The 71,105-nt window shown below is 41.1% G+C and overlaps 4 protein-coding genes and 3 non-coding genes across 8 annotated transcripts; 4 read left to right on the top strand and 3 right to left on the bottom strand.

Annotated features, from left to right (window-relative positions):
• The first annotated feature begins 3,360 nt into the window (after positions 1–3,360).
• trnag-gcc (transfer RNA glycine (anticodon GCC)) lies at positions 3,361–3,431 on the top strand. The gene has a single exon. It is a non-coding gene; the product is annotated as a tRNA-Gly (tRNA).
• Positions 3,432–3,740: 309 nt separating this feature from the next.
• trnav-cac (transfer RNA valine (anticodon CAC)) lies at positions 3,741–3,813 on the bottom strand. Its single transcript has one exon. It is a non-coding gene; the product is annotated as a tRNA-Val (tRNA).
• Positions 3,814–4,477: 664 nt separating this feature from the next.
• trnad-guc (transfer RNA aspartic acid (anticodon GUC)) lies at positions 4,478–4,549 on the bottom strand. The gene has a single exon. It is a non-coding gene; the product is annotated as a tRNA-Asp (tRNA).
• Positions 4,550–8,134: 3,585 nt separating this feature from the next.
• Positions 8,135–15,951, top strand: LOC139658474 (phosducin-like). Its single transcript, XM_071536607.1, has 6 exons — positions 8,135–8,274; positions 11,634–11,694; positions 12,017–12,153; positions 12,522–12,741; positions 13,894–14,006; positions 15,505–15,951. Exons 2-6 carry the CDS (start codon positions 11,646–11,648, stop codon positions 15,691–15,693), a joined length of 708 nt encoding a protein of 235 aa, XP_071392708.1. The 5' UTR covers positions 8,135–8,274; positions 11,634–11,645; the 3' UTR covers positions 15,694–15,951.
• A 1,092-nt stretch (positions 15,952–17,043) lies between these two features.
• LOC139658469 (kinesin-associated protein 3-like) lies at positions 17,044–26,883 on the top strand. 2 transcript variants are annotated; one of them, XM_071536603.1, is made up of 20 exons: positions 17,044–17,184; positions 18,505–18,636; positions 19,622–19,779; positions 19,880–19,941; positions 20,390–20,531; positions 20,810–20,909; positions 21,007–21,131; positions 21,266–21,364; positions 21,688–21,866; positions 22,064–22,226; positions 23,065–23,165; positions 23,285–23,393; positions 23,642–23,754; positions 24,380–24,545; positions 24,705–24,830; positions 25,062–25,160; positions 25,936–26,021; positions 26,257–26,413; positions 26,574–26,658; positions 26,755–26,883. In XM_071536603.1, the coding sequence occupies exons 1-20, from the start codon at positions 17,156–17,158 to the stop codon at positions 26,855–26,857; spliced, it is 2,334 nt and encodes a 777-aa protein (XP_071392704.1). In that variant the 5' UTR covers positions 17,044–17,155; the 3' UTR covers positions 26,858–26,883. The 2 variants fall into 2 exon arrangements, with proteins under 2 accessions (XP_071392704.1, XP_071392705.1); XM_071536604.1 differs by having other exon boundaries at positions 19,622–19,773; positions 26,785–26,857.
• Positions 26,884–30,269: 3,386 nt separating this feature from the next.
• Positions 30,270–43,711, bottom strand: LOC139658468 (protein Niban 1-like). The gene is made up of 14 exons (XM_071536602.1): positions 43,419–43,711; positions 41,108–41,238; positions 40,822–40,959; positions 40,538–40,655; positions 40,020–40,181; positions 37,635–37,750; positions 37,318–37,422; positions 37,059–37,221; positions 36,598–36,779; positions 36,347–36,493; positions 36,076–36,186; positions 32,768–32,875; positions 32,460–32,571; positions 30,270–31,964 (listed from the first exon to the last, which is right to left on the bottom strand). The coding sequence occupies exons 1-14, from the start codon at positions 43,471–43,473 to the stop codon at positions 30,274–30,276; spliced, it is 3,339 nt and encodes a 1,112-aa protein (XP_071392703.1). The 5' UTR covers positions 43,474–43,711; the 3' UTR covers positions 30,270–30,273.
• Positions 43,712–46,946: 3,235 nt separating this feature from the next.
• olfml2bb (olfactomedin-like 2Bb) lies at positions 46,947–55,597 on the top strand. Its single transcript, XM_071536605.1, has 9 exons — positions 46,947–47,282; positions 49,997–50,266; positions 50,369–50,476; positions 50,552–50,710; positions 50,827–51,124; positions 51,488–52,063; positions 52,287–52,463; positions 52,688–52,884; positions 54,029–55,597. The coding sequence occupies exons 1-9, from the start codon at positions 46,947–46,949 to the stop codon at positions 54,416–54,418; spliced, it is 2,511 nt and encodes an 836-aa protein (XP_071392706.1). The 3' UTR covers positions 54,419–55,597.
• The last annotated feature ends 15,508 nt before the right edge of the window (positions 55,598–71,105 follow it).

The following is a 71,105-nucleotide window of genomic DNA, read 5'->3' as shown; positions in this document are numbered from 1 at the left end:
GGTCCCAGGGGGTCCTCAGCAAACTGATGAATTGTTGTGAATTAAACTTCACCATTATTTAATTTACAAGAAGTTAACACAATTAGAGAATGTGGGAGAATGACTGTTTTGATCATAGTTTCACTGTTATCTCTCTACCTGCATTATAGTCATGGAATTCTGGACAAAAAATCATATCTAGCAATTAAAATCTTCTCAGCTTTGGGTCCAAGAGGCAAAATCTCATCAAATGGGGGTCCGTGGCTCTAATGTGGACTAAATTAGGGGTCCTTGATATAAAAAAGGTTGAGAATCACTAGTCCTGGGCACATTAAACAACTCGCTTGCGCTCGCCATCTTTTTAAATAGTTAAATAGTTAGTCTTTTTTGACACATTACATTGTTTACAAAAAGTTCTGTCATCACTTTCATAGCATCTTCAACCACACAGACAGTGGTGCTGGATAAACACTCTTAAGGCGTTTATTATATATATGCGCACATTGCACAGCAGAATTTTTTGTGACGATAATGAAACGGACACCGTTGTTATTTTCAAATACCCCAGGGATACCGTATTACCGCCCAACCCTAGTGAGGAGGCAGGTAGCAAGTTTACTAGTTGAAAACGTTTACTTGCTTGCTTCAACGATTCGCCATTACTCTGGCCGAATTTGACAGCAAGCTTTATGAAAGAGGTGAAAACAACAACACAGCTGGTCCGCGTGTGTGGCTATTTGTTTATATCATTACTTCTCACAGAAATCTCCATGTAGCACACGTTTCAGGATTGGTTGCAGGGTCTGAAATCGCTTATTGCAGGTTAAAACAAAAAATTATGTCATGCGTAGACACCCTGGCTCTCCCTACTCCCTAGTGGAAAACATTCTGATGTGAGTGTGTGAATGTGTGTGTGTTGTGTCTTTATGTGTATATGTGTTACTTTCCCATTTCATTTCCCCACCTTCAGTTTTCTGCTTCATAGAAGTCAGAGAGCTGGAACTCGGCCCATGTCATCTCTCTGTCCATCCCTGCTCCTGGTCCAAACTTAAACCTGGGTTTTTGCAGGTTTGGGCTTAAGGCTCTGTTGCCCTGGTAACAAGTCTGGCTAAATTGTTATCTCGCTTCGGGAAACGGAAAATTCTGGGCTTATGCCAAATTGTCAACAAACGTATCCGTTTAACTAAGTTAGTCATGTACGTGAAACGGGGCCCAGCTGTTTGAGGATGTAGTGCAGGGCCATGTTGACTGCGTCCTCTACAGACCTGTTTGCTCTGTAGGCGAACTGCAGTGGGTCTAGAGTGAGGTCTGTGATGGTCTTGAGGTGGGTCAGCACAAGGCGCTCAAAAGTCTTCATTACCACAGAGGTCAGGGTGACAGGTCTGTAGTTGTTAAGACCTGTGATCCTTGGCTTTCTGGGGACTGGGATTATGGTTGATGTTTTGAAGCATGCAGGAACTCTGCATACTTCCAGTGAGGTGTTGAAGATGTCTGTGAATACTGGAGACAGCTGGTCTGCACAGTGTTTGTGTTGAGGGGGAGACAGTCAGGTCCAATTGCCTTGCGGGGGTTCTGTCTTTTGAACAGCCTGTTAACATCTCTCTCACAGACAGAGAGGCAGAGTGTCGGGTGGGGGGTGGGGGGGGACTGTCTGAGTCGGATGGGGGGGGGGTTGGTTATGTGAATTGGAGTCAGGACTGCCACCTTCTCTGTACATCTACAATAGAACTCATTCAGGTCGTTGGCCAGTCAGAGATTATTGGTGGAGTGGGGAGATTTGGTCTTGTAGCTGTAGTCTCTTCCAGACTGCTGAGGAGTGACTGGCTGAGAACTGATGTTCCAGTTTCTTGGAGTACTGTCGTTTAGCCTCTCACTGCCTTGCTAAACAGGTACTTAGCCAGTTTAAAACTGTCCCTGTCTCCGCTCCTGAATTCCTCCTTTTCCAAGCATAGCTGACTGAGTTTGGTTGTGAACCAGGGCTTCTTGTTGTTATATCTCACCCTGGTGCGAGTTGGGATACAGCTGTCCTCATAGAAGCTGATATATATCATGTCACAGCATCTGTATATTCATCCAAACTGTTGGTGGCAGTCGTGAAAGATTCCCAGTATGTGCAGTCCAGGCACTCACAGTTTCTCCACTGTTTCACTGCTCCACTTCTTGGATCTCTGCACAAGAAGTTTAGAAAGTTTTCATTTCTGCCTGTATGCAGGAATCAGGTGAATTATGGCGCTTTTCCACCGCATGGTACCGGCTCCACTCGAACCGACTCTACTCGCCTTTTTTGGTTTTCCATTGGGCAAGTACCAGGTACCAGGTACCATATTACCTGGTACCTGGTACTTTTTTTGGTAGCACCTCCGTCGAGGTTCCAAGCGAGCTGAGGCGATACCAAAAGGTGACGTGAAAACACTGCAGACTACTGATTGGTCAGAGAATCGTCATCGCGACACAGGACATATATGCTAACGTTAGCTACCAGGTTAGCTTACCCTCTTGCGTTGCCTTGAGCAGCCAGAGAGCAGTCTGCTGTCTCGCTGCCTTCAGCCTCTTCTGAAATAACATCTGTTTCCTTGCTGTGACTAACAGCCACATACCGAGAATCAAGAACACCATCCCTTCGATATCCTCTATTGTTGCTGTGTGTGTCGCATTTCATGCGGCGTCGCTATGATGACCAGTTGTGGGGGGGCCTTATCAGGGCCTTACAATCAGCAGCTCAATTCACATTCTCAGCCAGAATATGATGGCTGGCCAAACAGTAGCGTATTAAGCATGATTTTTGCGGTTAAAAAAGTGGGGGGGGACACAAACGGGATTTTGAAAAGAGGGGGGACATGTCCCCCCCCCGTCCCCAGACTGTGATCCAGTGTTCCTCCTTCCTGGTCGGGCATTTGATGAATTGTTTGTATTTTGGGAGTTAGTGTTTTAAATTCCCTTAAATTCCCGAGGACAATAAGCAGGGAGTCCAGGTTCTCTCTCTCCAGTCCTAATATCTGATCAGCCAGTTGGTGCTGAGCCAACTTTTTAGTCGTCAGTCTCTCGGAACAGAAATGCTCTCATTTTAATCAATGCTGCTGTCTGCACCGGCTCCATACAAGCATGCATTTCAGCTCCGTCACACTAGTGATCTAACCCTAACCATTTTAATACCAGTATGTTGGTGTATTTTTTCTATGAATACTAGGAAAGGCATGGACTGGTGTTGAGCTATTTAAATTTCTCAAAAATGTATTTATAATTACATCATCCCATTCTGGTTTTAATGCACAGGCTGTTTTAAAATAAAGCTCTTCTCTATCCTTCTCTCCTCAACTTTCATGTTCTTTCTTTGTGGCAGGTCCCTTTTTAATCTCCCTATTGAATTTCAGGAGGATGTCAGCATTGGTGGTTCAGTGGTAGAATTCTCGCCTGCCACGCGGGAGGCCCGGGTTCGATTCCCGGCCAATGCAAGAATCCTTTTTGGGCAGTGGGGTGGCGTAGTGATACACGAGCCTTCCAAGATAGCTAAAGTTAGAAGGATGCAGCAACAGATTTTTTTCACTTTAGTATTTAGTGTATTTTGAGACATTTAGGCATTAAACACCACTGTATCTAAACTTCAGTTTAGCTGCTACTCAAAGCTAACCAGCTGGCAGGGTAACATTAGCTATACACCCTTCTTCTAAAACTTGCTTCCTACAGAATGTAAAAGTTGAATTTGAAGGTATTGGTAGCATGAAAACAGAGTCTCCAGACCCTAAAGTAAAGAAAAAAAAGAGTGTTTCCGCCCGGTTTCGAACCGGGGACCTTTCGCGTGTGAGGCGAACGTGATAACCACTACACTACGGAAACCAGATGGGTGGCTGAGCGGAAGCAAGAGCTTTATACTAACATGGGAAGGTGTGACGGTGTCCTTGTGACCTGAGCCCTTTGGTTTTGATTTTAGCCATCTAATAGGGGATTATGGCCCAATTCCAAACCAGCCCCTAACCCCTCACCCTATCCACTCCCCCTTCGTTTGTGCGTTCACATGGAGGGTTCGCCATATTAAGGGCTGTTCCAAACCAATTAGCAGGAGTCTACAAGTGGAGTGTAAAACCCTGCATTGATATAGACTTGAACGTCCACTAGCAGGAAGCACACCTGCAACAGGAGAATAGAGGAAACACCATTCAAATGTTAAGTTCCGTCTATCTACTTTGTCAAGTATTTTTGATCATTCACACACGTTTTCCTCACGCTGACTTTACAGCCTCAAACAAAATCACAGAATGTGTTGTGAAGTTTAAAACTAAAAAAAGGAGAATATCACTTTGTCCCTAAGGTTGCTTGACTTGTAGCAAACCCATAAATGTCTTTATGCATACATAAAAAAGTTTAATTCACTTAAGGTCATTCTCATGGTTTTGGATGTTATGTGTTAACAGTGACAGTTGCAACCTGTTAACCAGTTGAATTTGTGAGGTTGTATTGTGTAAAAGAAATTTAGATGGTGGCAGTTGTGAAAAAGTTGTACCTCCCCGTCGGGGAATCGAACCCCGGTCTCCCGCGTGACAGGCGGGGATACTCACCACTATACTAACGAGGATTGGTGCAGGAGGTTGCCAGGGGATGTGTCATGACATCAACAGATTCATTTTGAAATGCATACTTTCATATAATTGTTATCAATATTCTTTTCTCAATAACCTCTATACAACAGTTCTCCCAATGTCCCAGACAAGTTTTTGTGTTTATTGTTTGAAAAATGTTTGATACAACTGACTATGTACTGTACCCTATTTGTAAAAAAAACCAACACATTCGCTCTAAAAAAAAAACTAAACAAAAAATGAAATAATAATAATAATGATAATAACTTAATAAAAGCTTGAAAAAACAACTGTAACCAGTTACCAAATGATTGTAAGTTGGCCAAACTAAAGATGTGTATGTTTTTAAACATATTTAACCAGCTAAGTCCATAGAGGGGGGAGGGGTGGGTGGGTGGGTGGGGCTTACAGGCCCAGCGCGTGTTCACTTCAAATTCAATTCAATAATTCCACTAACGTTACTTAAATACCACAAGGTAATAACGTTACCTATCGTTAAGTTTATAGGGCAGACCATTATCAGGTTACTGTTTACAAATCCCGTTTGGCGAGTTTGGAGCTAATTGTGGAATGTTAAGTTTCACTTTAGTTTTCACAACAAGAGGCTCTGTCTCCCGTTGCTCATCTCTTAGCGACAGCTGCCCTCTAGAGGCCATCTCAGGAAGCTTTTCTTACTTCTGACTGACTGACTGCCTGCCTGACCTGTATATGCCTCTCGATGCCCCCGGCTGCACCGTAGGAAAACTATCAATACAGACTGCACAACATTATAATCATTAGGCTACATATTTATAATGTAACAAAATCTATGAATCATGCATTTTTGCCGTTCGAATAATATACTGTTGTGTTTATACACACATATGTTTTTATCTATTCTAAATGATCTCACATTTGTGACCCACCTCTGTGGTTTTGGCCCACAGTGATCAACAGGTCGCCAATCATGGACCAGCCATGTTGGGGCAGTACTTTTTGCTATCCAGGCAGCTGTTTTGCTCCATGAGTCCCAAACTGTGACAGAAAACCTGAATATTGGTTACTTCCGAGTGGTCAACCAAAGGAAAGTACCTTCAAGTGGAGAACATTGACTTTCACTCAAAAGTGACTATTAAACAGAAGAAGCTGGACACAACAATGTCAAAAGGGTATCCAACAGAGTATAAGGAAAAACAACTTGCTACTTGCTTAACTGAGATTTATGTTTTCCTTGGTGAGCTTAAAGTGGAGATGAAGCATTTGATAATATGACTCTGGTTCATTTTAATTTTACCTCAGACAAGACAGGACACTGCATTCAAGCCTGAAATTCACCTAGATTTGCTAGAAACTTTCACCACTAGGGTGCAGCCATCTTCCAGCAAGTTAGCTGGTGACGTCACGGGAATGGTTCGTCTCATCTGCAGTCAGAATGATGTACACATAGATGTGAGAGACTTGAGAGATACTCTCTCTCGCTCTTTCTCTCAGTGTCTGTCTTTAAGAGAGGGGCGTAAAGACGAGCAATTTATTAAAACATCTGTTGGGCAAAAATAAATCTGCAGAAATGCCAATGTTTGACCGTTTAGCTTGTAGTCCTCCATCTCCCGTGCTCCCATCTTCATCCACGGCTAGTACCAAAGCAGTAGATATGGCTAATAACGAATTATTAAGAATAGGCTAATAAATTTAAGTAATTGTTTAGATATGAATACAGGCCTATTGTAAAGATCTGGAAACTTTTGTCAGGTTGAAGTTGCAGCCACCATGAACCAGCCCACCTCGGTCTCTTCTACCACCAGTCCCAGCCAAGCCCAAACTTCCTTTATGCTAGCAGGTAGAGGGAGGATGACAGAGGAGATGGTGAACGAGTGCCACAGGGCTGTGGCAGTTTGTCAAAGGCCTGCACCCCTTATTAACAGTGGAATTGAAGGGCTTTAGGTAACAAATAATTAGTCTGTTATGTTGTTATGTTTGTAATAACTGTTATAAGTTATTGAAGCATTTAGTCCGATCACTTCACACAAGTTTACAGTAATTCAATCCTTTCTTTACTGTAGGGAGATGACCAACTCCAAATATACTGCTCCCTGCAGGAATGCTTTCAGTAACACTCTGATTCCTGCCTGGTATAATGTTGAGAAGGCCAATGTCATCGCAGAGCTGAAAAATGTGCCAAAGTTAGCCATTAAAACTGATGGGTGGACCCGTTTAAATCAGGACCACTACCTCAACGTTACTGCACATTACAAAAGCCAAGGCAGTGTGAAACAGAAGGTTCTTAAAACCAAAGCTGTTTACCGGGGACAAACAGGAGATGTAGTGGCAGAAGCGATCACAGAAATTCTGGAGGAATTTCACATAGATTTTGGCAAGATTGTAGCAATGACCGTCAACAATGCTGCCAATATGGATGTTGCCATAAAGAAAATCTGTGACAAGGTAAGTGTAACCAACAACGCCACCTAGGAAGTTTCACCCAAAGAAATGCCACATCCGTTTAATACCAACAGAGTCACAACACAGCTTCTTTAAATTGTAGTTGACAAATGAGGGAGCAGAGACGTGGTGTTCCAAGTTAAAAAGAAGGGAGTAACTGCTGCTAAAATTTCGAGGTGGCAGTTCCAAACAATTTATTTCAAATACAATTAATAAAGCCAGCCATTAATAGGTTTAAAAGTTTTAATAAACAACTTAAAAAAAAAGAGGTGCTTCCCACTCCTAAACATACCTCTAAACATACTAGTGGCAAACTAATTATTTTATTAGGCTGTGATTTTCTGGACCAGGTTACCTTAAGTTTTCACAAGAATAATTGAAAAAAAAACAGGTAAAAAATATTTTGGTAACTGGGACTAAATTGTGTGTATCTCTTGCTAAGATTTTATGATGTGGGTATGGTGTATTAGATTTCTATGTATTGATTAAAGTGTATTTTATTCAGGACTCTTGGAAAAGTAGCTCTTGGGCTAAAAGAGTCCCTAAAAAACAAAACAGCAGTGCATTATGGGGCATTTTAGTCTGTCCAGTAACATCGGGCAGCATACTCAGAAATTCTTCTATACCAAATCGACATACTATGTAATGGAAAACGAATGAATGACCCTAGTATGTGAATTTGTGGTATTTAGTGGTAGTGATTTTTAATGAACAGTTAAACAATGACAGTGATATAAATTTATCAATAAATTGATATTGGATCAGTAACATTCTACACCCCCTTTTTGAATCAAGCACTATGGACACCATCTGTCACTCAGCTGTCAGTTTACATGATTAACCATCCAACTAATTGTAAAGCTCGAGCTTGAGAGGAAGGTAACTGGAAAAAATTATAGATGACATCCCTAATTGCAAGACCCGGCAGTTGTACCAGTATCAGTTTCTGAACACCCCCCCCCCCCCCCCCCCATCCATAGTCTGTCAACACTGAGCAGTACACCTAATCCTCTTAGACATCATCATATTACAGTGGTGGTGATGATAAAGATGACGATGAAGATAAGTCTAATTCCCTCTTCTCCTTCTCTCTCCCCTCCCTTTTCCAAACTCCTGTTCCCTTCCCTTCACTCATTTCTTCATATGTGGACACACTGCTCAGTGCACACACAGGCAGATTGACAGCAAAATACAGACAGAAAAAAACAAAGATAAAACAGACAAAGAAACAAAGACTGAAAAAACAAATAGGCTGAAAGACCAGACAAATTGACAGACACTTTATCCAAAAAAGGACCCAAAGGTAAGAATTTCTGGCATTTCTTGTTAGCTAGCATGTCAATGTTACAATATCTCCTATATCAGTGTTCATCAGAAAAATATCTCAAGTATCTCTTGTTTGTTCGTTTTTTGGACGACATTCCCTCCCCTCCATTAGAAATGTTTAATGATTCTGTACAAATATGTATCTAACGCATTGCAACGTGTCAAAAAAAATGCATGGGCTTTTCTGGGGTTTTCTTGATTCCCAAAAAGGAATTTATAGTGCCTCTGATACTGATGATACACTGGCAATGTCTCCTTGTGTTCACACCACAAGCAACTTGAGAAAACAGTTACAAAATTGTAATTCAATTTTAATTTTTATGAGAGGAAAAGTTGGGAAGAATACCCCAAACTTTATATACTTGATAACTTTTACTCCTGTGGTCATAGAAATTAAATCGATCAATCAGCAGTCAATCATGAATTAACATTGCTACATGTCTCATTTAATCTACAACACTTTTGGCAATTCAGCTCACAGTCAATTAGCTCAAAACACACAATATAGCATGGCAATGTGGTTGCAACTAGTATTCTAAAGTGTAATATGCATCACTGGTTGGCAGTCATGGTCATGGGACTTAATTTGCATCAAATCCACACTTTAAATATGGTTTTAACATTTTATATTATGCTACATCCATGAACAATAAATACATTTACAAAAGAGTGGAAGTTAATGTGAGAAACTTGATTTGTCAGCAAATATACTGTCCCAACAGTTTTTTATTCTGCAATGAACTAACATGTTTGATAAGGACAGTACTCAGTGGACTATTTGTTCTGACATGGTAATCAGTTGCATTGTGTTTCTCCATATTTTACTCAAATGTTTATTTAACATGGAGGATGCATGCCATAATTTCTTCTAACAATCCTTCATTTTCCTCAACTTGTCCCCCTGACTGATATTGATACTTTACTTGCACTTGATGTCACAGCTCCTATCTGTGGCTGTTTTGTGTACTTTCTAATAATAATACCATGTGGTTTCATTTGAAGGAAGACATAAAGTGGTGCAATGGAAAGAAACCTGGAGTGGTAGATGAGGCCAGCAAGAGCAACTGGGCAACAAGCATATAGTCTAAACTCACTTTATGTACTGGCGGACTAGGAATCAGGGCTTAAGTAAAATCATTTGTTAATGTAGAGTATTTACTCGATTAATATTCAGGCCATTTTATGCCAAATTTTTCATCATTACAATTGAGCCTCAAACAAAATCCACTTCCTGAAGTGCTTTATTGTGAACTGAATTAAAACCAGCGCTGCGAGAAATGGCCACCATTACTCAAGCAACGATAGTATGTAGGAATTAGCTGTCTCAGACTGATGGGCATTATCAGTTTAATGGCTGACGTAGACTTGATTAGGACTCACACTGTGGTCATAAACAACAGACGCAGTCAGCAGTATCAGCAGCATAGTTAGAGTGGCCTCTACCAGCACATCCGTTGGAGAATAGGGGTGGTTTTCTCTTGGGTGGGTTCCCTGTTACTTAGAGCACCAGTGCACACTGCCACCAAACTGCACCATCATAAATCCTGTTGTCTTTTTGACAGTGACATCCATTTGAAGTGCTCACACCACATTTTGGGTGCTTTGACCAAAGAGAAGAGGGTTCAAATGTTTACAAAGGAAGCTCTAAGTTATGAAGATGAATGGCTAAATTTGCTAGTAAGCTAGCTGCCAGTCCACAGCCATCTTCCTGGGAAAAAGCAATTCACAAACCACAATTAACTAGTGAGGGATTATTAATTTGAATGTGACATTTTTGTTCCATTATGATATTTTATATTAGGTTATTCATGTTGTGCCAATGGAACTGGAGTGTGTCTTGTTGAGGGTAAATTAGATTTATGACCACACTCAACAATGCTAAAAGGGAGATACCACACTTTTTTAAGAATTAATATGTTACTCTCTCCCAATGTGAGAGTAAAACTTGAACCTGTAACTGTCGTCAGTGGAGTAATGGTACATTTTCAGGTTTACAACTGATAACACTACTATAGAATAAAGCTGTTTTGGGTTCAAAAACGCCACATAAAGAGTATGACTAGGCTTGACTAGTATGACTAGTAGGCTTAGCTAGCAAATTATGTTATTGTTATCACACACACACACACACATACATACACATGTAATAAGATGTCCTAGGAAAGTATGTCAGACCCTTGATAAGCCTGGTATAATCTGATAATTCATCTTCAGCCTGGTTCACAGTAAGTAGCTATGACAGCCTGTCTCATATACACTGCATAGGCACATGCACATGTACACACACACAATGTTACAGATACTCAGGTTTGGATGCTTGACAGTGTTGACGTTAAACCAGCAAGCTGCTGTCCATACAGGGTTTGTAGTTAAATCACAACTCCCCTAGTAATCATAGCTATCACCTTCTTGGAGGTTCATTGGAGAAGTGGCTGTGTGCAAATAATGGCTAAATATGTAACCGGGCTAGAAAAAGAGATACCTGAAAAAATTTGAATTTGTCCGATCAAGTACATTTGTTTCCGTAAACTGTCTTTAGTCTTTAGGAAGCTTGATAAGTCAGTCAGAGTCATTTCGTTTAATTTGAACAAACAGTTGTTTTTTGTCTTTGTTAACTAGCTAATCATCCAGCAAGGTAGCCTAAATTAGCTAACCAACTAATTTTAATAGGTAATAGACATGTAACATTAACTGTTGTGCTAATCAGATGTGTCAAAGGAAAAATTCACCCTATAAGAATTTAACAAAAAAAAACACACAAAAAAACAGCCACTGATGATGTACCTTGTATTCCTGGTTCCATTTTCCTGTTCAGTGGCTTATTTTTCTCATTCCTGTGGATAAGTGGCAAAATGTAAATGATGATGGTGATGTCATATCCAGATATTTCCAGCACAGTTACAATGAAGTTTATAGGAGAAAACTTTTCAACTATCTGATAACATCAAATGTGAACATCAGGTTTTGGTGTCAGTTGCTCACAATTTTGCACTGACGTTCAACAATCCTACAAGGAAAATCTATTGTAGAAGAGGCAGAGAGACCAATTTCTCCACCAACAGTAGCAGAAAATAGACCACAATGCAATGCAGCCAGAGGAACTGTTGTGTTTTGAGTAAGTGGTGCGACTCACTTTTTCTTGACTGGAAACTCTTGCTCTCTTGCCGTTACTATTGTTATCACTATCACAAACAAAACAGCACAGAAATAAGCATATCTGTTCCATACTGTTGAGATGGGCCTCTAACATGGCCATCAAAGGGCATGCCACGTAACCTGAAAGCCTTCCAAATGGACCTAGTCAAGTTCTCCAGTTTTGTTCTCTGTGTATTCCAGGCTCCCAGCAAGATGTCTGACCCTGTCCAGGAAGAAGAGGATCTACCTGCCAATCACACAGGTCAGAGGCATAGTTCAAAAAGATGTGTCATTAAAGGTACAATTAGTACATTTTTGACAGATTTACCATAATATATCTGCAGGAGTGGATAGGGTTTTTGTTTAGTGCCAGTGACTCAGTGATTACTTGGCCAGCTGCTGAGATTTCTGGCTTTCAGAACTCACTTTCTGGCCCGTTATCTGTTTTGGAACAAAAACTCCCTACCTTTTTGAGTTTTAAGTCTCTCACAATCCCTAAAATGGACATTTTATGTTGTTGTTGTTTTTTAGCTGTAAAAAGATCGCTCCATTAACTTCAGTATTTTGTATGTTTGTGCGCGCAGGTCCTAAAGGTGTAATTAATGACTGGCGAAGATTTAAGTTGGACAGTGTGGATCAGAGTGTACCTCAGAACAGGAGAGAGCTGCTCAGACAAATGTCCAGTCCACGAGACGACGATAAGGAGAGAGTCAACAGAAAGGTGGATGGACACACAGAGACATAAACAGACAGACACACACAAAGACGCACACACAGAAAAACAGACCATGGGCACACAGGCAGACAGAAACATAGACACAAAAACACACACAAACACATACAAGCACACAAACAAACAATCACAGACAAATACACAAACTCAGAAACACTCATGCACACACACATACATAGACACAGAAAAACTTGGACACACAAGCATACACCTAGATAAAGAGACAGAAACATAGACTCAAACAAACACACCCATATCGGCAAAAAATACACACATTCAAACATAGACACAACAAAACCACAGACACAGTAACACACAGACTTTTCTTTCAACTCTCACCTCTCCCTCTCCTCCAGATGAGCGTTCAGGAGTACGAATTGATCCAGGAGGAGGATGAACGTTGCTTGAAGCGCTACAGGAAACAGTGTATGCAGGATATGCACGAGCGCCTGAGTTTCGGTCCCAAGTACGAGGTGGTCCACGAGCTTGACAGCGGAGAGGCGTTCCTGGATGTGATAGAGAAGGAACACCGGATGACCGTGGTGGTAGTCCACATCTACGAGCATGGCGTCAAAGGTTAGGTTTTTTTATGATGTGTTGAGTTTCAGTCTGGCTCGCAGATATGTGTAACAACAATAATCAGTAAAGGAGTAGTTCACCAAAAAAAAGGAAAATTTGGTCATTATCTGCTCGCCCTCATGTCAGTTGAAACACTCGTTAAGTTTGAATTCCCCAAAATAACTGGAGTGAATGGAGACTGTTTCAAAAGGACCATAAAATTACTCCAAACAGCATAATCCAAGTGTTCTGAAGTGGGTCCAAAAGTCCAGTATTTACCTCATTATCTCTAATTACAGGTACAGTGCACTTGAACGACCCAATACAGTGGTAAATACAAATGGGAATGTCGAATTATACATACGGTACCCAAAATACCGAGATGTGACATTCTCACTCTTTGTTTAACTTTTAGATGTCACATGTACTATCTTTTAGCCAACACATTTTTTGAAATATCAATTACAAAACTGATGCAAATATTCTCCTCTTCATTCAGCCATTGCAGCACAAAGTAGCTCTGGATTTCTGACTAGAAAAGTACCTGAATACACGATGAGTTGTATTTACGACTGTAAAACTCGGAGGTACGAGCTGACAAGGAGCACATGAAGGCAGCAAGAGTCATCCATTAGATCGCTGTAGTGCGACCAGAGCTCCATGAGTGTGGAAAATCTTGAGATAATGAGGTAAATATTGGACTTTTGGACCCACAGTGCAATTGCTTGGCTTCAGAAGACTTGAATTATGCTGTTTGGAGTAATTTTATGGTCATCTTTGCCCTTTTTGGAACTCTAAAGAAACTGTCTCCATTCACTCCAGTTGTTTTAGAGATGGCTGCCATGGAGCAGCGCTAGCTCACCGTGTGTTATTTTGACATACGAACTTCACCAGCGTTTTAACTGAGATAATGACAACGTTATAATTTCTGGGTGAACTATTCCTTTAAAAATTTTTGGGAGATTGTCCCGTTGGTCAACTATTACATTAAGTGATGAGAACATAGCCACCAAAAACATCCATGTGTCCCTGGTAGATGGTTCGCTGCAGTGCTCTATGCTAACACTTAAGCATTCACTATGTTGAGTGATTGTTGTGATCACTCCTATGAAAACACTTCTTTCAACAATTGCATCTTGAAAAGTGACATATGATCTCTTCCTCTGTCAGGCTGTGAGCAGCTGAACTCGTGTCTGGACTGTCTGGCTACAGAGTATTCCAGTGTCAAGTTCTGCCGTATTGATGCTGTGGCCACAGGTGCTGCCGAGCGATTCTCCTCTGAGGTTAGATCTGTTGTTATTATTTTTTATCATTATTATTAAATCAGAATATAAGGTAAGATAAGAGAGATGAAACTTTAATGATCCCTGTGGGGAAATTGGGTAGTAGAAATAGCATTAGTAGTAGTAGTAGTTGTAGTAGTGGTAGTATTAGTAGTACTGTAGTAGTAGTGTTAGTAGTTGTTGTAGTAGTAGTAGAAGCACTGGTAGTGGTACTGATAGTAGCATTGCTAGTTGGTAGCATTAATAGCAATAGTAGCAGTAACAGTAGTGGCAGTAGCAGCAGAAGTACTGGTAGTAGTAGTGTTAGTGTAGTAGTATTGGTAATGCCGCAACTCTTATTTGTGGGCTTGTGGTTTGAGGGATCAAAGATAAAAGATATCTCAGTGAAATGAACCTGTTTCAGTTAAATATATTTCTTACTATGAATAACTGATGAAAGGCTAAAAGATACCTCGGAGAAGCTAAGTAATAAAATAAATCATATGACAAATGTGATTAGTCATAATTGATTAATTTCCTTGATTGACAGCTGGGTAAGAGCTGGTTTGTTCCCCTGCCTTGCTACATCTGTGAATCTCAACACATATTCAGTGTTGTTGGTTGTCACATGTTTTATTGTTATTGTTTATTTGTAATTTGTAATTTGATTCGATTATGGTGACAACATTTTCCTCAAGACATTCAAATCCTGCTCACCAGTGTTGGGCTCATGAGTCATTAATATTACTTGACTCATTGCTCCCTGGCAACAGTAATTTGTTACAATACATGTTACATTACTTTTCCATTACATCCCTTAAATTGGCAAATGGTTAGCTAGCTCATTGTGTGTATATGTCAATTGAAAGAATGACGACTATGAGGAAAACAAATCAGGAGATGGCGATGGAGGTGGGATATAGTTTTTGGATAACTCAGTAAATCAGCCTGATATTTAGAGGGGGTGATAACATAAGTAACAAGTTTTTTGGTTTGTAGCAGTAATATTACTGAAATTGAAATAGAAATTGTTTAAAAAAGTAATAATATTACTGTAACATGTTGCTGAGTGTTGCGTTACCACCCAACATTGGTGCATGTATGGTCATTTTCCAGTAACTATATTACACATTTAAATTTTTTTAAATAATCTGTTTAGTATAGAAAAAAAGGCTATTGTGATGCATTACAAGCAGATTATAAAACCATTAGAAGCATAAACAAACGTTTCTTTAAATACAATCATCAGACAAACATCAGAAAACTACATTCAATTTAATATCATGTCATTAACTGTACAGTTTCCCTATAAAGGATTCAACCCCCTACATCTTTTGCACAGTGTTTACTATATCATGCTCTGATTATAATAATTATAATGCATTCACAATGTGCTTATGATACCCTGTGGGCACTGCTTCAAATAAAGGGTCCCAAAAAAAGATCAGGAATTTTTTTGCAGCGAATAACAAAAGCCTAAAAGTCAATTTTGGTGGAATTCCTCTTTAAATCCCCTCAGGTTCTGCCTGCCATGCTGGTGTACAAGGCCGGTGAGCTACTGGGTAATTTCCTATCTGTCACCAAACACTTCAGTGAAGACTTCTTCGCGACGGATGTAGAGGCGTTCCTCAATGAGTTCGGCCTCCTACCTGAGAAGGAGTTCGCAGCATGCCATGATGACGAGGAGGAGGGAGGTGACGTGGAGTAGGAGGAGGGAGGAGAGGAGAGGGAAAAGGGAAAGGAGAGCAGATGAAAGCAGAGAGAAAGTGAGAGAAGAGGAAATAGAGAAAAAAGAAAGTGTAGACATACAGATTAACATAGAAGTTCATACAATAGTAAATTTATCAACCAGCACACACACACACACAAAACTCATTGTATTCAGATGCAATTAGGTATAAATCCCGTGGTCTGAGAAAGTCTGTACTGAAATACTGCTTGTCAGCAGCTCTCCAATAAATGTTGTCCATACCAAACTGCTCTCTTTCTGTGTCTGTCTTTAATATTGTACATGCTGAAAAAAAATCATTATGGTAAGAGATCTGATATACTTATAGCTGTCTAAATGGGGAAAATATGATTTCATATGCTTTCTGTGTGTTCAATAGGGATGTGAATCTCTTCTTTTCAACTTTATCGATATGAAGTAACTCCAGAATAATACATGATGGAAACTGCATACTTACACCACATATTTGGTGGCTAACTAAAGGTTAAACAAAGAGTGAAAATAGAGACATACAACAGTAATTACTTGTATAGACTGCCGAAAAGTAACAATAAAATACATAACTTTCCCCATGAATTCTTGACAGGCTTCCCATACTCTTTGCCACCTAAACATCAAATTTCAGCAACTCATGTATTGTGCTGCATTCAAGGCATTTGGGAAAGACAGTAAATGCGAACTTCCTACTTGAAAATACTGTTGGCTTCGGCTTTTAGGTAGTAAACACTACCTGAAAACTGAGATTTTGGCGATGGACCTTGATTTCTCCGACAAACTGAATTTTGCCAAGAAGGAAATGCCCAAAGTCAAGTGTAGGACATTTTCCTCTGTTTGCAATTTTGTTTTGTGACCACAATTCTTCTAATACTATGACAGGACGCTAGTATTCGCTGTTTGTGGTAGACAATGTAATGGTTGGTTTGCTGAAAAACATGTGTATCGCTGTACAGATGAACATAGACGTGTAATCATGTGTAATCAAATGTATCGCTCACTAAGCGCAAGTGAGTTAAATGTGAAAAGGCAGATCAAGAGCAACCAAAGTCTACAGAAACGTCAATCATGGCGTCTCTTGACAGCTTCAATCGAGTTCACAGGCGTGGACACTTCCTAGTAGGTGCTTTTAGCCTTAAAGTAATTTGGATGGCCATTCTATGAGGTGATCATCAGAGAAAACGTCGCGGTCAGATGTATCATTTTCTTGGGCCGTTCAGTTGCGTTCAGCTTGGAATCTCAATTTCCCGACATCACCTGAAGGCAGCAACAGTCGGTAGAAGGAAGGGGCGAATCCATGTTTGTAGTCCACTCTGCTGCGGCTAATTTGACAGTGGTACTAGAGATTACAGCAGTACACTGATTTCTTTCTTTGGTCGTGATTTCGGGGATTCACCGAGATTAATCAAATTATTTTCAAATTTTAAACATATTAAAGCGGAGGAAGATGCAGGATGACGCACGCTACCTCAAACGGTAGGACGGAACTTTATAATTTTAGTGAAGTTAGGATTATTAACTCTAATCTTTTTTTTAGGAAAAAAAAGATTATAATGCATCCTACAACACAATAATAAAAGTACCAGTATCGATGCATCAGCTGTGTAGACATTTAACAGCCACCTAGGCATGATTTGGAGGTTCCAAATTCTGGTTCTCTTGTATGGAGAGAACCATACGCCGAACTTTGGTCTAGCGTATGGCAATTTAATGTTTTGTTTCTCATCAGAAAATGTTAGTAACTTTACCTTATAGAAAACGAACCTTCTATGAATCATGCGGGTCCTCCCTTCAATTCGGCACACATATAATCAACCACGCAGTACTCAGTTCAATAAAATCTCACGTTTTACAATTGGTTCGCTTTTTACTCCACAATCTTTCCACCAAAATCACACCCTCGTGAGAGACAGCGAGCAGTGCGAACCAATTCAAAAAGGTATACATTTATTGAAATACAGTGCTGGTTGGTGAATCATTGGAATGCCGAATTTACCAGAAGACCATAAAGATTCGTAAAGGGTCTTAAGTTATCTTCTACCATGTATGTAGTTTGCCAATAAGCAAGGCAGCATTAACCTGCCACATTTTTTGAATGGAGTGTGGCATGACATGTTCTCCATACAAGAGAACGGAACGTATTTGGGTTATAGCTAACCTAGCAAACGCCAACGATAGACACTGTTAATGCTAAAACTAGCTAGCTTTTGTGAAACAACGACAGCTCAACTAGCTAACTAACGAACTAGCTAGCTGGTTATATATTCAAGGAGTTCAAATTACGCTAAGATAGCTAGTTATTCAGCACCGAATGGCAACATCCTAGCCTGTGCTAGCCAGCCAGCTAATTAGCAAAGCTTTATGGGTGCTGCTGGTCGGGGCGTGTCAGCTGCAGTTGTCCAGTTGATTCCCTTTGACATTATGGATAGCATTATTTTGTTGTGTGTGTGAATTTCTACGGCCCTTTATCTCTATCTCCTTTCTTCCAAGTGTGTAGTAGTAATAATGGTAAATGCCAGGTATGGGAGGCCTAGTGATTTAGTATAGTGTGAGTGTCCTGTATTGGAAAGGTGACAGGTCAAAGTGTTCTTGAGAAAGGCATTGACCCCCTACCTGCTCACTCAATGTGTCTCTCTGAATAGGAGCATCAGCCATATGCCTAACTGTTAGGCCTATATAGCATTCATCCAAATTCAGAGCTTCCAAAGTGCTTTAAAAAAAAAAAAAAAGGGATGAAAACAAAGACTAAATATGTAGTGTTATTTGCTAAACCCTCTAACCCCCTCAACCCCCAAGCAAAGTGAAGGCGGGCAGCTTGGATGTCCATCCCACGGAGAAGGCCCTGGTGGTCCAGTATGAGGTGGAAGCCTCTATACTGGGAGAGACTGGAGACCACATGCTGGGGGAACGCAAGGAGGGCCAAAAGATGTGAGTGTGCTCTTTCTCTCACTCAGTCCTCCCCTTCTTTTCTCTGGCCTCTCGCTCCATCGTTTTCCTTTATCTCTGGGGAGAGACTGTATAGTCCAATTTGAACTAGATTCGTTAACTTATGTATGTGTGATTGGTATGCTAAAAAGGTATGGACTAGTGTCACGTCCACTGTGATTACACAAATTCTGCTGTATCAGCTGATCCTCAAAAAGTCTCAATTGTAGTTATTAGAGGTCTTTTTCACTGTGTAATGACAGGTTTCTTTGCACTGCACCTCCACTCTTAGATTAATACAGAACAGGGTAAAAACTACAGTAACTACAAAAATAACTACAAAACTACAATATGCAAAACGGTTTTGTTTTTTTCTTGTATCTGCTTTGTAACACTTTACTAAACACTTAATGTCCCTCAACAATTAATTTCCTGCTGTCCTTTTTCTTATTCTGTCTATTTATAGTTTCAGAACTTTCATTTTCAGTCAGAAATAGGCTAGTAGTTTTAGGCTAAATAGTTTTCTATACTTTTGGTTTTTGAAGTGGTCTTAAAAAGTCTTAAATTTGGCTCCATAAAACCTGCAGATACGCTACAGCCTCCATTAGGCTATTTGAGCTAGTAGCCTACATGTGTTGGGACAATCTGTTAGCCCCTTATTACCTTATGGAGATGTCACTTCTAACTGGATTGCTATTAGCAGATAAACTAAGGTAATAGATTATTTACTTTACTAAAATTGCGGACATGGTAGATACATACTGGATAAAATAAACTAAATCTTCTTATGCTTTTTACTGTTTCCTGTAGAACATCACGTCTTCATCTTTATCTCTTTGTCTTTATAGCACAACCAGTTCAGTTTCAGGGCCTAACACCTCGGCTTTATTTTTTATACCTGTGCAAAGCTGTGGAGGAGGATAAAGTCATCCATCCTTTGTATTTTTCTCTTCTTTTCTCCTCCCCCCCTTCTCTTCCTCCCTTCCAGTATCCGCGTGAAAAGTCTCTCTCCCAGTACAGATGTGGGAGCGCTGGCCAGGAAGATAGTGGAGGAGTGTAAACTCATCTCTCCGTCCCGACTGCCCCAGGTGGAGCAGCTCCTCTACTACCTCCAGAACAGGAAACCGACCCCGGCGGAGGGCAAGGGTCAGTCACGTCACAATAACATGACGACGCGTGACAGGTGATCTGTAAAAGTGAAGTGCCGTGTTCATTTATTCGTGTTTGTGTTTGTGTGTGCCGCCAGTGGAGAGGAAAGAGAAAAGAGTGGTGAAACCCAGAGAGCTTACACCGTTTGAAGGAATGGAGGTAACAACACAGAACACTGCATCACTTGTGTGCATGGTTGTTTATTCATTTTCATTTGATTTCCTTTTTAGTTTGATCTCAGTCAGTTTTCAGACAGCCTGCACTAAGTTTCATTTTGTATTTTCTATCAACGTACAGCTTTAGTTCAGCTTTTTTTTTTGTATCAGCTGTTGTAATTGTAGTTTCAATGGTCATGTGTTAGTGGCACTTATTTTGTGTGAGCTTGTCTTTGGATGAGCATAATATTTATAAACATAGCATTAATATACTGTACATATTATAATCTATCTCCGATCTATGCTGTGATCTATTTAACTCAAAGTGTTGAAAGACTGAAACAGGAAAGCGTGAATGGTCGTGTTTATTGTTACCTAGAATTTTTTCATGCATAGTTTTAGTCTGTAATAGCCTTTCTCTTGTGTGTGTGTGTGTGTGTGTGTGTGTGTAGTTAAACGAGGAGGCCAGTATAACCAGAGTCGATGAGTATGTTGAGTTGCTGTATGAAGGCGTCCCGGAGAAGATCAGAGGCTCGGCCCTCATTCTGCAGCTCGCCCGTAACCCAGATAACCTGGAGGAGCTGCTGCACAACGGTACGAGCTGAATCCCTGGCAGGAGGACACAGATGGGCAGAAGTTGTGTTTATTGTTGGGCAGCATGGGTGTAGGGATACTGGAGAGCTGATTACTACCTGGATAAGACCTTAACTGGCATATGTGCCATTTCAAATATACATAAATAAATCGTGTTGGGTGCAGGAATGTAACATTGTACACAATTCACTTTTAAAGTAGGGAACCCACTGTACTCTTCTCAGTTGTCTGACAATCTGTGTATATGTGTGTGTGTGTGTGTGTGTGTGTGTGTATAGAGACAATTCTAGGCGCTCTAGCCAGGGTTTTGAGGGAGGACTGGAAACAGAGTGTGGAACTGGCTACCATCATCATCTACATCTTCTTCTGCTTCTCCAGGTAACACTCACACTCTCACACACACACACACACCCACACACACAAAGGCTTCGCTGTCCTTTTAATATGACATCCTGTTCTATCCCCTCTCCCCTAGTTTCTCCCAGTTTCACGGCGTGGTGAGTCACTATAAGATAGGAGCCTTGTGCATGAGCGTGGTGGAGCACGAGCTGAAGAGGTACGACGTGTGGCGGGAGGAGCTGCGCAAGAAGAACAAGGCTTATATCCTTTTATCTCCTCTCTTTTCTTTTTATTCACTCCTGTCCTGTGCTTCAGCGGTCAGTTATTCTCTACCCTCCTCCCATTCATTCGTTCTTACATTCTGTCTGTGCACCCTTAACCCTCTCGCTGTGTACGCGAGTCAGAGCCAGAGAACGGCTCCCTGAGAAGAGACCAGGAAAAAGCCCTCAGGAAGTACCGCGGCCTTCTGGGTAAACAGGAGCAGCTGCTCAGAGGTAGGCGGGGGCTTTCAGGCTTCAGAATGCCAGGGGCTGGTGTGGGTTCTTCACTGTGATGTGGGTGCAATGTTGATGTGTCAGTTAAATCCCCATAAGCACATTAAACTACTTCAACTACAATGAATGAGTGTTTTTTGGGTGGCTGCTTTATTTTATACATCATGATGTAACCAAAGAAAAAGTTTAGTGGCACTACTGGGGGAAAAAGATGCAATGTGACCAAAGGTTCCTCTCTACTCTCTCATTTTCTCCATCTGCCTTCTCTTTCGCTTGTCCTCTGTTTTATCATCTATTTCTCTCTCTCTCTCTCTCTCTCCCAGTGTCTCTCTACCTCCTGCTGAACCTCGCCGAGGACACGCGGACGGAGCTGAAGATGAGGAACAAGAACATCGTGGGCCTGCTCGTCAAGGTGCTCGACCGGGACGACGAGGAGCTGCTGGTCCTGGTGGTCTCCTTCCTGAAGAAGCTCTCCATCTTCCTGGAGAACAAGAACGACATGGTGAGCCGGGGGGGGGGGGGGTGCAGCGAAGGAGGGAAGACTTCTGTATTTGTATGCGTTTAGTTTCACTGAGAATGAAAGCAACATTTAACACAGCATCCAATTTTGTTTTTTGTTGTAATTATTTGTTCTAATCTGGTATATATCCTAGTTTCATTAGTTTGAGCTAATCAAATTCTCTGTTGTGTGATTGGCAGGCGGAGGTGGATACTGTGGGGCGATTGGCCCGTCTGGTACCATGTGACCATGAAGACCTGTTGAACCTGACGCTGCGTCTGCTGCTCAACCTCTCTTTCGACTCTGGACTCAGAGGCAAGATGGTGGAAGTCGGGCTGTTACCCAAGCTTACTGCCTTACTAGGTAACGGAAATGTACACACCAGCATATACTATGTATTTCTAATGCTATGTTCACATTGAGGCCTAAAATAATCCATATCGTTTAGAATCATAGGTTGTTAGTCAACCGCAATGGCAAACTGTTTGGTCATTTCCTCTCATTTGAGTTTGGTAAACAAGAGGTTCAGTCTAGAGCTGCAACGATTAATCGATTAGTTGTCAACTATTAAATTAATCGCCAACTATTTTGATAATCGATTAATCGGTTTGAGTCATTTTTTAAGAAAAATAAGTCAAAGTTCTCTGATTCCAGCTTCTTAAATGTGAATATTTTCTGGTTTCTTTCCTCCTCTATGACAGTAAACTGAATATCTTTGGGTTGTGGACAAAACAAGACATTTGAGGACGTCATCTTGGGCTTTGGGAAACACTGATCCACATTTTTCACCATTTTCTGACATTTTATAGACCAAACAACTAATCGATTAATCGAGAAAATAATCCACAGATTAATCGACAACGAAAATAATCGTTAGTTGCAGCCCTAGTTCAGTCTGTATGCACTGATACAATACGAAATGATCTGTTAAACAGTATCGTGTAACTCATTATTTTCAATATTTCAAACTGTCTAAAAGCTGTAAATCCATTCAGTAATATTCTATGTAAAAGTGAATAGTGTGATGATGTGGATTTGTTTCAAATGTAGGTTACTGTGACACAGTAAACTGTCTTGTCTTTAGCCCTAGTCTCTTACTTTCTACACACTCTGAGTTGTAGCTTGAGAAGAGTCAGTTCAGTTAAACTGAGCCATAGGTTGATGTTAATTTCTCTGTTTGTGTTTGTTTATTGTCATGTAGGTGATGAGAACAACCGTCAGGTAGCCATGTGTATCCTGTATCACATCAGCGTCGATGACCGCTTCAAGTCCATGTTTGCTTACACTGATTGTATCCCTCAGGTACTTCAACAACCACTGAAACTCACTTTAAACCAAGTAAAGGAATATGACGTTTAATGTTAAATTGACACTCCTAAAGTAGGAGATGAAATTGTGTGTGTGTGTGTGTGTGTGTCTAGCTGATGCAAATGCTGTATGAGCATGGTGAAGAGAAGATCGATGCTGAGCTCATCTCCATCTGCATCAACCTGGGTGCCAACAAGAGGAACGCTCAGCTCATGTGTGAAGGTATGGGTGTGTGTGCCTGCCTGTGTTGGTGTGTGCTCATGCAGGTATTTGTGCTCATGCATGTGTTCAAACTAAAGAAAGTAAATCGAAAACTTTGTGGACTCACAATGTTTGTTTGAGCTCTCATATCCAAATGAGCTGCATTTCATAGTAGTACGCAAATCTGTCTGTGATTACAGGAATAACATGAGTTCTATTCTCTCTCTCTCTCTCTCTCTCTCTCTCTCTCTGGCTCGCTCTGTGTCTAGGTAATGGGTTGAAGATGTTAATGAAACGAGCTCTGAAGATGAAGGATTGCCTGCTGATGAAGATGATCCGAAACATCTCTCAGCATGACGGACCCACCAAACCACTCTTTATAGTTAGTAATCAAACCAAATAAGCAATTCCACCCACCAAACCCCTTTTCATAGACAGTTATGAAAAGTTTCAAATAACTTATCAATGCTACTAACTAGGGCAACTGATACCAATTATTGATCCAATCCATTTCTTTTGCAGATTAATACTAAACTTGATTTGTGTGCTGCTTTTCAAAGTTACAAAGGTCCTTACAGTGGGAAAATGGAAAAAAAAAAAAAAAAACGTTGAAAATATTAAATAAATCTGTGAATATGCAATCCTACAAATATAAAGTAACAGTAAAACCAGTACGAAATGTTATGTTTGTTTGTGGCTTGTCTTCTGGGTTTGATTTTCTGACAAAATAGCGTGTCCCAGATGTTGGACTTTCCCACCAGCACCTGAACGCAGCATAATGGTTATGACTAAAGTGTTTATGATAAGATGATTTGGTAATATATGTTTGTTAATATTGTTATTATTATTAGTAGTAGTAGTAGTAACTGTAGTAGTATCTTGTGTTTCAGTGGAGATTTTTCGTGTCCCATGGCCTAAATGCTGTTTTTCCTTCCTTAAATCATCCTTTTTCTCCTCAACCCCACCTTCTTTCCCCCTCTCTCTCTCTCTATCCATCTCTCTATCAGGACTACGTCGGTGACTTGGCAGCTCAGATCAGTGCGGAGGAAGAGGAAGAGTTCGTTGTGGAGTGTCTGGGAACGCTGGCCAACCTCACCATCCCCGACCTGGACTGGGAGTTGGTGCTGAAAGAGTACAACCTGGTTCCCTACCTCAAAGACAGACTCAAACCAAGTAAGACTGGTCCCTGGTGTTTGAATTAGACTTGTGCTGTAATAAATCTGTAGCTGAAAGACAAGCTAAAACTGTCTAAAAACTACTTAAAGGAAACATTTTTCTTATACAAGTTTCATCTAATCAAGTCTGTCTTTTTACTGTGTGTGTGTGTGTCAGGCTCAGCAGAGGATGACCTCATCCTAGAGGTGGTGATAATGATCGGAACTGTTTCCATGGATGACGCCTGTGCCGCCATGCTGGCCAAATCTGGCATCATTCCTGCCATCATAGAGCTACTAAACGGTAACACACATACACACACCCTTTCTGTTGTTCAACATGGCTGTGTGTGTACGATTTCCTCATGAATACACTGAATATGAAAAGTCTACACACACTTTCATGTTTTGTAGTTTTTATTGCCTTGAGGCCTGAAATAAATTTAGGTATTTCTGGGGCTCAAATCTCTCGATAAAGTCCTTACGATAAAGTCCTTACGATGAAGTCCGTGTGTTCTGTGTTTCTTGCATGCAGCCCAACAGGAGGACGATGAGTTTGTGTGTCAGATCGTCTACGTCTTCTACCAGATGGTATTTCACCAGGCCACGCGCGATGTCATCATCAAAGACACCCGTATCCTTCCCACAGTGCACGCCGTTCAACCCCCGGTTCACTCTTGGTGAAGATGGGGAAGAATATAAACATTGCCTAAGCACTGAATGAATTATGTAAATGTAGGAGACTGCTTTATGTACATGGCCCATTAAAACCACTAATTAAAAAGTTTTATCCAGAAATTAGAATGCATAGATCATTTAAACATGCATACCGGTATGTCTATTACATTTGTAATAACACAATATTTCAGTCTTTTGAACAAACTGTTAGAACACCTTTCATTCCCAAGGTTCTACAAACATATATGCCTTTATCACCCTCTCTCTCTAACACACTCTCACTAACACACTAACACACAGTCTCTAAACATGCCTTAACCTAGGGTTCGACTGATAGGGGCGAATACTGATATTTTAAATCAATGGTGCCGATAGCAGATATTTTTTGCCGATATACAAAATCTTTACATTTGAAAATGGCAAGTAGCCAGTGTTTCCCTCAGTTGTGTTCTTGTCAGGGTGGAAAAGCCTCTGAAACAGCATTCAGAGCATCACGGGACACTAAAAACTCTCCATCGAAAGTTAGACTAATGAAATTCTTTTAGGGTGAGCAGCAGGTTTTACAGACTGATGAGTAAAATCCTCCCAATATAAAAATATAAAATTCCAATATATAAACTCGCTCTCTCGTCACCTCACTGCCGCAGTAACGTGCCAAAGTCTTTTAACTTTCCAAACCTGGGTCAGTGTTGTGTGTTTCCGCTATTTCCCTAACCCTCTCCCCCCCCCAGAAGCTCCAGCCTACCTGATAGATCTGATGCACGACAAGAACGCCGAGATCAGGAAGGTCTGCGACAACACACTCGATATTATCGCTGTAAGTAACACATGCACACACGCATATACACTGATAACAATAATCATCCTGATAATACATAAGCAAATGCAAGGGAGGGAGTGTGTAAGTGTGTTTGATGATATCTCATTTGGTCACATGCTGCAGATCATCATTTTGTTATATGTTGTATTATTCACCATAACATACCACCTCGGTGTCAGTAAAGTTTAATGCCCTCTTTCCTTCCTTCCTTTCTTTTTTCCCCCTCTTCCAGGAGTACGACGAGGAGTGGGGGAGGAAGATCCAGTCGGAGAAGTTCCGTTTCCATAACAACCAGTGGTTGGAGATGGTGGAGAGTCGCCAAGCCGACGAGGCCGAACCGTATCTCTATGACAACGACAACGACCGGACCGACCTGTTCTACAGTGCAGGTACACACACACACACACACAGCACTAGTACACAGTAGAGGTCTTTGCGTACACAGCCCTTTCCCCAAAGCAACTTCACTAAAGTTGACTGAAAAGTTTAAAAGCATTCTGTTTAAAAGCATTTCTGTGTACTATATGTATGTACTGTGTGTCTCTCTAGACGGTATAACTCCAGCTGATGGTTCAGTCAGTCCAGATTTCTTCGGTGACCTGCAGCCTCAGAACGGAGACTCGCATCATGCCGGGTGAGTTTACCACACGCCAGAAAACCTGATTTAAAAAAAAGAACCAGTCTTTTTTCAGTTGAGCCCGGCTCTCATTCAGCCGCTTTTGTTTTCCAGAGACTGCGGCGACGTCTTCGACCAGACCAGCTCATCGCCGGGACGACCAGCCACTGCCTATGGCTTCAGACCGGATGAGCAACCCTACTATCAGTATACATAGACACACACACACACACACACACACATCCTTTATTTGGTATATGCTTTAGGACATTCTGTTGACTTACATACATTCCCCAATCCCTAGCCTAACGCATACTGCATGTCCATTGCTATTGCCTATAGGTCTATTTTCCACTGCTAGAATCACATTATGTTATGGCTGATGACATCACATAACATTCCCGTACTTACTAGTGGTTATAGATAGTGGTTATAAGATAGTGGTTATAAAGGCTGTTATAGCTGTAGAGGTAATGGAGCACCTGGAGAGTAAGCAGAGTTTTGTCTAATATCGCGTAGCATTAATATTCAGCTCCAGGAAATAAAAAAATAAAAACGCATTACTCAAGGCTTTAAAAAACATAGGAATGTATCATAGAGAGGAAATCACAACATTAGCAAATTAGTTTTTTCTGTTTTCTGTTCAGTTTTTCTGAAAAACAAGGAAAGAAACACCGAGTTCTTAATTCAATTTCTTTCAAGTTTGCCTGTTATCTCATGAGCAATATTATCTTCTAAAGTGCAATCATGATTAAAAACCGATGCCAGGGCGAGCTAACCCTAACCCACTTCACTGTTCGCGAGTCACGATTATCTTGGCCGCGAACCAGCAGATAAGTAGAGGGAAAAAAAAGTAGTCAATCATCAGGTTTACTTATACGAGATACGAGCCAAACGGAAAACTTTCACAAAGACGAAAAGGCTCAATTTGTGCTTCTGTGTTAGTCTCTGTCATGTTAGTCTAAACACTGCAGTTTTTAAAGTAATTATGAAGTCAAATACAGTTCCATACAGTCACCTGTCAGTACCATGCACTATGGTGTACAGAGAACTAATTATGTCTTCCTATTACCAACTGGCTCCAATCGTCCATTGGTCGCAAAATGATCTAAGGAATGTGAAAAGACAAAACATTTCTAATACGATAATATATGTTTCTAACTTTTTGCATCATGTTTTTTCTTGCGTATGATGATGCATATTTGCAGCCGCTAGCATTCCACTCATAAATAATCATCGTGTAGCGTCAGATGTATGCTTGCATGCCAGTGTCGGGGGTTTGAGAACCACCCATTTAACTCATTTAACACTTTTTAACCTGCTAACCCACTAAACATGTACAGTTCCACACGTCACATCTGTTTTACCATGCACTACGATGTACAGATAGTAATAATGACTCTCTAATGTCTATCAGAGCCATAGATAGAGTGTGTCCATATGGGCGCCATGTTAGTTGACTGTAAGCTGTTGGCTGTAAATCCAGTCCCCTCAGCCATGGAGCAGGAATGTGGAGCTAACATGGCTGCCAGTGAAAACAGCAATAGCCAAACTGGGCCTGCCTGTGGCTCTGATGGCTTTGGTGCCCACCAGTCAAAGCACTGGAAATAGTCCAACGTTGCTGGCGTCAAACCATAGCAGTATTACATCTAACCACTAGAATTGTCAGATTTTCTTTTTTTGTTGTTGTTTTTTTTAGAAATGGAAAAACGTAATTCATAAAAAAAGGTTCTTAGATTGGCTCAACATTGGCGTTTGAAATGAAGGAAGAGAAGAACCTCCAGTCTTCCATTCAGCCATGTTTTCTTTGAGGCTGAAGTTGTACAGTTTAACCCATAACCCTATAGATCGGGGCTATTGGTGGTGAAAATTTTGATTTTTGTCCTGTGTAAATCCAAGTCAACGTGTCCTACAGAAACCTTATGTTAGTAGAAGACTGTGTGGATGTACTGGGCAGCTCCAAGGTGTGAATGTGTGTAAATGTATGAATGTGAAGCAGGGCAGGATAACTTGTTTTGTGCCAATGAATAACATTAGCATGTTTATCATAATGGGTGGGAGGGGTATTTGCGGGGCACAATACTGTATTATTTATAGGCTTATTTGCACTGTAGTTGAAGTTTGATGCATAGTTTTGTTTTTTTATCATAAGTTATTGTTTCGTTAAGTTTACCGATGTATGATGTTATTTTATTTTAGTGGATTTTCTTGTTACTGAGCAAGATACTGTAAACAGAGCCAAGCACTACACTATACAGTATATTCTCTCCGTCTGTCTATTTTCTCTTTCGAGCCACGTTTCTGAGACGATGTCACGTCCGTCACTTTCATCTTCAAGTTGTTTAATAAAAATAACACTATCACGTTTCATGTGACTGTTTTAATAACATGCCGTGTTCACGATTACATCTTGGAAATTATGAAAATGAAATTGACAAGTTTAGAATCTTTATTGTGTCATTTATTCCAGTGTGTGCAGTAAAACAGCAGATGCAAAAATACATACAGTAAGAGGTTTTATCACCAAAAAATGTCTTATTACAAAAAAACAAGTTATTTCTTCAAAGTATTTAAACATAATAAAATAACTATGGCAATGGCTTTGAATTCTCCTGAGCCGTATCTCATACTCTGTCTCTACTCTGTGCAATCTAATAAAAAAGAAACAATAAAGAAAATATAGTTGTTCAGTACTCCAGCCATGACAATATCACAATTTTACCCACACAAGGCAATGCTCGACAACACTTTGATTTAAAATATAAGGCATCATATGTGGATTGTAAACACACTGAGTCTCTGATTATTATAATTAGAGCATGATGTAATGAACACAATGTTCAAAAGATATAGGGGGTTGAATACGTTCAATCTCCATCATAACTGCATCAGAAAATGTTATAATACTCTATAATGCATCATGAATCTGGTGTGAGCAGGTTATGAGACTAATGTATCTCCCACTCGAACCTATGTATTTCTTTTGTTCATCAAGACATCAAACATAATCATGAGCTGTGTGCCACAATGTAGTTGATCTCACTTTTTGATGTCACTTTACTTTAGATAATATGATGAGTCCATGATGTGACACAATAATAAGAATTCCACAGCTCATAATACATTTGATGTCTAATAAACGAGAAAAATGGAGGCCCCAGTGGTAAATATAGTATCTCTAACAGTCTCATAACCTGCTCATACCAGATTCATGCTGCATTATAGTGTATTCTAACATTTTCTGATGCAGTTATAATGTAACTATAATGTGCTTATGATTTGCATATGTGTTATAACCAACAATAAATGGTACCTGATTTTCTGATGTTGTGATGTCTAATGCAGAAAAGTTTCTCTCTGCTTCTCATGAGCTTATAATCTTCTTGTAAGGCATTACATTACACTTCAAGCAAATTCTATCTGTGTAGTCATAACAGCTGTGACTGTAGTGTTGCCATGGCAACTGGCTATTGTTAAACTCAGTGCTATGGCAACATACTGTCAGGCTTTACTGTTGGCACAGCATGGTGTCACACTGCACCGTTGCCATGGTAGTTTGCCATCAAGTCGACATTCCCATGGTAACTGGCTGTAATGTAACTGTCAGCATCTAGTTGTCATGGTAACATGTTGTCAGGCTGTGTGGTTGCTATGGGGATTGGGGCTGACCAGTGTCTCCACCTCGATGACCTCTGTCACAAGTCCTCTGATGACACTTATACTGTCCAATGGCAGCTCAGCAGCGGTCTCTGGCTGGGATGCCATTGGCTGAGCGCTCTGGAGACCCTCCTCCTCCTCTTCTGCCTTTACACCTTTCTCTTCGCGGTCTCCTTTCTCCTCCTCTTCCTCCTCATCTCCCTCCCTCTGCTCCTTCTCCAGCTGGCCACCATTCTCTTCATGATCTCCTTTCTCTTCCTCCTCTCTCTGGTCTGTGGTCTGAGAAGAGGCGGTGGCGCTCTCTGCTGGTGATTCAGAGGAACTGCAGCCGTGGTCGACCGGTTCGCCTCCAGCCTGGGCTTCACCGACACCTTCCATTTGCCCTTCTTCTCTCTCCTCTTCCTTCTCTTTCTCCTCCTCCTTTCTCCCATTTCCCGCCTCTCTCTCTTCTTCCTCGTCGACGCCCTCGTTTTCCTCCCTCCCCTCACTTTCCACCACCTCCTTTCCCTCTTCCGCCGCCTCTCCCTCTCCTTCCACCCTCTCCTCCGCCCTTCCTCCTCTCAGGTAGACGGCTCTGTCGGTGGCCTGCCGCACCGTCGTCGCCGTGGCGATGCAGCCGACCGCCTCGCTCAGCGACGCCAGGCTAGTTCTCAATGGACTCTCTGTGCAAGGGGAATGGGACAGTGGTGGGGAGGAGGAGGAGGACTGAAGGGGAGAATCAGCTTCTGGTGTAACATCTGAGGCAGGGAGGTCAGCCTTTGTAGAAGCTGCAGGTGGGTCAGGTTGATCACCTTGAACACATTCGGATGGGGCAACCGTGGACGGAAGGGGATCCGAAGGGTTAGGACAGATCGGGCTGAGAGCAGGGGATTCTGGGACAGCAGGGAGGTCCGGTGTACCGCTTACACCTGCAGCTGCAGGTGGGTCAGGTTGATCACCTTGAACGTATTCGGATGGGGCAACCGTGGACGGAAGGGGATCCGAAGGGTTAGGACAGATCGGGCTGAGAGCAGGGGATTCTGGGACAGCAGGGAGGTCCGGTGTACCGTTTACACCTGCAGCTGCAGGCGGGTCAGGTTCATCACCTTCAACACATTCGGATGGGGCAACCGTGGGCAGTGGCGCGGACGGAAGGGGATCCGAAGGGTTAGGAGAGATCGGGCTGAGAGCAGGGGATTCTGGGACAGCAGGGAGGTCCGGTGTACCACTTAGATGTGTAGTATCTGCATCAGAGACGGGTGCGGCCGAGTCGGGAACTACAGCTGCGGTTGTGTCGGTTCCCGGTTGAACTTCCTCACAGGGTTCGACGAAGACAGAAGCGACCGGGACGGAAGATTCGTCAGACTGTTGGGTCACGACGATGACGGGAGACGGCAGCACTGCACTTGGGCCAGAACCACGACAACTATCAGGGTTAGATTCGGGGTCAGGGTCAGGTCTGGGGCAAACGTCAGCCGCGCCCGACTGACTTCCGTCCTCCACCGGGGAAGCGGATTCTCTACCTTCATCGGGGACCGCTGAGGAGGAGTCTCGAGTGGCCCGAACGGCCGGGCTGCTGGGCGCGGAGCGAGGAGGCGTGTGTCCGAGCAGGCTGTACTGGCTGATGGCCAGATCCGAGCTGTCCAGCAGGAGATGGTTGCTCCTCTGTTTGGCAGCCTCCTGGACCACTGAGGAGAGGGGGAAGGGGGCAGGACAGAGTCAGTTACAGATAAGGGTATGTTACTTTTTACATTTTTAGGCATTTAGCTGATGCTCTTCCATCCAGAGTGACTTAGAAGTAAACACTTTTACCACCCTGAAATTTCGGGAACAAGTCCAAACAAAAAGGGTGGTAGTTCTTTACTTGATTGGGTTGAAAATCACCTCAAACTACAACAGTTTGTACCTGATCCTCATCAGCTTGATTTACACAAGGATAAAGAAACAGATTCCCTTGTCATGTTGAAACAGTTGGAATTAGATTTGTACGCATCTCACACTTTGTGTCTGGACACAAATCATCGCTTTAAGTTTGTGCTCTGTAATTCCTCTATTGGATTAAATGATCACCTTGAGGAAATTGGATCATTGCAGCAGAATGGGACATACGTAGATAACAAGAAAAGTAGAACATATTGAAAATAATACAACAATTGTCTGTGTCTGTATGCGTAGGTTTTTACCTTTTTCTATCTCTTTGCTGAGGATGTCTCTCAGGACGTCGTCATAGACGTTATGGACCAGGATGAAACTGCTGTAGTCCGAGAAAATGTACTCCTCAAATTGCTTGAGCTCCTGCACACAGAAAACACAACACTGGAACATTCACACAGGAAAGCGGCAGCATTTTCGGTGTCAGTCCTGTCCTGAGTACAGCAATGAGCGCTTGGTACCAAAGACGGAGACAGAATTTAGCAAGGAACTCAAGGATTAACACCAAGAGACTGAGTGAAACAGACTGAGTTAGACTGAAGCAGAGTGTTTGACCTACAGGTTTCCATGTGTTGTCCATGTCCCTGGTTAAAGCAGGCAGAGTGATTTCCAGTAGGGCTTCCTGATAGAGCCTCCTCTGTACAACTCTGCTGTCGTGGTCCAGCTGCTGCTCACACACAAACCCAAAAAAAATGAAAACCCAATATGTCATCTTAATTCACATTTCAAGGTTTTATTTTCAATGCAGAAAAAAACTTAACATTATTTCAACCAGATGTAAAATTCAAGAAATGTATGTGATGATGATACAGTATTTGCTCAACATTTCATATCATAAGATAAGAACGAATGTAGTTATGGGTCTTGAACAATATTTTCCACTGAGAATTGTTACAGTTGAGCCTTTTTTTTGCCAACAAAGCTGATATCTCGCCAGTTCAGTACATCTCCATGGGATGTTATGGTGAAGAATGGACTAATTCATAAAACATGAAAAACAGTGTGGTTCAGTTACAGGCTGACACTGAAGTGCAATTCTTGAGATATAAAAAAAAATTGCACTCTCCCATGACTGAATATGAAAACAGAGTGCACTATAGACGGTGTGTGTATACCTAAGCATATTTAGAATTTGAATTTTATACCTTCAATTTGTAGAAATGTACTACTTTCTACTACTTCTACTACTACTCAGATCACAGACAGAAACCCCAAACAATTGTCCATATAGTCCAGGCATTTTACCCAAAAATGTGGGTCAACCTCTCACAAACTGCAACAAAAACAAACTCAATGGATTTTGTGTACTCAATATGTTCTGAATGAGAGGAAAAAACTTTGAACTCTAACTACTCTTTCATACTTTAAGATAGAAACTCCATTCAAATTAAACGGGTCACCACTTTTAGTACTTTATTACTCTTATTCAGCTTTTTGATACCTTTTGTACTTTTTGAGAAATCGCAGTTTAAATTTTATACTTTTTTCAACCGTTATAATGGGATCCTATGGAGCCAGCCCACAGTGCGTGATGTCACAATTGACTGTAGCAGACTGTACAGGCTGTACTTTTTACTAAATTCACACATTTTAAAACTGTGACACTTCACACAACTTTAACACTACATATAGTGCAGGAACAAACCCTCAAAAACAATGAAGTGATTCACCACATAGGCAAAAAAAGTGCAAAAAAACGCCTGCCCTGAAAGAGGGAGTACCAAGTTAATCCCATGTCATTTTCTACCTAGTGGTTGTATTTACATCATATTTGCACTGCTGGTCTACAGGTAGTGTCCCTACACTCCAAACCAGAATGTCAAAATATGGTTCTATTGTGAATCAGCAGCCTTTTATATAAGGCCTTATTATAGGCGGAAATATCAAACAGTTAATCTTTCTGAGAAATACTCACTTTTAATCCTAATCTAATAATACTGTAATCCGTACCCAATTATGCTAATAATTCAATTCAGGTAGTCACTGACATTGTCTCATAAAAAACAAGAAGTAATAGTTTGTCACTGAGCACTATTATTGTGACTATCCAGTGAGTATAACCCAAAAAAGTACACAAAAATGCCTGCCTTGTAACAGGGAATACCAAGTTGATCCCATGTTTTTTATCCACTGGTTGTATTTACATACTTCATATTAGCACTGATGGTTCTCAGGTAGTATCTCTAGACCTCAAAGCAACCTTAAATTAACCACAATGTCCAAATCGAGGGCTTGGAGCCAAAGGGGCGTTAAGTGCGATTTTGGTCGAATATGAGTATTATGTATCAATTGAAAGGTCTCAGTGAGATCTTTTCAGTGCCAAAGGGACACAACTGAAATCATGACCCATAAGTTTTAACAACAAAAACTGAAAGCCGTAACAGTAAAAGTAGGGTTTTGCTTGGTGTCAAAAGGGCGTAAGTGCAGTTACGCCCTTTTGACACCTAGCAAAACCACTTTTGACACTGTACAAGCATTGTGGGTAGAGGAGTCAACAGCACTTAGGTCAACTCAAAATGCATGTTGACGTAAGTAATGCTAGCATGACAGCATGATCACATCATTTTTAGTATCCTATTCATCTCCTAATTAATAGTCTAGGTCAATATTAGATGAATGTAAATATGTTAATATTCCCATTAAAAACTTAAGCCTATAGATTCAAAATGTTATTTTATAATGTTAGGAGAGTGAACTGGTCAAGATGAGCTCTGATAGTCAGACTGCTGGTAGCTGAAGTTCTCCCTCAGTGGATTTGAAAATAGCCAGGTCAGGATGGTTGACCACACAGGTGTCCACTGCTTGACTGAGTTGTAAAGCACACAAGAGGAAGCTGACACCAGAATGGTGCTGCATGCAATTCACCTCTCTGACAGATATCAAAACATCATCGTGAAAAGCGATGATACAGATGTACTTGTGCTGCTCATTTACTATGTCAGTCGATGGTTAGGGTTAGGGTTACATGCAAAAAGAACAATATCCTAACCCTAACCCTCTATTAAAACTGCTAGGTGGAATTGGGTGCTTTTGACTGGGGTCCCCCAGGACCCCAATACATTGGTATTTTTAAAAAAGCACTAATTAAAACAGAAACAGAAAACAATAATATGAAGTAATTAGGAACAAATTGATCGACAAAGTCATGAAAAATTGGAATGATAGAATAAAAACACCTGTGAGATATGACAAAAAGTATACCTCTGGGGTCTGCGGGTACCCCAGTCAGTAGGATTAAGGTTAATTACAAAATAAACTCAAAATTGGATTTCTCATCCCCACAAACCCCTGAAATGTGGTATTATATATGATTGTAGAAGGGTTTGATGTATAATATGTGTATGTAGTGTTAAAGTTGTGTGAACTGTCACAGTTTTAAAATGTGTGAATTTAGTAAAAAGTCCAGCCTGTACAGTCTGCTAGAGTGTGTTATGACATCACGCACTGTGGGCTGGCTCCATAGGATCCCATTATAAAGGTTGAAGAAAGTATAAAACTTAAACTGCGATTTCTCAAGAAGTACAAAAGGTATCAAAAAGCTGAATAAGAGTAATAAAGTACTAAAAGTGGTGACCCGTTTAATTTGAATGGAGTTTCTAGCTTAAAGTATGAAAGAGTAGTTAGAGTTCAAAGTGGGCATGGTTTGAACAGTCCTCCCATAGACTTACATTGTAAAAAAAAAGGCGTTTTTGGTAGGATCATATTTAGGTGATTTTCAAAACTTTCCCTTCATACAATTTCTTAGGACTCTTTTCTCTAAATCAGAACATACGAGGACACAATATCCATTGAGTTTGTTTTTGTTGCAATTTGTGGGAGGTCAAGTTACATTATTACTGGACTAATAGTGTTTGGTGGGCTGCTTACCTTGAGGACTCTTTCCTTGGCTCTCTCCATGTTAACGGGGATCTGGGCAGGCTGACGTCTGGCGGATGATTGGAGGAACAGCTCTAATGTGTAGACAGCACTGTCCAGCAACTGGAACATACACACAACAAAGACTGTCCATTATAATGATAAAAGCTACAAGATCGAATTTAGACTCACTTTGACTTTAAATTATGGGGAGTGGCACCCTTTGTCGTATCCAACTGACACCCCATGGTTTAATCTAGGAGTACTAGCCGATGCCAGATACCTGCTCCATCTCTAGGTGTGCGGAGTGAACCAGGCGCTGAGTGCTGGTGAGTCTGAATCGTTGTTTTAAGTCTTGAAGTTTCTCTGCCAGATTCTCTACCAGCTTGTAGCAGTGATCCAGACTGGTGGAGCGCAGGGTGGACAAGGCCTGGAGAACACACACACACACACACTCACTCTCAGCCTGATTTACTTATACACACACACTAATCCAGAAGGTAGACACACACACTCTGACACAAGCTCTCTCACCTTCTCCAGCCCCTCCGCCCCTCCATGTGTGTGTGTGAGGGCGGCATCCATCTGTGTGTGAAGTGTGTGCTGGATCCCCTGGATCCCCCCGCTTATACATTCAGTTAGAGCCTCAAGGATGGAGGACAGGTAGGGAGTTATGGAGTCACTGCACAGTTTCTCTGCTGGATCACATATACGGGCTGGAACACACACACACACAATGGGGGAAAAGAGTTACACACTTACATATTGTGCACAGCCACTGGAGGGAGACAAAAGGCAGGTAATGCTCACTGCAATATCAAAATGTTTACCATTACTTTGTTCCAGACTAATGAAATTCTCTGTCTGATTTCTAATGAAAGGCCAATGTCAGCCCCATATATGGGTTTAACCCTACTGCCAGAGGTCAGAAGTTACTTTTCTGTATGTTGTTAGTTATGTTGTGGGCTTAGGGGTTAAAGGTCAACGTTCTTTACCTCTGAGTTTGTCCTCCAGGAAGCGGCGAGAGGCCATGATCTGGTCCAGGTTCGATCTGACGACCGCCTGATTGGCTGACGCCGTTTGACGACACGCCCCCTTCAGAGCCTCCAGTCCATCAGTCAGCTGCTCCAGCACCAGAGTGTAGGTGGCCTGCACTGTCTACACACACACACACACACACACACACACACATCACTTGACATGTAAGTTGACCAATGGGACAATCTCCCAAAAACTTGTATTCCTTTCACTCACCGCCATCCACTGTCGGATCCTTTCGGTCTTCTTCCCCTTCACTCTGGACTGAAGCTGACTCTGTAACCATGGCAACACTTCCTCCATCACCTGGCTGGCCAGCACCTACACATACAAACACACAAACTGTTTCACAAGCAGGCAGACGGACGGATGGATGGACGAGCTGAGGGACGGACAGATAGATAGATATTCGATACCCCGGAAAATACCGTGATATTTGTGAAACATCGCGATATTCGATATTATAGAATATCGGCCCAAGCCTAATAGATAGATAGATAGATAGTGTGTGTGTATGTGTGTGTATCGCTAACCTTTTCCTCAGCGCCCAGCAGCATTTCCCAGGATTCATAGCATCCTTTGTCCTGTCGGTAGAGTCTGAGGGCGCGGACGAACGCCTGGCTCTCATAGGACGAACCACACCATGGGTCTGCAGTGGAGGTGTGTGTGAGTAGTTATCAGGTATAACAACATGCTAAGGTAGTCTTGCTGAATCCAAAATAAAAATGTATGTCGGTTGCGTTTTTCTCATTTTGCTATATTCTTATTTATGTTCAAACTTGTCTTCGCTGTATCCTATTTGTGACCCAGTTTCCCCAACAGGGATCATTAAACTTCACCTTATCTTTCGATGAAGTCTGACAAACTTTTCGAAACTTTTGGGAGACGCCGACTCGGCTGAATGGAAGAGTCGTGGAAGACGTTTGAGGAACAGAAACCTCCAGCGGATCTCGGCTTCCTTCCTTTTTTTTTTATCATCAACAACATCCTCCGTATGAATCACTTCACGGATGAAAGTAGCGTCGCTATCTTCCCATAATATTGCAGAAGTAGAGTTGAGTGGCGTACGCTTGGTGGCCACTTTATTAGGTACACCTCTCTAGTAGCGGCTGATCATCTGTGGCTATAGCTCATTTATTATAAGGGCCAACAGCTTGTGTGTAGTGAGATGCCCTTCTGCACACCGCTGTTCTAAAAGAGCTGCTATTGGAGCATTTGTTGCCTTTCTGTTAGCTGGAACAAGTCTGCCCCATTCTCCTCTGAGGTTTTTGGTTTATCGCACCATTCTCTGTGGTGTGAAAATCCCAGGAGGGCAGCTATTTCTGAGGTGCTGAACCAACTGTCAGACCGCAGACTTAACTGACACATCTTGCCCGTTCTAATGTTCGGTCGAACAAAACGCTAAACCACTCCACCGTGTGTGCATGCTTTATATACCGAGTTGCAGCCATCACGTTTGGAGGAGCAGGCTGTTTGCGTTAACCAGCGGGTTGTACCTAATAAAGTGGCCGGCGAGTGCCGTTGGCAGAGACATACAGAGTGTATCTGCCCATCTCTGTGCATATTAACAGTAGGCTACACTTAGTAGCTGTAAAGCAATCCAAGCAATCCATACAGTCTTCTTGTGATGGTCTCAAAATGAATGTGGTCATGACTTAAAATGCTACAGATAGCACCTTTAAATCTAGTGACATTTTCTCGATACCAGTGAAATGCAGTGGAAACAAGTGGAATTATCTCACTTCATTGGCAGAATTTTTCACTTGATATGAATTTAAGCGAGACTAAATTACTCATGTGGCGTGTTAAGACGGACATTTGCAGTGAACCTCCTAAGAAACAGGCCTTCCTCCTCAGATACTACTGCACTGCTTGAACCAGAGTTGGAGGCTACAAGGAAAACTACTAGATTCTTTATGTTTGGGGTTCAATTCCCAATCCTAACTGATGCACTTTTTTATCTTATGATCCCTTTATGTCTGTTTTCAGTGTTGGGTGGTAACACATTACTCAGTACAGTACAGTAATGTTATTATTTCTCCCAGTAACAAGTAGTGTAATTCATTATTATTTCAATTTCAGTAATGCGATTGAAAAAAACTATATGTCAGATTGTAGTTGGCTCATCTAGAAACTAGATCCCAAGCAAATCCTTCAGTTTCTGTTCCTCATTATTAGTCATCCTCTCACTCTGAGTTAGTTTAGATGAGAAATGACAGATAAGTTGACTTTCTCTGGGTGGAAGTATTCCCTACTTTGATTTTATCCAGTAAAAGGACGACAGGAACATCGAACATCAACACTGTTTGGTTTCCTCATCATTCACAGGAGAGGAAACTCACTTATCCCTTTTGAAGAGAGAATACAATCATCAATTTTGGGGAACAAGTGCTATGACAAGTCGTGTAAAGAATTACTACCAGAAAGAAACAAAAGTAACATTTTTGAAATAAGTAAAGAGAAATGTATTACTTTTGGAATAACAAGCACTTTTTGCACTGTGGTCCCTTTATGTTTAAACAAAATACTCAAGTAGTGTGTGTTGTTTCCTGTTGAGACCACAGTGTTGCTAAGGATATCTACAGATATGATATGCCATGAGAGTTAAGGTCCAACTCATGATGCGTCTCTCTCTCTGATCTGTTTCAGCCGTATCCTGGCTAACCACACAGGAAGCCAGCGGTATTAGTATTTTTATCTGTTGCCAAGGCAACAACCACAAAAACCGAGGGGCATGTCATCCCCCAGTCTTTCCTCTCTCTTTCAACTGCACTGTCTAATAAAGCCGAAATGCCACTTAAGGTTAACAGTTGGGTAAATTTGGGTGAAGTTCCAAGGTACAATTGAGTCATTAAAAGCATCTCACCACTTCCTTAGAGTCACAACAAAGTGTGTGTGTGTGTGTGTGTGTTTTGTACCGAGGTTCTGGTGTCGAATGCAGGTCTTGAGCGCAGACAGGAAGCGATCTCGTTGCTCCTCCTGTGCGAAGAGGAAGCAGGCGTGGCCTGTGTGAGGCAGGTGCAGATACACAGGGAACGCACCTGGAGGGGGCACCACCGAAGAAGAATCCTCCTTCACACCTGGACACACACACACACACAGGACAGCATTACAGGTGTAGTTCCAAAGTGGGTTTGATTGTGTTCGTCTTGCACGATGAATTGGTTTTGAATGAAATAACGCTAAAACAGACAAAACCAAGCTATGGCTTCATGTTTACTGTGATGGATTCTCTCTCTCTCTATGGAAGTTGTTTTTCACACTGGACAAGAATGAATGGCAGCGAATGGAAGGGAGGAAAACGAGCGCTGATGTCTCCAACTATACCGACTGTGTGCAGAAACCAGCGGGAAGCATGTAAAGGTGATGCTTCATGCCAACAGATACCAAAGGGACAAGAAAGGAAAAAGATCTAATGTTGGTGAGTCCGGCTAACCGTTGAGTATTCCGGCACAGGTTTGCTCCAGCAGAGCCCTGGACTTCTCCTCTGTGGTCAGCACAGCGCCCCCTGCTGGCCGGAGGACCAACTTGGCCGCAGTACCACGACTGAAAGCCTACAGGCAGACACACACAAAACAATGTTACCTATATATCCTTTATATACTAAATATCAGAGAGAGAATAGGTTCTGCTGCTTGGGAGTGTGGCAGCACAACCGCTGACAACATTGTCGAATTGTGTGTGTGTGTGTGTGTGTGTGTGTGTGTGTGTGTGTGTTACCTCCATGCTGTCATGTATCTCCAGTGTGTAGTCTCCTCTCAGTACAGTGTATCTGTCCTTACACTTCTTCCCCTGCTCCTCCCAGCAGGAGAACTGAACGCTCCCTTGGTACAGCACCTCTTCCGCAGCATAACGAGGCTGAACACACACACACACACACACACACATTTAAACAGCTCCACTGTGACGTGTTCACTATTTGTCAGTGAGGTCATTCAGCTACATCCAGCATGAATACATAGTCAGTGGTGATTGATTGATTGACAGGTCCAGGTTCCAATCCTACCCTGTGTGTGAGCAGTAGGCCCCGCCCCTCTTTCTTAGGCTCCACCTCCTGGTGCAGGTGTGTGGTGTGGGCCGCGGAATACTGCTGGCGGTAAAACACACCAAAATTCTGGAGCGCCGAGTCGGCAAGGCCTGGACACACACACACACACACACACACACACACACATATACATATACATAAGTCTTTTAAGTCGTTACTATGGAATACAAACCCAGGACATCTCATCCTCCACAAAACACTACGAAACCAAACCCCATATTTTTTTCCCCTTAAATGTCCTTAATTTCTCTTTACATAAACATGAATTATCCATCAAAAAGAACATAGCTTTAAAAAAGTAAGGTTAGTATCATGGGTCTTTAAGGGATTTATTCATGGGTTGATTCATGGAGACACTAGAAATTAAGGGATTTTCATGCCTTTTGTGCAGGTTTACAGGTTATTAATGAGTTATTAAGGGAAAGTTCCTGTCTCCCTGAATTTTACGTGAAATTAGAAAGTAAGAAGTCAAACATTAAGGGGTGTTTAAGGTGTTTTTGATGGGGGCTCCTTCTCTGGGCTGCACCTTTTGACCTGTAACTGTAGAACCCCATCTTGGACCAATCAATGTCATTTTGAAAACGCTGGAACACAATGGTGAGATGCATCATTTGCACAAGTTTCGTCACAATATGATCAGTGGTGCTTGAGATATCGTGACAGAAACCAACACATAATTCCCCCCCAAAACACGTGAAATTTAAAATGACCGATTATTTTTCATGGGGAATAATGGTAGGAAAAGACTAAAATTACAGTGGTGTTCTCCTTTAATGTGTTTGGACATGACTGGATCTTTATCTGCTCTTCATCTGTATGTATTATGGCTGTTATCACATAATGTTTAGGTTACTCCACAGTCTGACTTTCATCTTACACACTGACACACATACACACATGCAACCAGGGCAGGTTCTTCTCAGACAGATCAGAGACAACCCATAATAATGTAATGGTTTGAAATGGCTGTAATTATGGACTAGTTTGCCATGGAGATTAGCAGCAGGATGTGAGTGTGCTGATAACTGGTGTGGGACTGGGAGCACACACGTAGAAATATGCAAAGCCGCTCCCACAGCAGAGCATTTATGTTTCATTTTTAAAAAATGGTTTTATTGACGTTTTTTTCTGACATGTTATCAATAGAGCAAAGCATTTTTAATTGCACCATAATTGTAGATTTTTTTTTTTATATATATAAAAATATTTCTTTCAAACATCCAATCCACTAAGTAACAACCATCTTCTGATAGAATATATTTCCCTGCATAATAAGATAAACAGTTCACAGCACTCACCACTTCATCATGTCACAACAGTGTGCGTGAGTTTGATTATGTAAGTGTGTGTGTGTGTGTGTGTGTGTGTGCTGCAAGTTCCTGTACAATGTTTATCTGTGACAGGCATGTGAGAGTGGTACAGCAGAACACACTCACCAAAAACACTAGTACCACTACTGCTACTAGTACTACTACTACTACTACTACTACTACTACTACTTCAAAGACGTTCTCATTGGGAGTTGGTGTCATCACATCGCCTTGCATGCTGGGATGCCAACAGGAATTTTAACAGAAAGAATTTTAAACGCATAACACAGCAACAACTAAATATTCTATCCAAATTCAGACATGGCAAAGCATTCATATTGTAATATATATAAAATTGTGTGGCTTTTGAGGCAAGATGTGCATGATTATTGTAAGAAAGTAGAAACTGACATCAACACCAGGGATGTAGTGGAGGCTAAAACCACATCAACTCAGTTTACCACCTGTTTAGGCCTGACATAAATTATGATAACATAAATTCATAGTATACATCACAGTAAGTATTAAAACAGATTAAGTTATATGAGGAAGGGGGCTTAAGGTTAGGGTTAAGGGATGAAAAAACATAATGCTTTTGTGAATTTTGAATTGAATTTTGCTACATTGATGGTTGTTTTACTTATGATCATGAATAATTAGAGATCATAGTTTGTTTACCCACCTTTTTATTTACCCCTACATCACTGACTCTATGCAATATACACTGCTACTACTATTACTACTAACACTACTCGTACTTCTATTATTTCTCTTTCACTTTCTGTCTGTCTTTTGTTCTCTCTGCCTGTCTTTTGTTCTCTCTCTCTTTCTCTTTTGCTGTCCATTTTTCTCTCTCTGTCTATTTAGATTATACACTCTGAATAATAAGCCGCTAAAGTCACCAATAACACCATAAGACGCTTTAAAATAAAATAATCACCTATATATTTTTTTTTTACCTTTGATGTGGCTGACTTTGGCCTCATCCAACAATCCAGAGGAAGATGCTCCCATGACGTGTGCTTCTGTTCCTCTCAAGAGTCTCTAGGAAACGATAATTTAGCCTTTATCAGCCTTAAGGAACACCGCAAAGGGGATAAACTCAACTACCCTATACTGTTATTCTCAGTTATTTCAAGACGCCTATATATTCCTTGTGTTTTGATAATTTCTAGAAACCTGAATCTAGAAAAATCTAAACTAAATGAGCGACACCCATGTGGGGAAAGATATAGATGGGTGTTGCTGAGCTCATTTCCTCTGTTCTCTGCAAGGCGCCGTGTTGTGAGATGGGCGGGAGTGTTGAAATATGAGGGAAAAGTCATGTCGTTTACAATAAGGCTGTCATAATCTGCCACCTGCTGGTATTCAGACAGAGATGTGACACTATGAAACCAAATCCCTTCATTTTACACCTGAAATGTATTTAACTTCTCATTACATAAACATTAATTATCCATTAAAAATAACATAGCTTTAAAAAAAAAAAGTAAGTTTAGTATCATGGGTTTGTTCATGAATACACTAGAAATTATGGGATTTTTCATGCGTTTTCACAAAATGGTCACTATAAACTCGCTATTGAGTATCATAGACACACTATAAATTACTATTGGAATATTTTAGAGCTATAAAAGTAGAACAAGAACAATGTCATTTGGTTTTCTGTGACTTCCATTGCTCAATTGTAGTTAATCATAGTGTGTATCATACCTATAGCTACCTATATATGATACATTTTTCAACATGATGCATATTGTGTCTTTTTATGGTGTATGCATTTAGGATATAGCCTTCCTTCTGTGTTACAGCTACAGACTTCTGAATATAGTCATATTTAACTCTAAGTCTTTGTTGTGATTAATATGTTATTTGTTGAAAAGTAACACAAATGTACAAGTATGTTGTCCCAAACTAGATTAGTGTTTAAAAAAAAACAACATAACCCATTATTGCAGGTGTACACACCATAAATCCCTAAATCCATAAATGGGGAAGGTTTGGTTTGGGACACGCTCTTTAGGTTTTGGGGCTTTTCTTTTACAGACAGAACTGACAAACTTACTGGTCTTATATTGGGCTATAACTCTGCCTTTACAGCCATGTGTTACTTTATGGCTTTTAGAACTCTACTGAATACTGGAACAAACCAGGCTAGTACAGAATAGCTTTATAAGCAGTATGAGGTTTGTGAATACAGAGTGGAGGAGATGTATAGGGTGTATTTCGAGAATTTCACTCATAGAAGTTGATTTTTTTTCCCCAAACAGGCACAAATTAAGCAGTATTTTGATGAGTACAGTCAATATACAAGAATTTGAGCCATGTGGACAGGGATTTGTTCAACTAATTGGTTATTGAATAATTCAATTTGAAAGATTCCTCATTTACTTTACATTTTCAAAGTGGATTTGTCTTTTTTAGGCATATTTTCTAGCTTTTAGCTCGTCTGGTAATTTTTCTAAAAAGCAATTCCAAGTCACCTATCGCTCGACATAGTGTATGCTAAAGTGTTAGCATGGAGCCTACTATCGCTCGACATAGTGTATGCTAAAGTGTTAGCATGGAGCCTACTATCGCTCGACATAGTGTATGCTAAAGTGTTAGCATGGGAGCAAATGATTAACCAAGGACACGAGTGATTTTGGTGTCTGGTGGAGAAGTTGACCAACGGGACAAGCTCCCTAAAACGTGGTTTTGGGAGATTTTGTTTGCTGTATTTTGTGCTACCTACTGTCAGACTATGGACAGACTAATTCTCTTGGACAGTGAATTGCATAGTCAGCTATAGGAGGGATAAAGCAGAACCTCACCAGCTATGAAATGTAATGGTCAGAAGTAGGGAAATCAAATGCATCCTGCTGAAAAGGTTAGATAGGCTAGCATATAGGTGTCTGGTATTTAGTCTTAGAAAGGGGACAAGTTTGGCAAAAAAAAAAAAAAAATTAAAGAGATGAATACAAATAAGATTTTAAACTATAATTTCAGGTTCGGTTTTCCCAATTTAAATTCTGTCCACTTAATTCCAATTCAGTTTCCTGAGACACAGGCACAGGGGATTTTATTCCCTGAGTGTCGACTGGAAGGCAGTTGCCTCCTGACAGCTGCTGACGGCGGGCTAACACTCTTCACTTAGCCTAGCCACAGAGCCTAGATTTTTTTTTTTTACTTTTCATAATACATGTAGGCTAAGTACATTTGGAATTCCTTACCCACTTTTATTGTAGCTAAGACCAATAACAAATTTATTAAAAAAAACAAAAAAACCTGTTAGAAGAAATTATGAGAGAGTTGAGTTAAGGTCAAATGCTTAATTTTAGTTCTACTTGTACTGTTGCCATGCAGATGTATTTCATCACACTTTTGTTTGTTTGAGCTAAGAATGAGTAAGAATCATTGTTTACTGTACAAATGTGACTTATCTTAATATTTCTGCTTGTCTTTCATGCTGTGGTCCTCATTTTTGATTTTATTGTATCCTGGTTTTAAACTTTGTGCATTTGTTTTGGATGTATATTGTTTACTGGGACCCCAGGAAGAATAGCTGACACCCGTGTGTACAGCTAATGGGGATCCTTATTAATAAACAATAACAAAGTTTGATTGGCCATTGTGTGTTTACTAGACAGAACTGACTTCTTACAACTAAATGTATCCAAATCGATAAATTTGCATATGGAAGCTTTCATCACACCCCAACAAAAAAGAACAACAGACATAGGCTAAGTCCCTATAGGAATATTATAGAGATATCATATTATAGAATCATATTTCTTAATATAGTCTGCTCTGAAGCATGCCTAAGGGGAATGTAGTCTATTTTTTGCAGTGCATGAGTCTGTCTCTTTATTTCTCCCACTCTCTTTCTCCCCCACTCTCTTTACCACACACACACACACACACACACACACACACACACACACACACAGACACACACAGGCGCTCAGTTTGGACCGGGGCCGGTAGGTCTGTCTCTCTGTCTGTGCCACCCAGCTCACCGGCGACACGTCACACGGAACCGAGTGATAATTCTTTTTTTTTTTTTTCATATGGTTAAAGTTATATAATCATTTTAGTCATGATTCAGTTCAAATTAACCGACTTCGTCGAGAGAAGGTGAATGGCAGATGTCAGAAGTCGCGTGCACAGAACTTTTGGAAGTTTTATCCTCGAAACTCTTCTCGAGACTCTTTTCTCGACTTTGTTGGACTAGTGTTCGTTTTTTGTTTTTGTTTTTTAACAGTTTTTGGACCCTAACTGTATCTATTGAATGTGTTTGGACGGTGGACAACTTGTTTATAGTGAAGTTTGATTTTATAAACTTCTCTTTTTGTCTAATGGACTCATAACTGGGCCGTATTCATTCATTCCGTACTTCCAGATTGGGTTTATTTTTGGCTACAGAGGACTAAATTGATATTAACAATAGTTTATTTAGGAGATTGAGTTTGAGTTTTATTCATTGTCTACTGGATGCAACTGCAGAGATGCGGTCCAGATTCTCCCTGCTGGTTTTCTGTTTTGCTGTAAGTGGAGTTTGTCCTGCCCGCAGTGATGCTCTGCAGGCGGATAGAGAGGCTGACGACTCCCTGGAGAAGATGTTGCTGACCGGAGTAACAGAGCTGGGTAACCCGGGGAAGGATGCTCCCACCGGGGCTGAAGTGGAGGACACGCGGCGGGGAGAGGAGCACCAGACCCCGAGGACAGACGCTCCTGTCGGGGTCAGAGAGGAGGGACTCACCCCGACCCCGGGGAGAGTTCAGCAGCCCACCGTCGAGCCTCTGGAGGATGAGCTGGAGAACCAGGAGAACGTCATGACCCAGGTCAGTGTGATGCTAGCCTCGCGCTCGCCTGTGTGGAGAGAAAGCACGCCGAAACTCCATTGAAAATCTCGTAGTTTAATGTTGCCGTACGTACCGGCAAACGTACCGACCTTGCAGAAGATAACTTTACACATTTTCTGAAGCACAAGCAGCCATTTTCCAATTCGGCATACACCCAACACACCAAACTGCTTATTTTAGTCAAATATAAACTCTTAGCATTGGTTCGCTTGACATTCCCACAATCCTCTTCCACCGACACACAGCGGAGGGCGGTAGAGAGCAGTGTGAACCAGTGATAAAAGTTGAGATTTTATTGAAATAAATGCTGTTTGGTGAGTCAGTTTTATGCCGAATTTAGCAGAAGACGCTTAGAAATAGTAGAAGATCTCGAGTCATGTTCTACCTATTATGTATCTTTGTTGAGCATAAAATTACAAGATATTTGAACCGAGTTCAACAAAACGTTACGAGGCTTGAATTGTCTTACTTTCTGGCAGTCTAGTGCAGTGGTTCTCAACGTGCTCAAAGCTTTCTCCTGTGATTCACATCTCAGTGGTTATTCTTCTTTCTAAAGCTTGTCCCTCGCTTAAATTATCCTCCATACAGACCATACTCAGCAATATTTTCCATATACCCTTAGTATGGAAAGTCATGAGAAAGCCCCCATGGGAATTCAAAGCACATGTGCTTTTTGGACAAGTTGGTTTTCATTTGTAGAGGTGACATTTCACATTTATAAGCAGTGTGAAAATGAATTGTCTCTTTGCGTGTGAAAGTAAGTTTTCACGTGTGAAACATATATTGGCAGGTGAAACTGTGAAGAAAAAAAAAACTTTTTATCTCTGACTTGAAATTAAGTAAAACTGTCACATAATGTCTGATGAAAACATTTTTGTCCACATATGAAAACTAACCAAAAGGCACATGTGCTTTGACTTCAGATGTGGGTTTCCACATGTGACTTTTTGTTGTGGCTATCTCACTGGAGCACGTTAAACTGCTATTAACTCTGTATGAGAATTGCTCTGAAGCATGGGAGATGACTTAACACAAACCCAATGAGAGAGAGAGTTCAAATGAGGGAGAATCCCAGGAAAATGGGAGTGTGGATGGATGGGTATGATTGCCATGAGCTGGAGAATGTTGCCTCCTCTTCACAGCCAGCTGATGCTCACACCGCATTTCTTCAGAATACATCATCTGAACATCTGGAGACTATATTATAAACCCATTGAAAATCTGTTCAGTAAAATGTGAAAACAACAGTCTTTTAGTTTAGGACAAAAATACTCTACACACCTCTCTTACTAGTCCAGCATGCTTCACGCAGGGATGTGAAGGTTGTTTTTTTCCCCAAATGTAGTCTGTTACATAATAGATTTCCCAGGTTGAAATTGCATTCAGCAATGTAATCCAATGGAATAGTCAAACTCTGTATTATTATGCTCTGAGTTTGTTTTGGATGACGTTTTTTTTATCCAAAACCTGTAGGATATAATTGAATTCGACAGTTTATTACTTAGACAAATGGATTTAACAATATATAAAAAAAAAACATAGAACAGGGAGACGAGGAGACAAAATGTGGTAATGCGAAATTAGACGTTATATTAAACATGTATTGTTTTAATTTCTCTATTTTTCCTTTGAAAGCAATCCAAACCCCAGAGAGTTCCTCAACTGTGTCCACTTCATCCAAATGACAGTTAGTGGTAAATGTGACTCAGGACTGTGTGCACCATGCAGGGTTTTGTGCATGGTAATGGTTTGCATCCTTCTGGCGGTTGCTTATGTAATATCTTTTTACCCCTCAGACATGTGCTCCAAAAAGTAATTGCCTGTTTGCAAATCCTGTGTCTTCTCAAGTAGCTCAGGTTACTACTGCTGCTACTGCATAGTTTCTTACTTCTACTTCATATTTTCTAGTGTTGAAATTGTTAGTTGCATCATTTAAATGCCCCGCATGTGCTAAACTCATTGTGGTAATCCTTGAGTTCCTCATTTTCTTCAAGTTTTTTTTGTTTTGTTTTTTGTCTCCATCTTTGTTGCTGTGGTGTTTCTGCACTGCACGTCCCAGAGATCACCTGTCAATCAAACAGCTTGGGGGCGGAGCTTGGATTTTCTGTTGATGCAGTTTGAGTTTCTCTTGTCTTTGTCTGTTCTTCTTCTTCTGTTTATTCCAAACAAACCGGAAACATAAAACGCATCACTTCCTGTGCTCCAGAGGATTTTTCCCAGGAAAGAGCTACCAGCCACCAGGTGTTTAGAACAGCAAATGGAAAAGCTTTCATGAACTGGATCACTATCAAAATGAACATTCATGACTGCAGCATACCCTAGTAATATGAATGTAATTATGTCAGCTGGTGGTGTGTGTGTGTTTTTTTTTTGTTTTTTTTGTTTTTTCTGTCTGTTATGTATCATGTTTGTGAAGTTGTATCTCCTGCTGTTTTTATGTTTTGTTAAGGTAGTTCAAAAACCTATGGAAAAAAGTGGTTTTGTACATATTCCGAACTAGAAGTCTATGTTAAAAAAAAAAAAAAAAAAAAAAGAATTAATAAATAAATATGTAAAATGAAAAAAAAAAAAAAAAAATTGAACATTTATATGAAAATGATGTGGATCACTGCTTTAAAGTTTCATCTCTTCTTAACATCGTGGCTACAGTGAGAGAGATGCTGATATGTTTTCGTTACCCTCTGTCCTCTCAGCTGCTGGGCGACTACGACAAGGTGAAGACCGTGTCGTCGGGGTCCGACTGCGTGTGCCGCTGTATCGTCCGGCCGATCAAGCGCTCCGACTGCAGCCGCATCCGTGACGGCGACGCGCCGCCCACTCGCGATTTCTACACCGTGGAGACGGTTACCAAGGGAACAGACTGCAAGAGCTGCGTGTGTCTGGCCCCGCCCTCCGCCGTCAACCCCTGCGAGGGAGAATACAGGTTCAAAAAACTGCAGGAGGCGGGCAAAGATGACATTAAGGTAGGAACTTCATGTGTTTCCATTGTTATTTATGCTCATATTTTTCTATCTGACTCACTGCTCATTTATTTGTCTATATCTTGATTGATTTTGTGGGTCTAGCTTTCGACCATCATTGATCTGTTAGAGGGCTCTCTGTATGGGATGGACCTGTTAAAGCTACACTCGGTCACCACCAAGCTACTGACCAGGGTGGACAACATGGAGAAGGTAAGCACACACACACACACAGGACTCCATTCTGCTCTAGTGTGACTGGCCTTCATTTTGGCTTTTTCTCCCCAGGCTTTCTCCCGTAATTTTACTGAGAGGATGAGAGACAAAGAGCGGGTGAAGAAAGAAAAGGAAAAAGAGAAAGAGAAGAGGGCCCAGCAGAAAAAGAAGAAAGTGAATGATCTGGAGCGTTCGGGACAGAAACATGGAGCAGCCTACAGCAACAAACAGGTACTAATGCATTATTTACATACATACAGTATGGAGTGTTGGAATTAGAGTTAGAATGATATTGTTTTGCCAATATAGCAGATATGTGTGATGGGATGTCACTGTTCCTATTGCAGAGGAATTACGAGGAGCGCTACGTAGGTGGTCAGCCGAAGAAGAGCCAATCGCAAGACGGCCTGGAGCCACAACAGCCAACCAGGAACAAGACAGGAACCCAGCAGCCGAACAAAGACAAGACAGAGTCACGGCAGCCAATCAAAGACAAGACAGAGTCACGGCAGCCGATCAAAGACAAGACAGAGTCACGGCAGCCAATCAAAGACAAGAACAGCATGGTGATAAGGGGCGTGACCTTCTACAAGGCAGAGGGAGCGAGCGAAAAAGAGGAGGAGAAGAAAGGAAGAGGGGAGGATCGTAAGTCTACTGTAGAATATCTACTATTATTATCATTACTTAATGCAGTTGTTTATTGTGCATTTAATATGAACTCATCTTTATTAATGTCACTGTTCATGCTTAATTCATGTTGGTAAACACATTAGTTAACATTATTAACAAACATGAACAACAATATTAATTCATGCAGTTGTTCATGTGCATTTAACATTAACTAATCTTTGTTCATGTTGTTATTCAGGTTTAATTCATGTTAGTAAATGCATTAGTTAATGGACACTGAATGTAAAGTGTTACCCTGCATTGTGTTCATTACAAACTGACAGCTCCATTCTCTCAGAACAATTTATAATCCTCTTTTCCCCTCCTCTCCTCTTACAGCTACTCTGAGTACAAAAGCTTCGGTGGACTTACTGATCTCCGACCAGCTTCCTCCCACCATGACGCCCTTCATCCAGAACCCAGGACCTTCCACCACTGCTCCCCCCAAACCAGACACCGAGGGCCTGGGGAAACCGAGTCTGCCCTCACCCACCCAACAACCGACGACTTTCCCTCCCACCACCACACAAACCACAACTACAACCAAACCAGCCACCACTACCATCAAACCAACGACTAAATTAATTACTACCATGCCACCAACGACAACAACTATAAAACCAACCACAACCACAACCAAAGCGACTACTACCACTAAACAAACTACTAGTACAAAACCAAGTACGACAAAAGCAACTACTACCACTACCACTACTACTACTACTACTACTACTACTACTATTCAGCCCACCACTCCCACTCCTGTCACTCAGCCTAACACTTCGCCCTCGGGTGCTAATATTGCTCCACCCATTGACGCATCTTCCACGATAACAGAGTCTTCCCTGGCAGCCAGAAGTCGACTCAGCTGGACGGAGAGCCCAAACGACCAACCGACAACTACCAAAAAGCCTGGTATATATACATACAGTATATTCACACTAAAATACCAAGTCATTTAACTAGTATTGAGTGCTGAAATGTTATTATTATCAAAACAAGTCAAATTCTGTCACTGGGGTGCCAATGCAGTTTGAATTGTTTCAAGAATTTTCTAGAATCTTGACAATAGTATGACCATCTTATTAGCCTAATTCACAGTCAGTTTGTGTGTGTGTGTGTGTGTGTGTGCTTGCAGCAGTGTGTAAGGACACAGTAGCCAGCTTCTCAGAGCCGGTCCAGCAAAACTCTTACGGCCGTAGCGACGGAGCCTGGATGAGAGACGCCCGCGGCCATGGCAACGTCATCTACCTTACCAACGGTCACTATGGCAGCAACCTCCTGGAGTTCCGAGACATGGACACCTTCAAGTCAGGTACGGGAATGAGTGCGTGTCGTACAAGCTGCCCTACAGGTGGTCTACACATCTAAAACTTTAAATATATAACCTAAAGCTTTTTCTATAGCTCTGCACTTGACGACCAGTTGGATTTAGGGAACACACACTCGAGTCCTGAACCCTCACACACTTCCAGATCATCTGTATGCTGAGTGTGTCCTGAGCCTAACCGGCAGTATGTGTGTTTTCTTTACCCGCAGGTCAGGCAAGTAACTCGTACAAGCTGCCCTACAGTTTCACCGGGACGGGCCACGTTGTGTTTAACGGGGCTTTCTACTACAACCGCGCCTTCAGCAGGGACATCATCAGATACGACCTGAGGCACAGATACGTAGCCGCCTGGACGACACTGCATGACGCTTTGCTGGAGGAGCAAGCTCATAGGACACAAACTGAGGTAGGAGACAGAGTGTGTGTGTGTGTGTGTGTGTACTGTGAGATAACTGTATGGGAAACAACTCATGATGCTTTACCAGAGGAACAGGCACATGGGACATGATAAAAGGTCAAAAGAGACAATATAGAAGAAAATCCCCTGCCACAAATTCAATAGGGCAAATAGTAAGGAGAAACAGTCATTGGAGTTAGTTGGTGATAGGTAAATAACTGATTAACATATACTGTATATGTAACTAACTGACTAATCAACCAACTATCTAGGTTTTGATTGATTGGGTTTTGAAGGCCGATAGCGATATTTTTGGATTCCATATCCATTTTATTCTTGTCAGGGTGGAAAAGCCTTTTAAATAGCATTTAGACCATCATGTGGGAAAAACTGTCCATTGAGGGTAATAGTAATAATATAATAATAATAGTAATCTAAACAAAAAAAAACACTAAAAAGTAAAATATTCATGCATACATGTGGACTCCAATCAAAATGTCACACTGGAATAAGTTCAGGTTAAGGACTTCCCATAGACAACCAGTGCAATTTGGTTCATATCCAGCTGTCCTTACTCTAGGGTTAGGGTTAGGGTTGCTTCCAGAACCATCAATGTCCACCATATTGGATTTTTGTGTACCATTTTTTAGTTTCTTGAAAACCACTTCTCCCTTTAAGTTACTGATTTGCCCAGTTTGTGAATGTATCATTTGTACAATCGAATAATATGGGGCGCCTCTAATGCCAAAAATAAATGACTAGCAGACAATACACATGGCCCTACCAAATATATAACAGACTGTTTTTTTTTTCAACAAAATCTTTATTGGTTTTGTAACATAGCAGCCCTTGGGCTGAAAGAAGCAACAAAGTCCAAAAATACAGTCAAATAAATGCCAGATCAGCCCAACCCTCCCTCTAACACCAATATATAACAGACTTGAAACTTCTACTTGAAACCTCTCTTGACTTGAAACCTATCTCCTGGGAGATGACATTTTTACTGCTGCCTTGTTTTTACCTTGATGTTGCTGGTTAAAGTGGGAAAGTCTCTAATTTAGTGGGTTTTCATTTGAAGCAGTAAAAACTAGGAGATTTGAAAAAGGGTTTGTAGACTTTTCATCCACTGTACATGTCCAAACCTGTTTCCCAGGTGGAGTTTGCTGTAGACGAGTCGGGCTTATGGCTGCTGTACCCGGCTCTGGACACGGAGGGCTTCCACCAGGAGGTGACCCTCCTCACCCAGCTCCGGCCCCGGGACCTCCAGCCGATCCGGAGCTTCCGCACGGGCCTCCGGCGCGGCCGCTACGGCGACAGCTTCCTGGTGTGCGGCGTGCTGTACGCCGTGGACAGCATGGAGCGTCTCTACGCCAACGTGACGTACGCCTTCGACACGCACACGCTCACGCACACCGTGCCGAGCCTGGCGTTCACGAACATGCACGAGCACACCTCGCAGCTGGCCTACTGCCCGCTGGACAAGAAACTATACGCGTGGGACAACGGACATCAGATGACCTACGATGTCATCTTCGCTTACTAGCGTACTCCCTGGATGGAGGGACAGAAAGAAAGATGAATGGAAGGTTTGGGTGAAGTGATGGTTAGATGGACAGGTAGCACTTTGGACAAAAGATCGGAAACAAGCCGAGAAATAAAAGAAATGACTGAACAGATATTTTAGCAATATTTTGTGTGTAAATGACTGTCGATCGGTCTAATTGAATGTCTTCTGGGATCAACCTCAGCTGCTGCTCTGCCACACACACAGTAAACTAACCAGTCAGAGAAAGACTTCATTCATGAGTGAAGTCAGAATATGAAGGAGAATATACTTCACATTTGGAAAAGTATACAGCTAGGAAGGTCTAGGAAGTTTTCAGACTGTACTCTTGTACATTTTCTAGTAAACATCATCAAAAACAATTTGGAGAAACTCTGCTTGTATGAGATCTTTCCGCTACTAAACACAGAACAGGCCTTGGCTTCTATAATGAACCTCCATGTTTTCAGTGCTAGGATCATGTTAGCTGCATTTGAAGTCATTGAACCTCCGGCTAAGTGAGTCACGGGGATTCTTAACCTCAATCAGGCTGCCTGACGTAAGCTGAATTTACACTAAAGACCTGATTTTTTTTAACTGTTTGTGGTTGTCTAAACAGGGAGAAACCACGCGGAATCCTATTTCTTACTGTAATCTCTTGCTGTTGCGTAAATGCAGCCAGAAAGACAGACTGTATTCATTTATTCACCACATCAGAGCAACCGATTTACAAAGGGCTACACCACAAAAGTCAGCAATTTCCCCCCCCAAAAGCTACTGTGAAATTGACAAATAACAGTTCCAGGTAGAAAGCAGACTTGTTTAATATATTACAAGTTCCAGAAAGTAAAAACAAAATCACTGGAAACGTGTTGCACCCAACTGCAAATATTGCCTTTACTTTCTATGTGTGATAGGGCAGCAGCCTGTTGTCTTATATGAACAAAGCCTATACTGTATGTTTTTATACTGTATGTCTGCTTAGCTCGTTGCATGTTGACAATTACTCCTATCCAACACTGCTTATAGCATACAAGGAACCCCTAACCCTGAATTACAGAGGATCATCTGGTTAAGCTATTCATTTAAAGAAATACCCAACCAATCCAAATTATCCATGTCACACTGCTTTGCTTGTTGCAAAAATCCCAAGACAAAGTTGGTTTCAACTGCCTTACTAGGTAGACGTTTTGTTGTTTTTATACATATGCTGTAATTTATAATAAAATGTTTCATAAAGAAGACGACTGGTGAATACACGCAAAAATGTATCAAATGCACCTTTTTCTTTCTCTCACTTTCTATCCCACAAGCTTTGTCCAGTCTCTCTTACTTTCTTTCTTCCTTTCTTCCCCTGCTCTGTCCAGCCTGCTGTGGACATTATTTCTGGGGGTTGATTTAGTTTTCCTGGAAGCAGCCGAGCCTCTGGAAGGATCCCAGGGTGGAAAATAAGCTCACCAGCCACCAGCCAGATGCTGGTAAACCTCCGGCTGGGACCGCTCAGGATAGAGAAGGGGAACGTCTTCATGTGAGGGAGCTTCAAATAGATTCGAGTAAGGCCACAGGCTGCCATGATAAGGCTTTAGCCCAGGGAGCTTATTGTACAATTCAGTTTGGTTTGGTGCAGCTCAGTTCAGCTTAGGTCAGTTCATTCATTTGAGTTCACTGAGGTCATTTCAATTCAGTTCAGATCAGTTCATTTCTCTTCAGTTCAGTTCTGTCCTCTTCAGATCAGTTCTGTTCTCTTCAGTTCAGTTCAGTTCTTTTCAGATCAGTTCTGTTCTCTTCAGATCAGTTCTGTTCTTTTCAGTTCAGTTCAGCTCAGTTCAGTTCAGTTCAGTTCTATTCTCTTCAGTTCTGTTCTTTTCAGCTCAGTTCAGTTCAGTTCAGTTCTATTCTCTTCAGTTCTGTTCTCTTCAGTTCAGTTCAGTTCGGTTCTCTTCAGTTCAGTTCTCTTCAATTCTCTTCAGCTATTTCTTCAGGTTAGTTCTCTTCAGACAAGTTCAGTTCAGATGAGTTCGCATCAATTCAAACTTAGCGTGTGGGCAGACAGGTTTAATAATGCAAACACAACAGAATAAAAGTACAATTAAATCAATAAAAACACATGGCAAAAGCACAATTAAAACATACAACATAGGCTTATGCCATGTGTACAAACGTCAGCTGATAAGAGCAGATAGGGAGTCAATAACTGGGCTTCATGCACTAGTTTATGGGCCCTTTGCTTCAGTCTTTGGGCATGTGATTTGTGGTTGCTAATGGATTCTCCAGAGAGCCCAACCAGACACTAAAAAACTTTGCTTTAAGTGATTTAGACCAATAGTTTGCCACAAAATGTAAAAAAAAAAAAAAATCAATTTACCCTGTGTATTCAGACTACCATCTTACCCCAGTGTGTTGGGAACAGCCATTTATTATAAGATAATAAGACAATTAGATCAAACCTAAATGATCCTTGTGGGGAAATCGGGTCGTTGCAGCAGCAAACAATAGGATACAGCAAAGAAAAAAAGTAGAATATCAAGAAGAATAGAGCAAATGGGAGGTTTTAAACGTAACCCAACCGATAATTCCAACGTGTCAACAACATGTTAAGAAGAAATGTATGAATGAGAAGCATGAAAAAAGTAGGAATTACAGCATTAGGGGACGGAATATTCCATTAAAGCTGATTGGATCATCTGGAAATGACATCAAAAGTTATATAACCGTCATGTTTATGCAGTAGTGGTGGTGGTGGTGTGTGTGTGTGTGTGCGTGTGTGTGTGTGTGTGTGTGTGTGTGTGTGCACGTGGTAACTGACCACCAAGCAAGATGCAGAAGAAAGAAGCCCATTCAAACCCATTTCGTACTCAAAATGGACAGACCAACTAGTATAAATATGTGTGTGTGTGTGTGTGTGGCTCCCATGCCTCAAGACATTCAGCCCAAGTGGTTGAAAGACAGACAGTTTGACATACCTCACACACACACACACACACACACACACAGGGCAGGAAGAATGAACACACACTTTGACCTTGTAATCTCACTCTGTGCAGAGAGCAGAACAGAATAAATGCAAGCAGATGCTGTCTAAGGACACTATCTAACCAAATGCATGAAGCAGAAAGTCTGGTTTCAACATAGCTACACACCCACAGCCACCCATCCACACACACACACACACACACACACACACACACACACACAGAATGTCTGGTTTAAAGATAGCTACAGCGGTATCTGCATACACATTCCTCACTGGATACCACTGGGACGAAAAAGCTAGACAGAAAGAGGGAGAGAGAGAGAGAGAAAGGGAGACAGAGGTTGCTAAGGTCTATGGTTCATAAAAAAAAAAAACCTTACCCCAAAGGTAATTTATGCTGAACCACACCAAGAGAGAGAGAGATGGAAGGAAAGAGAGATGGAGTGGACAGGAAATGAACTGGAGAAGCGCGGGGGGGAAAGGGGAGGGAGGAGGTGTTAATGTGAAAAGAGAGAGAAAAAACAGGCGGATGAAAAGAGGACTCGACAGGGAGAGAAAGAGAGAGTGAGAGTATAGGAGGAAGGAAGGAGCTAGGAGAGGGAGAAAGGGAGAGGGAAGAGGAGAGATTGGTAGGATTCAACAGAGCGGGAGACAGAAGAAGAAGGGAGAGAGAGAGAGAGATGGAAAGAGGTATAGAAAGAGAACCCATGGCTTTCTTAACACATTGACCTATGCGGGGGTTAAAGGTCAAGGGTCACGAAAAAGGTCCAGGAATGAACAACAGACAGGAGCATAAAACACTCTTTGAAGGAGACCCAGGAGAATGAAGAGAAATTCAATTTTGTCATTTTCATTAGCCTGACTCGGATGATTTATGGGAAAATTCATTCACTCACCCAAACCCACTTCCTGAATTCTAATGTAGGTAACGCTTTATTTTCCAGGGCCGCAATTTCCTAATAATTTCCTAAGAAAGGAACTGTTAATTTCTTAAGGAGTTTCCTGGAAAGAACCATGAAATTATGTAATAATTATAAGGAAAATAGAGAAAGAGTTCAATGGTAGTTGGTAAGAGCCATGGAATTATGCAGTAGTTATATAGAAAATTTGAAATTAGAGGAAGGAATTCAACAAATAACTATTTTATATAATTATATGAATAATGACTTGGGTTACCAAATTGACCTCTGCCTATTATTTTTTCCAATAAATAGTTTATAGTTTTGCAGTACTTTCCAGGAAACTCTTTTAGAAATTGACAGTATCTTATCGACTCCACCACCAGACTGTTGACATTTTCTGCATAACCACTACATCATTTCATGGATATTTCCAGGAAACTTCCCAAGAAATTAAACAGTTCCTTCATTTCACACCATTTTGTGATCACAAATCTTGCAAAAATCTCTCTCACAAAAATTGCCATGGCAGGACATGACTATTTGCTGGATTCTTTGGGTTTGCGGTTGACACTGCAATGTTTGGTTTGCTGCAAAACATGGACTCAAATGTATCTCTCACTAGTGCATGTGTGTTAAGTGTGAAAAAGCAACCAAAGTCTAGAAACTTGAATGCTTGAACACTTTTGACTTTTAAACATCAAGTCATTTATTTCCTTATGACATTAATGCAGCAAACCCTGTCTGAAAGCAGTAAGTCCCTGCTTAGGATCTTAAGCAGGGTATGAAAAAACTTTCCTCTATATTCAGTGTTGTTCTGATTGGTAGGAACTGATGTCTGGTTACTGCCAAAGGACCTGCAGACTGGACGTTCCCCAAGTCCACATGGCATGGTAACACAGGAAGTGAAAGTAAAAAATCCCTCAAATGTATTTGTACCTCAGATCGATGGAAAGTGATGAGAGTTAAAGACGCTCAGCACTTTGCCTCTTTGCCAGAAACTTTTGTCACCATCATGTCACCATCATGTCACCATTGCAGCCAGCAGTCTGTTCCCTCTGTCTCACTCGGAACTGTTGGATGCTTTTCTTCTGCTTTGTTTTATGGTTTTATAGACTTAACTTAAAATCTCTTTAAATGTTGCACAGTGTTTAAAGGATAAGGCTGGTGTTTTTTAATGCATTGCTTACCGTCAACAAATCCTATGAAAATAACAAAAAATAACAAAATCAACAATGCGTTTGCTCTACTCCCGTTACTTTCTGACTTCCCACGTACCGTTTTTAGCCTTCAACCCGGACCCGGAGTCATTGGCTCCAATTGTAAGCGAAAAACCTTGAAACATAGCTCACAAAGACATAGTTTCAATAAAAATAGCTAACTGTTACCACGAAAAGTCAGGCTGTTGTAGTTATTACCAAATCAAATTCAAACGGGAACAAATTCTTCATTATGCCGGGGACTATTTTCTGTGCTACGGAACTACTTTCCTGAGATCGCAAACGTGTTTACAGCCGGCTTATTAAGTTGTTTGAGGAAAAAGTCGGCCGGCCCGGTGCATCGTGATGATGAAATATGCTTCCAGAGCAGCAGCATGGCTCTGTGACGTGTTTTTAATCTTTTTTTTTATACAATGGAGTTCTATGGCTGCTGGGACATGGCTGCATTGGGCACCGGCTACATGGACCAGACTTGTTGGCAAAACAAAATCATTGCTGATTTTGTTATTTTTATAGGATTTGTTGACTGGGTTAAAAAACACCAGCCTTATCCTTTAATACATTTTAAGCTAATTTGATTAGATCTTTTGGTTTGATCTCAATGTCCATGGCAAAGTCTCTCCTCTAACAATAATGATATTTGAAGAAACACAGAGCCTATGACTATGTTCATATGTCTAGTTTATTAAAATATAAATAGCATTGGGTTTCATGTTGACATTTGTAGGCAGCTACCGCTTGCGCTAATGTTAGTATTATCAGTGCAAAGACAGTCAACTTAACCACCTGTAGGAAGAAGAAATTTGAAGAACATGAGCCGTTTGCAGGGAATTTGAGAGCTTATCAAATTGTCTCTCAGGAAAGAAAACAAAACCATAAAAGTTCCAATAAAGTCTTCTGTTTTCACAAAACGCAGCTTTTGATGTATCACATTGACCAAAAATAATATATCATCAGTCATTGCTCCACTTTGTCCCCAGAAATGTAGTGGATAGGAGCAGGTTTAGGAGTTTTGGCAGCAAACGATATTAGATGCAGGGACTTTCCCATAGCTGAGGGTTTAGTGAATTGACTCCCACTATGAAGAAATACAAACACTCTCATTATTCCTTTCTGGCTTTATTCCCACTTCACAACAGCTTCAGCCAGCCCTTCGCTTCCGTGCTGCTAGAAAGGAAAAAGGAAAGAACAGGGAGAAACGAATGATTAGAACAGACCGAAGACGCGAGAAGAGAGGAGGAAAGCGATAGAGGGGAGAAAGGAAATGGAGGAGAGAGGTAAAGATGAGAGATGGGAGGAGGAGGAGAAAGGGACAGGAGAGAGAGTTAATGTGTCCTCCAGACTCCGGATCACAACATCTGGTTTGTTGCTCTGTCTCCCATCTGTGGCGGAGAGTTAGGAAGGAATCAGACAGAAATGCAAAAGAAATGATGATAGAAATTATAGTGATATGACAGAAATGATGATAGAAGAAATTATGAACTATGAATTATGAAGACTTTATTAGAACAGAATAAGAGATAATAAAACGATCTGTCTGTAGCCAGTACTTGAGAATTGTGATTCAAATAAAAAGATAGAAATAGTGTAGTCTGCTCTGAAAAAATGAAAACTAGTTCCTGCATGGATTTGCAAAATTTGCAACAGCATTTTCTGCAAAATCAACTATTTCTTTGCAGACTTAGCAATAGCAATTTTGACAGATTCCCACAATTTTGCTGCCAAAAAGACATTCTTCTGAATAATGACGGAGACCACAACTATTGCACACCATGCTTTTGACCACAATGAGAGCACTTAACTAGCAGCAGAACATCACTCTCTGGAGTAAGAGCTGGTTTTTAGATCGAAATCCTCAGGCACATACAGTACTGTATACCACACAGCTGCAAGGTTGTGGATTTGAATCTGACTCACATCCTCCATCACGTCATTCCACCGCTCTCCTATCTTTCCCGTCACTCTTGATTGTGTTTTGTTAAAGGAAGCAGGTTAATGAAATGAATCTGTAGCCTGGCATGGAAAATCATCAAAGCTACAGTGTCAGATATCCAGTTGTAGTGGTAGACATGAGATCCCTGCTGATTTATGACTCTACTAACTATTGTAGAGTACACATCTGGTTTATTAATCTGATCCCTCGTCTCCAACAAAATAAAAGCATTTCTCTTTTGACCTAAGCCTTGCAGGCTTTTGTGCAGGCTAATATTAGCCTGCTAGTCTACAGTGGTTTATTAGCTTACGTTGACTGCTAACTTACTTTCTTATAGTGGTTTATACACTGACTACTAACTAGACAAAGACTACTAACCAACTGGCTTATAGTAGTTTATACACTGACTACTAACCTACTCGAGGGGTTGGTAGTTGCACATTGCCAAGTAACTAACCAAAGTACCAAAGGAAAGTAGAGATTCCAACGATCATACTGGTACCAAAGTTAGCATGATAGCTAACCAGCAAAATGGTGGATCAATAGCACTAAACACAACCTAATTTTAGATTTGCGAATGAAATTAGAAATGTACGTAGACTAATCCTGAATAGATCACTCAATTTTGACATGCTATTCTTAATGTAATGAGGACAGAAGGTCAAGCATCAACCTAAATTGCTTATTGTAAGAATGAAAGTATGAAGAATGAAGTGTGAAAGTATGAAATGAAAATACATAAAATGTTGTCAAGGTAAATGTATTCAGTTGTTTGATTTTGCCAAAGCTACATTGAAGCAAAAAACGTGTGACTTACTGCATCACATTACACGTTACCAAGAATTTACTTACGGTGTAGTTAAGGGTATTTGCATTTGAATGCATTTTCTTAGATTATTATTATTTCAAGTATATATTTATGTAAGTTCTATTAATGCTAAGTTATATTAAGTCTGTAAGTTTCCTCTGGGAAATCGATGATACCATTGGTGACACAGTAACAATAGTACACAGTAGCATTATCAGGATCACCGAAACTACTTACTAATTTAATAACGCTGCAAAAGATTACATTTAATTCAGTGAATTTTATGAATGTTTGATACTTTAACCAAATGTGTTCTGCAAGCAAGAAGAATTAAGAATAAAAAGAAGAAGATAAAGAAGGGGGAGGATTGGACTGAATACTGTTGCCAACTTGCCGACTGTTGATAGATTTCGCGACTTTTCAGACCCGCTGGGAACTTTATTTCTCATAAGCGACAGATCTGGCGACTTTTTCCAGACCACGAGGAACAATGTTAATGTGTTGACTGAGGCTCCCAAAGCATTTGGAGACAAATCTGCACAGCTGAGACCAATTTGTGCTAATTACTAGTCTGATGCGATAACCATACACAGATTATCCCCTTCCCTCTGCTGTGAGCCGGGGGAGAGCACAATCAATGTAGCAAATACAGTATATTCATATGCAGTCCAGTGTGTGACATCATCTGGCCACTTCTAGAGACTTTTTGAGCAGCCAATAGCTACTTTCCTCGGAAGAGCGTTGGCTGAAACTTGGGCTAGACAGAGTGTCAGCCTGGCTCTCAAACACCTGAAAACATTCAGCAGTATCAAAGTCCACAATGTCTTGAACTGGATCCCAGTCCACCTAAACTGGCTAACAAGGTACCAGGAGACAAAAATTGGACTGTTTCACTTACAGACGGACACCAAACCGACATCAAAACGGTGGTAGTATTGGACCTTTACATATTAAACTTAGCATTGGTATCAAAGTCCAAAACTGGCATGGTGACAGCACTAGTAGACACAACATCACTGAACATTTTCTCTGTTTCCGCCAACATCTGGAATCTAAATCGTTGCAAATCATTTTAGGGAGTCTTTCCATTCGTTACAGCAATATTTCACTGTCAGCTTTATTAGCAGACGCACCTCTAGCTCAGGAGCATCTGACTGAGAACATTAGCTGCTCTGGGAACAGCGCAAAAGTATGTTCCTGGACAAAGAATGAGATATTACCTCTTATCTACTGCGCCTTGTTTGTAGAAGACAATAATAAGCATGTATTTTTGGAAATCTCCACTTAATTTTGAATGATTTTATGGGCCGTAATGTTTAGGAAACTCCCTCAGCAGAGAAAGGAGCATGATTCTTTTCAGTGAAAAAAGTCCAAAAAGGGCCAACTTGGAGCTTCGGGGTTTTCACCCGACAGCAATTTGTAGCCTAGTGGAAGCTGTCCCAGGCCTTGAGCCCAATGGCCCCCCAGGGGCCACTACATAATGATTGGCTGTGGGGCCACAGTTATTTTCATTGTAGTTGTAATAAATAGGGTCTGTAATTTTATAATAAGTCATAAAATGTCAGTATTAGTAGGCCTATAATGTCAGGTTTTGTTTGGGGCTTGGGAATATACTGTAACATTCTGCAGCCAGGAACAGACAGACAGACAGTAATTGTATTTAATAAAACCAATATACAGACACTTAAAGGATAACATTGGTTACTTTTTGTCTTTTCCTATCACCATTATTCCCCATGAAAAGTCTAAACCCACTGATGTGTTTGCCACAGTCAGAAGCTCCTGTCTGTTCTACTGCAGGTTTGCTTTACCTCATGGAAGTCATAGGCTTCCACTGTTTTCAAAAATACATTGAAAACAGCTCAGAGATTAACATAAAACATCATTTTAAACAAGTGTATTGTATTTTTTCCTAATGTGACTTTACCAGTGTTTTCCTTAAAAACAGTGAGGAGCAGCAACCTCTCCTCACTTGCGAGGATTTTCCTCATCTTTCTATCCTAGTGAGGACATTTGGCCCCCATGAGTTGGAATGTGCAACATAACATTCAACACCAAACTTATATTCATTTCCATAATAACTTTATCAAACATTGCCTTAAATTATGAGGACTTCCCAGAAATCTTGTATAGTGACATCAGTAGATGGTCTCCTTTTTAGTGTCTTGAGGTGGTGAGCATTATCAACTCCAAATAGCTGTCACTCTTTAACACTAAAATTTGCTGTGCAAGTTTTAATTCATCACTTTTGTGTGTGCAGAGATTTCCTGCCAGTGATCATACATGACGGCAAAAAATAATAAATAATAATTTGTGCAAATAAGGAGAATCTGCAGTGTCTCAGTTAGGGGGGATGAGATGTTCTGTGTGATTTAGATTGATAATGCTGCATTTTATATTGCCTAGATCAATTTTAAGTGTAGTCCAAAAAACAATTCACGAATATAATTTTGAAATGGAATTCACATTCTATCCAAAGTTCTTGATTTAAGAAAGTACAACATGACAATTTTATTTCTTTTATTATTTCAATATAATGTAACAGTTATGTTCTGCTGTCATTTTACAACAACCGTTTTGTGTGTCCCCCACCGCAAATATTACGTTTCATTTATTTCAGAGTGCAAAGTGGTGCAAGTGAACGGTCCTTGATATTTGTGGATTCAGAGGGAAGGAAAGGCATGAGAATGAAGAACAGAGTCAACTGTGGCTGAACTGGCTATCAGACAGTGGGGGGGGGGGGGGGGGGGGGGGGGGGGGGGGGGGGGGGGGGGCTGGCTTTATATGAGTATCAGCAAATCAGGCTGTGGTCTCTCATCACCAGCAACAGACCAGGCATTTTTGTGAGAGGCAGTCCAGAATGAGGCCCACCACAACAATATTACAGTACATTTGTCCTGTCAGTCAACTAAGTCCAATTCATTCATGATAAATATAATTTTCACTTTGTTAATACAGAGTATTTTGTCAAGTTTGGGGGGGGTTATGGGTTTGGGGTTCAACTGGGACCACCCGTTCTGCATGTGCTCACAGTATTGCATGAAAAGCATATCAAATGGGATGTGATTAGCACTGATGTCCAGCTGTACCTGGATAGATGTTCCAAGGCTCTTCATGAGGGCGGCTCTGGAGCAACACCGCCGCTCTCCTGATGTTACACAGGGGAGGAGGAGGGAGACTGGTATCCACGGCAACGCCTGGACCTCTCCTCGGGGTCTCCAGAGTCACGACACTCATCTGGACAAGGACTATGTGTTATGAACATAAATAGATCCCATACCTACAAGAGAAACTGGCATAAAAAGAATAAAGTGTGCTTGTGTGTTCAGATTGCTGTTACTCTCTGATGGCAGATTTGAGCCATCTGATTGGCTGCTGTGACATCAATGGTTTTGCAGTAGTAGGCGGGGCATATAACAGCACTAATAATTGGAGTGGCCGTGCAGATGTTCAGCTACGGCCAACTTTCCTCACCAACTTAGAGAAAAGGTCACCGATTGGACTTCCAGCAACCGGTTTCTCTGGTTATTTTTACCCCGCTCTCCCCTAGTGGAGATTGTTCTTGATCTCTTGGCTAAATATCGCTCTACACACTGGACTATTCCTCTATCTTGCTCTACAAATTCTGCTCTAAGCACATCTGAGTGCAACTAGAAAAGAGAATATTAAATGTGTTTACATGCACACTGTTTATATGCATCCTCATACCACACACACACATATACATAATGGTGTGCATCATCAGAATCGGTAGCGTCTCTGCCAGATGGCTTGGGTTAAAGATGCTTTAGAGACCTCACACACACACACACACACACACACACGTGCACCCATACAGGCAGAGTGTGTGAGTGGCTGGTAGGGAAGTTTTGTCCTGCATTCCTGATTCCAGGAATTATGAGAGCATGGAAAACTCTGACCACCTCCACCTCCTCTCTCTTTCCCTCCCTCCCTCTTCTTCTTTTGTCACTTTCACACTTTTTCTTTTCACCTTATGTAAACCTCTTTCCTCCTCCCTCTCCCTCCCCTCGTCTCCTTCCTTTTCTTTTTTTTACATAACCCTTTCTTTTCGTCTGTGTCAACCTCTCTTCCTCTTTCTCTCCTCCCTGCTCCAACTTTCCGGTGTGTCTGGTCCAGTTTTCCAGTGTGTGGAGTTCCAGTCCGGCGCTGGTGGAACAACTGCACTAATACCACTCCGCTCTCACAATTCACATATTGTGCTGTGAGGCTTAAACACATCACTTGGCACTGGGCTAAAAACACCACATCAAATGGAAAACACAGCCTGCACACTCATTTGCTTCAATATATTGTTCATTCATGCTCTGCTTTCAGTTCTTATGGCTTTGGTCGGATTCATATTTATTAACACCGAGAATTCTCTTAGCTCACATGTGGGGAATCAAATCAAATCAAACAGCAATTTGGCATGTTGGCGCCCCCAAATGGCAGCGAGAGGTAACTGTTTGAATTTTGAGGACTTCATTACTCAGCCTCACTTCATGCTTTAGCCTGATAAGATTTAGCCAGGTGTATTTTTACCAAAAAAAAAAATATTTCTAGAGCTTTACATGCATTCATAAAAGTATATACTTTACACCAGCGGTTCTCAACGTGGGGTCCGGGGACCACCAGGGGTCCTTGAGGGCGTTCCAGGGGGTCCCCAGCAAATTGATGAATTGTTAAACTTCACCGTTATTCCATTTACAAGAAGTGAACACAGTTAGAGAATGCAGAAGAATAACTGTTTTGATCATAGTTTCACTGTTATCGCTCTACCTACAATACAGATAGTCATGGAATTCTGGACAAAATCATATCTGACAATAAAAAATATTCTCAGATTTGGGTCTGAGAGACAACATCTCATCAAATGGGGGTCTGTAGCTCTAATGTGGACTAAATTAGTGGTCCTTCACAACACACACACATGGACATCTATGGTCTGTGAATGAGTGTGAACAAAGTAAAATGATAATAATCATGTCAATCACAACACACACACGGACATCTGTGGTCTGTGAATGAGAGTGCATGAGGGTACCAATAGTTTTGAATTGGACCTGCCAATAGCTAATATTTTGTGCTGATATTCAATATCTTTATTCAGAACCATAATCTGTATTAATAATCTGTAATCTGTCAATATTTGACCATGTTCATGCCAAAAAGTATTCAGTGTTTCCCCTGGAATTTTATTCTTGGCAGGGTGAGAAAAACAAAATTTAGACTATGGGACATTAAAACTCCATTGAAACCCAGGATGGTGATAATAATCATGATAATAATATTGACTCATACTTGTGTGGAGTCCAATCAAAATGTCCCATTAGAATCTATTCAGGTTTAGGGCTTCCCATACACAACCAGTGTAGTATTGATCAATTCTACAATAAATATGTATCAATCAAACTGTATCATATCCAACATATCAGAAGTGGATGACACTGACTGGCCGCTAGATTCCAAAATAGAGAGCGTTTGTAATTTCCTTATCATGGCAGGCAGACCATTCACAGCATTTATGTACGGTACGCTGGTTCAAGTTTGTGGTGTGATTTCAAGGTCAGGAGAAGCACCTTGTAATATGTATGATTTCAATAACAAGAAGCCAGTGTAGAGATGTTATGACTGGAGAGGCTTGGTCACATTTCTTTGAAGTTCTGTTGGCCGAGAATCAAGACTATTTTCTGTTAAAGGTGCAATAATTTAACATCAATGCATTAACTTTGAGGCATTAGTTTAATATTACTGTAAACAAACCAGACCATTTACTACTAGCTGACTGATGTTTTATTTATTTTTATTTTTTTTTGTGTGTGTCTGTGTTTGTTTGTGGTTGTGTTATTTTAGTTTTCTCAGTCTTTGTAAGCTGTTTTGGTGTTTAGCAATATGTCAGTTGTCACTTTTTTATAATGTCTTTTTATAGAGGGAATATATACCTTTTTACTTTTTATAAATGCTCTGATGACACAATTGTATGTTCTTGCAAAACCCAATAAACAAAGTTAATAATAAAAAAAAACACAAAAAACAGACCATTGCAGAGGGCTTGGCAGCCTCTAGTCTGCATTTTACACTGTATGGCGGGAAATCTGCTGTTTTGCTTTATGGCACAAAATAGGAGGAGGGCGCTGTTCTGAAGCGACACCAGGGAGGGGGACGGGAAACAGGAAGCAATGGGGTTTATGGGAAATGTAGTCTTTTTGAGAAATGCTAGCACTAACAATACCACTGGTGTGAGATGGAGGCTACCAATCGTCTCCATCATGAATTAATTTGTTTACAGTAATTATACCAAGGTGTCACAATTATTGTGACAATGATACACCTTTAAACCTGGTGTTCTTGCTTTCTATGTTCCTTTTCTAATGAAGCCAGTCAGACGCCATACGAGACTTCCAACACGCACATTTAGGTTAGCTTCTTACCGTGAGATGAACTTGCTTGTAGGTCTCGTACAGGTGAGGTGAATGAATGTTTTAATATGTTATGTAAATGTGTATGTCTATGGCGGCCTTACGTCAAGTTCAAATCAAAGTAGCTTAACGTAGGTTAAAGAAAATTATTCACATGAGTTCAAAGTATCAAAAGAATAAACGGTAATAAAAGATAATAAACAAACTTAAGAGCGCGCGGTTGAAAAACTGTTTCTCCGCGGCGTCTCTTTCCTTTGTCGCACACCTGGTTCAATCAGCTTAACCTCTTGCCGCACGTATGCTACGTCATTGGCTGGTATCAGTCTCAGCCAGTCAACTACGGCCATAAATATGCTCATTAAATAAAATGGCTCCAACACATGGTACACATAGCACCTTGACCACACCTTGACGTACATGTCTGGATCTCCTTCGTCGACAACGTGTGTTTACACGCTCCAAGTGTTCACAATAGTAACTCAAATCCCAATAAAAGTCATTCTCAGGATAAGCTGTTTATATGAATCGTCATATCCTGTTTTAAAATACACAAAGTAAACATAACAATCTGAATGTTTCGAAATCGAAATGACGCAGACGACAGAAACCGAGAGTAAACAGGTAAAGTGTCATGTCTGCCTCAGTCTCCTCCACAGATCCAAGATGGGTTTACATGATCAGATGAGCAGGTCGTTGTACACAGGATTTGGTGTTTACATGCACCAGCGCACAACCAGACTACATCAGATTACTAATGTGCATGTAAACAGACACAATGGAGTCTATGTGCATTCATCACAATGAGCTAGTGCTGCTACTACTTTTTTATATATACCCCACTCCTCAGAAAGCAGGATGGAGGGGAATTGGGAAGTCTTAAAAGAGAGAGAAAGACACATAAGATGCATAGAATAGAATAGAATAGAATAGAATAGATCACTATCACACAACCTCCTCTTCCCTCTCCCCCATTAAAGTGACAGACATATATGTATAAGAGTATAAGAACACATTCAAACTCATACTGTCATTCATTCTTACTCTCCCTTTCTCAAATGCACATATACACACACACACACACACACACACAGCTCCAGGAGGTTATGGTTGGTGGTGGTTTATGGTTTGGGTAAATCTCTCTGGTCTCTAAGAAACAAGCGCTCCAATCTGGGATGACTGCCACCGTGTGTGTGTGTGTGTGTGTGTGTGTGTGCGCAATCAGTGAGGTCCTTGGAAAAGAACAGTGTGGTTGCCAAAGATTTTGGGGAGCCACAAGAGGAAAATTGTACCTTGCTTGTCCAGTCACACAAACATAGACACACACACACACACACACACACACACCCAATAGACAGAAGAGTTCAAGGCTTGACACATAATTTAACTTTTATCAGGCTGTATAAAATATGTGATGATGTTAAATCAATGAACATGGGATTCATTATTATTGTTAACGGTGTAATACCAACAGTGCCAGCTCTCTCCACAAGGGGGCGGCATTGCTCTATAACTCAGACATACAGAGGCACTTTAAAAGCAGTGGTTCTCAACGTGGGGCCCGGGGACCACCAGGGGTCCTTGAGTGGGTTCCAGGGGGCCCCCAGCAAATTGATGAATTGTTAAACTTCAGCATTATTTCATTTACAAGAAGTTAACACAGTTAGAGAATGTAGAAGAATGACTGTTTTGATCATAGTTTCTCTGTTATCTCTCTACCTACAATACAGATAGTCATGGAATTCTGGACAAAATCATATCTGACAATACAAATATTCTCAGATTTGGATCCAAGAGACAAAATCTCATCAAATGGGGGTCTGTGGCCCTAATGTGGACTAAATTAGGGGTCCTTGATATGAAAAAGGTTGAGAATCACTGCTTTAAAGAACAAGTGAAGTGAAAAATGACAAATTTTCCATATTGTAATGTACATCTACTTAACAATACATACCAAAATGTTCAAAATTTGTATATTTTTTTCTATCAAAACCCCATTACTTACTTACTTTCTGGAAATGGTGTATTTTTAGTGGCTGCTGCATCACACACATCAGCTGGAATACAGTTTAAGAAAAGTTGTACATTGTTTGAAATGAGGTGCGAGGAATGAAGCCTGGGTTTCTAATGCTGCACACAGCTGCCTGCCACACACACAAGTCCAAACCAAATAAGACAAATAATCTGATTTCATCACAATGAACTTTATGTGGATGAAATGTCCATGACTCCTACATTTAGTCTGGACCTCGACCCAAACCGAACTACACTATCTGGTGGAAGGAATGTTCACTTTCTGTTTGATGTAAACTTAAAATAAAAAAAGATAAAGGAGGTTGAATTGAGACATGAGCAGCAGAGACAGAAACTGATGCGTCTTGAGCAGCAGAAATGTGAAACATATCAACTGACTGCATGATTTACTATGTTGTGATTC

Source organism: Centroberyx affinis, unplaced genomic scaffold, assembly GCF_046629955.1.
Source record: "Centroberyx affinis isolate AG114_WGS23_722 - 3 ecotype Tasmania unplaced genomic scaffold, CSIRO-AGI_Caff_v1 ptg002918l_1, whole genome shotgun sequence".
NCBI lineage: Eukaryota > Metazoa > Chordata > Actinopteri > Beryciformes > Berycidae > Centroberyx > Centroberyx affinis.
Note: the sequence above shows the minus strand (reverse complement) of the source record. Positions and strands in the feature narration are given on the sequence as shown.

What these genes read in the sequence shown, in the direction of transcription:
- LOC139658469 (XM_071536603.1), top strand. Translation starts at nt 17,156, where the DNA reads ATGCAGGATGACGCACGCTACCTCAAACG. An exon ending in CGCAAGGAGGGCCAAAAGAT is followed by an intron (nt 18,637 to 19,621) that starts GTGAGTGTGCTC and finishes CCTCCCTTCCAG; the next exon opens with TATCCGCGTGAAAAGTCTCT. An exon ending in CAAAGACAGACTCAAACCAA is followed by an intron (nt 24,546 to 24,704) that starts GTAAGACTGGTC and finishes TGTGTGTGTCAG; the next exon opens with GCTCAGCAGAGGATGACCTC.
- olfml2bb (XM_071536605.1), top strand. Translation starts at nt 46,947, where the DNA reads ATGCGGTCCAGATTCTCCCTGCTGGTTTTCTGTTTTGCTGTAAGTGGA. An exon ending in CGGGCAAAGATGACATTAAG is followed by an intron (nt 50,267 to 50,368) that starts GTAGGAACTTCA and finishes TTGTGGGTCTAG; the next exon opens with CTTTCGACCATCATTGATCT. An exon ending in CATGGACACCTTCAAGTCAG is followed by an intron (nt 52,464 to 52,687) that starts GTACGGGAATGA and finishes CTTTACCCGCAG; the next exon opens with GTCAGGCAAGTAACTCGTAC.
- LOC139658474 (XM_071536607.1), top strand. Translation starts at nt 11,646, where the DNA reads ATGTCTGACCCTGTCCAGGAAGAAGAGGATCTACCTGCCAATCACACA. An exon ending in TCTACCTGCCAATCACACAG is followed by an intron (nt 11,695 to 12,016) that starts GTCAGAGGCATA and finishes TTGTGCGCGCAG; the next exon opens with GTCCTAAAGGTGTAATTAAT. An exon ending in CTACGAGCATGGCGTCAAAG is followed by an intron (nt 12,742 to 13,893) that starts GTTAGGTTTTTT and finishes TTCCTCTGTCAG; the next exon opens with GCTGTGAGCAGCTGAACTCG.
- LOC139658468 (XM_071536602.1), bottom strand. Translation starts at nt 43,473, where the DNA reads ATGGGAGCATCTTCCTCTGGATTGTTGGATGAGGCCAAAGTCAGCCAC. An exon ending in CATTCGACACCAGAACCTCG is followed by an intron (nt 37,751 to 40,019) that starts GTACAAAACACA and finishes CCTCCACTGCAG; the next exon opens with ACCCATGGTGTGGTTCGTCC. An exon ending in CAGCAAAGAGATAGAAAAAG is followed by an intron (nt 31,965 to 32,459) that starts GTAAAAACCTAC and finishes CCCTCTCCTCAG; the next exon opens with TGGTCCAGGAGGCTGCCAAA.